Source organism: Lytechinus pictus, chromosome 5 (assembly GCF_037042905.1).
Source record: "Lytechinus pictus isolate F3 Inbred chromosome 5, Lp3.0, whole genome shotgun sequence".
Lineage (NCBI taxonomy): Eukaryota > Metazoa > Echinodermata > Echinoidea > Temnopleuroida > Toxopneustidae > Lytechinus > Lytechinus pictus.
The window spans coordinates 34,446,563-34,518,651 of NC_087249.1; the positions used below are offsets into that span (position 1 = coordinate 34,446,563).

General features: G+C 36.4%; 1 protein-coding gene across 2 annotated transcripts; it reads right to left on the reverse strand.

Annotated features, from left to right (window-relative positions):
* Nucleotides 1-303: 303 nt before the first annotated feature.
* On the reverse strand, nt 304-18,496 carry LOC129261503 (cytokine-like nuclear factor N-PAC). 2 transcript variants are annotated; one of them, XM_054899563.2, is made up of 8 exons: nt 17,490-18,496; nt 16,874-16,956; nt 16,423-16,558; nt 14,422-14,466; nt 7,879-8,004; nt 7,221-7,394; nt 3,924-4,072; nt 304-3,635 (listed from the first exon to the last, which is right to left on the reverse strand). In XM_054899563.2, exons 1-8 carry the CDS (start codon nt 17,517-17,519, stop codon nt 3,365-3,367), a joined length of 1,014 nt encoding a protein of 337 aa, XP_054755538.2. In that variant the 5' UTR covers nt 17,520-18,496; the 3' UTR covers nt 304-3,364. The 2 variants fall into 2 exon arrangements, with proteins under 2 accessions (XP_054755538.2, XP_063956379.1); XM_064100309.1 differs by lacking the exon at nt 14,422-14,466.
* Nucleotides 18,497-72,089: the final 53,593 nt, after the last annotated feature.

Here is a 72,089-nt window from a genome sequence, read left to right on the forward strand (position 1 = left end):
ACCGCGCGATCGCGACGTGCATTACCCATGGCATAATCTCCAAGACTGTAGGATCAAATTTTCCGAAAAATCTTATTATTCATTAATTATGCTAATTTATGCGTAAAATCAAAGATTTGCTCTAATTAACTAAATAAGGCCTCTAAACTGCTAATTTTTTATTCACAGACTCTTTGAAGGATTCTGATCAAATGTACTTTAAAAAAAATTCAATATCACAATTCTTTTCTTATGTATTTTATTGTTTTTAAAATTTCTTATGTATTTCTTTGTTTTTCGACTTTTTGTTTTTTATTGTTTTTTCAATGGAAATCGTCCGCTACTTTATTTTGACCCTAAACAAGATGAAATTAATTGATTTTGATTAGTAAAATTGAAAATAATGATACATTTAGGAATTTTGGCTAAAAACACAATTTGCATTGGATTTGTACACAAATTCACGTTTTTGAGCAATTTCGGGTCGACATGCACTTACAAATTGTTGCGTAATTTCGGAACCACGTACCCGGGCGTCGCAAATTTGGTCTCAAAAGTTGCGCAAGACTTGAAAGAAAAAAGTCATGGAACGGCGCGGCGCCAGCTTTTCGCGTTAAAGATTTATCGCGAAAAATGTCGAGGGGGGGGGGGCTGAATCAGCCCCCCCCAGTCTTTTTAGGGTTGAACCTCCATAGAAGTCTACAGCACCCGCACACACGCTCTCTCACCATAGGCCATATATGTACAAAAACATTCTCACACAAAATTCATTATAGCTCTTCAGAAAAAGCGTTGACCCCCAATTTTTATTTCATATTAGGATAGAGTATAAATCGTAATATGATTTCATGTCTTATTTGACCCTCAATAATGTCATGACGTCATCAAAATAGCGTTGGAATTCAAAATTGTCATTTTGCGTGTTATGACGTCATCAGAATTGTGCAAATTTGACTCTTACTCTGTAAATATTGGTTGATTTTTGCCCAATTTTCGATATGTTGTAGGCGTGTAGCTGAGGGCTTACTCTTTCTGAATTATTGCCTTAATTTTTCATTTAAAGGAATGGATCATCCTGAAAAATGGCAATTTATAGAAGCATGTCATTTTTGCTCATTTTACGTGTTATCCCTATGAGAGATGACTTTTTCTCAAAAACTGGATTCTACATTTCTCTTTTTCATGAGCTATATCTCCATTGCTTATTATCGGCTTTCCCTGAGCTTTGAATATGTTGTTGCTGAGATTCTAAGCTTTCACAACTGTGCCCTTCATTTTCCGATCAGACGCCGGGATCATGCCCGTGTTTCACTTGCAAAATTGAGTTTCAGATTCTTGTATTTTGCTTATGTGTAAAGTCTATGGGAAATAGTGTAGCTAAATCGGTATGGCATCAGACTTACATCTCAAGTGGTCATGGGAGCACGGGTTCGAGCCCAAGGGTGAAAATGAGTATTTTCCGCCCTTTTTTTCCTTTTCATCATTTGGCACATGGTCCTTTATGACCATTATAAGGTATAAAAGTGAAAATATTGCACAATAAAAGAGATCAAAATCCCTTTCTTCATATACCTTTTCACACAACTTTCTCATTTCCCATTTTTCAAAAATTATCAACACATTCTTTTCAGAATAACAGTTCAGTTTTCATCATGATGATCATATTGATCTGAATAAACATGGCGATCGTATTCATGATCATGAGAATCAGAGACAGATCACCTACATGTAATTTGTCCTCATGACAAATTAAAATTGAGTTTCTTATTATTTTTCTGCTATTTTTACACTAATCTGAATGTCAGCGTGTACTTCCCTTTAACATGGCACTCTAAAGAATACATACAAAAAGCCATATAACAGTGCAGCAATGACATGGATACAATTAGGTGGAAGCACTGCATGGGCAAGCAGTTTGGATCAAAACTCTAGTATACCATGGATTGAATTCCTTCAACATAGCACAAGTGACTTTTTATATTTTCCTATTTCATTTTTATCAAGGCAATGCAGCATGCCTTGTAATCGAGGAAAAGAAAGTGCAAACATTACATGCAGGAAAGTCGGATCCGATGACAGGGGAAATAATATCTTTGTAAGGTGCTTAGAGAAGTTGCTCTGATGTATCAAGGGCTACACAAAAGTGGAATAATATTATTATATGACGTAAATCTGGTAACATGAACAAAGTACCATGCTCTTTCACCAGTCTACACGTTCACCTCCACTTTACAAGTTTTTATTGATCAAGGGTGTCATTAACTGATCTTCACAACAGGATAAGAGTAAAATAATAACGGAAGAAGATGCTACATATCTCCAGACAGGAAGATGAGCTTCTATGTAGATTGGGCCCTCGCTTTTCTGGTACTGGAAACTGATTCGTTTGCAAGAGATTTGACACACATGTCGCAAATGGAAGCTTGAAAATGGTTTTAAGACATTGACCCAAGGATGAGTTCCTTCCACGCATTGAGTGCTGGTAGCGGCAGCTCAAGCTTAAGCTGGGGGAATACTAACACTAACAGTAAGAATGGGAGTAGTTATATTTAGATAGATGGTGCTATATACATTGTAAATGCCTATGCCTAATATCATTATTATCATTTTATGGTGTGTGAGATGACTAGTAGAATAATACAACCTGCGAGTAATGTCTTGAGTGTATCAGAGACTGTAAAATCCCATCGATATTTGAATGGCAGTCATACATTGGAAAAAGATATCTCCTTAGCAAATATATTGTGTGGGGCAGTAATTTAGTAATAGCAGAGAAGTGAATATTATTGGTGGTAAATGGGGATACACATCTATCTTTTTCAAGTATAGTCCGAAGTAACCCTGATTGACTGTAGACAGAATGCTGTCCAAGAAAAAAAGAGGAAAGTTACTCCGATAGGGCAAAAATATTATGAGAGGGGCCTGCTACATCTTGGTTTCTGTAACTCCAAACATGCACCCCTGTGTAATACTTAAATAGCAACAGTAGAATATTGCACGTTGAGCTCCGATTGTCAAGTAAGCAGCCTCATGATGGTAATTCAAAAATGATCTCTGATGGTTGCTAGCATACATTTGTTCAACCACAACTCTTGAGTCATGCAAACTTTTATGCAACCTTAGATTTTTTTAATGATTTTTATCACTTTTTTAAAAACCTTTTAATGATTAATGCAACCTTAGAGATATTGCGGGTTTACAAGAAGGCAACCAGTAAATATATCATGAAGCAAATGTAACAGTGAATTTCTTAGGAAAAAAAAGCTTGGCAAACACATGCTAAATACTGTGAACTGGATTGATCAACAGATTTACAATCAATGCATGGTTTTGTAGATTTGGATTTGCTTTGATTTTCATGGTTTTCACTGTGTTTTTTTAGAATTCAATTTTTAGAATTTGTTTGGGCCTGAAAACTTGTGTTTTCTGTGAAATACTGTGAATTCCATGTTCTTCCTGAATTCCCTGAAAATTTTCCCTTTTCCAAATCAGGGAAAACTGGGACTTGAGTGTTGCACAGCCTGGGTAGAAATGAGAGATGATCAAGGAATCTTACCTTTTCTGATGTCCTGTTCCAGACAGTGACATCGTGACCTGCTTTGATTAGATTCATTGCCATACCAGTACCCATTAGACCAAGACCAATGAAACCAATCCTAATAGAGATCATCAAAGGTGAGAGATGTAAAATTGTTAATCCAATTATTCATGAATATACATCAATCCATCTCAAACAACTGAGCATGCATATTTTTCTAGAAAGAGGACCAAATACCAGACACATTTTTCTTGAAAATGATCAAGGAATAGCAAGGTTCTTCTGTTTCTTTAAATTAATGCTTGAATTAATAAATTTTATTAACTGAAGACATTTTACAGGCTAGCTGTTGGACTTACTCAACACTTCAATATTCTATCATCTTTCTGAGATAGTATTAACTTACTTTTTCTCTGTAGGTTTTATGTCTTTCTTTGCTGTTTCTCCTTTCTGAGCAAGATGGGCCTGAAAACTGTTGTACAAATTGAGGGACAGGAACGACATATCTGAACGGGACTTCTTACCAGGAGCTGCTGTACTTGCACCCGTACTCGGCTGAACAGGAAGGAGAAAGCAAAAACCACATAATTAATGGTAATTGTTTGTATAATAAAAGGAAAGGCATGCCACATGGTTCTATACCAAAGGTATGACAAAAACTGGTTAATTTTTTTTCTCCTTTAATTGTTAAAGAATGGTCAAATAAAGAAGGGGGGCTAATGCCAATGATCTAACTATTGCTATTCTTATCAAGAGTGATAAATATTTATGTGTCTAAAGATAAGAGAAGAGGTTGATTCAAATTAAGAGTCATCTGCACTCTTTTCCTTTCTATTGCATAAATTTCATTGTGAAGGATTGACCAATTATCTAGCTATATACAGAGCTATAAATCTTCAAAACATGTGTTAATAAAAAAAACAAGTGCACTGATATTTTGGCCAAATCAGTGCATGATATAAAAGATCGGTCAAAACCAGCTATGAACTATCTTTGATCAGTAGCTCTAAACTATCTCTGATCATTATTTGATAAGTGTTTGTTTTTTCAGCATGACAAATCATAAACTCAAGTAGGGACAGTGCTTTCCGCGATCGCGGAAAACGGACGGAATTCACAGAATCGGCCTTTTGAAATGGAAAGTGGCTTTTCAAACGGAAAATCACGGAAAACATGTTTTTCCTCAAAATGCACAGAATAGCAACAGAAATTACTCCCAAATCCTCATCGAAATACAAATATCAACTGGCCAAAAACACGATCTCACTTCGCTACAACAATCCACACGTCGTGACTGCACTCGACTCCATCACAGATCGTATCGAAATTACATTCACGTCCACATAGCGATTGAATATCTCTCAATGAACGTAGAATAAAGGCATAAACACGGCCGTGTGTTGCCGCCATCTGCTTCCGATCATAATATCATGATCGCGGTACTTCTAAAATCCAAAATGGCGGAAAGGCGAAAGTTGTCGACTGCTCGAAATGATGTAAAACAAGTCCCAAAATCATCGATAAAATATCAATCAACCTTAAAATAATACTAATAATGTGAAAGGTGAGGATGTATTCATGTTAATTATGTTTCTTTAAATAGTTTTTGATTCATATCTCTTCAATCACGATAGATTTTAAGCGTTGTTAGTACAGTGGCAGATAGAAAGTTTGACCAGCGGGAGCATTTTGACATCGCTCATGCATTGAGTATTGATTTTGTATGTAAACGGAATTGACACAAAGTCTACTCATGAATTGAGCTGCGATTTCCGCGCAAGCACAATTTGCGTTTGCGATGTTTTGGAATCAGCAGTAAATTAATACGTGTGAGGAACGCGATACTGGCTCTAAATCACCAATTTTGAGACTAACCGAAGGATGGATATGGAGTGAAATTACATTGAAAAGTAAGAAGATAAGATTTTTATTCTTTTTAAGGTCGTTTGGTGCATGATTTTTACAATAAATATGCATTTAGTTCCACCTTTGTCATTCGGAGTATCAGAGCGAGTTCACCATCTTGATGTTCGGGTAGGTGTAGCATAGTGTAGCGGTAGTGGAGCCTTCACTAACATCACTTGAGGTAGTATAAAAGTGACTTACGGTTGCAGAGTTATGCGTTATAACATTGACCTTAAAATGACCTTTGACCTTACCATGTGACCTCTGATTTCGCCATGATATGCAGGTCTCCTCAGTACATCTAAAAACCCAGGTTTGGGTGAAAAGTGACTTATGGTTGCGGAGTTATGTGTCATAAGAGTCTTGCACGTAAACTTTAACGTTGACCTGAAACTGACCTTTGACCTTACCATGTAACCTCCGACTGCAGCATAACACACAGGTCCCCTAAGTACATCTACCATCCAAGTTTGGTTGAAAATTGACTCACGGTTGCGGAGTTATGTGTCATAAGAGAGTCTCGCACGTAAACTACAACGTTGACCTGAAAACAACCTTTGACCTTACTATGTGACCTCCGACTGCAGCATAACATGCAGGTCCCCAAAGTACATCTACCATCCAAGTTTGGTTGAAAAGTGACTTACGGTTGCGGAGTTATGGGTCATAATGTTTGTGACGGACGGACAACATTTGGATCCCTTACGGTAGTCTTGCCTTCACCTCTGGTGGGCGAGATAAAAATGACTATCATCAGGTCCACACCTCCTTCCCCTCCTCATCTCCCTCTACCCCTTACTCCTCCCATCCTCTCTACCCCTCACTCCTCCCATCTCTACCCCTTACTCCTCCCACCCTCTCTACCCCTTACTCCTCCCGTCCTCTCTACCCCTTACTCCTTCCATCCTCTCTACCCCTCACTCCTTCCATATCTACCCCTCACTCCTCCCATCTCTACCCCTTACTCCTCCCACCCTCTCTACCCCTTACTCCTCCCGTCCTCTCTACCCCTCACTCCTCCCATCTCTACCCCTTGCTCCTCCCACCCTCTCTACCCCTTACTCCTCCCACCCTCTCTACCCCTTATTCCTTCCATCCTCTCTACCCCTCACTCCTCCCATCTCTACCCCTTACTCCTCCCACCCTCTCTACCCCTTACTCCTCCCGTCCTCTCTACCCCTTACTCCTCCCATCCTCTCTACCCCTCACTCCTCCCATCTCTACCCCTTACTCCTCCCTTCCTCTCTACCCCTTACTCCTCCCATCCTCTACCATTTACTCCTCCCACCCTCTCTACCCCTTACTCCTCCCGTCCTCTCTACCCCTTACTCCTCCCATCCTCTCTACCCCTTACTCCTCCCATCCTCTCTACCCCTTACTCCTCCCATCCTCATGATTCTCTTTCATCATCTACATTTCTTCCTTCTTATTTTAATCTTCCTCTCATATCCCCCTTCTATTTCTTTGACATGTCCACTTCATATTAGCTTTTAGCTTCTTTAATCTAAACGTTAGACTTTTTCATACTTTGAAACAAAGACTGCTCAACTTCTGGACAGCCAAAAACCAACCAAGACTAAAGTTGTGCAAAGTCTTAAAAACATTGGTTGGAAACTAAAAATAAAAAGTTTGATCTGCAAGATTTGCTACCAACCGCCAATCTGCCTGCTCAATCGTCTGCTGACTCCTATATACACCCCCTTCAAAATGTGTTCTGTGGGGATGTCACTCGGTTACCAGAAATTCACAACATATATGCTCATATTGAATAGGCGTAATGCAAAATGAATATGCCTACCCTCTTTTTGGGTGTTGGTTTCTTGGTCACCTCTCCATCTTCCAAGGTTTTAAAGGGCCTTCCCCGTTTCTTGGGGGATGCAAGTGGTGTATTGATCTTGGTGAAGGGGGAGCTGGAATTTGACCCTTTCCTCGGTGAGCTACCAGGAGATGATGCTGACTGTGAGGAGTTTAACTAGAAAGAAAAGAGAAACAGAATTCAGATGTTATAACAATAGGAGGAATATAATTGGAAAGAAAATAGAAATGCAATTCAGATGTTTATATTCTTATTCAACATCAAACATGAATTGAATTATCAATTACCAAATTGTAGTTTCCCATTTGTATTATCAAAACTTGTGTGCATCTGAATCCATTGTCTATTCATCCATATTAGACATCTCCGTGTGTATTTTGTATTGACATGTACATGTAAGCAATACAAATTTCCACTGTAAACATTACTTATTGAATTGAATTTAATGACATAAGGATGAATTTAATAGGAAAGAGAAGAGAGAGATAGAATTCAGATAACAGCAAATTTATGTTAAAATTCATGACTGAACATTTATACCATTGCCCCTCTTTGTCTATCTATCTATTACATCACAAAAACTCAGAATAACAATTCTCCCAAATAAAATATAATTCTCTACGAAAAAAAAATGTCTCACCTTCTTCTTCCCTGCCATAGGTTCTCTGGAATAATCTTTAGTTGGTTTGCTGATAGACTTCAAGAAAATATCATCATCGTCATCATCATCATCCGATGGAGGGTGGTATGGGGAAGTGGTCTGGCCCTATAGGGATGGAGAATTGAGAGAAAATGTTTGGAAAATTTATCTTTTCATCCTCCTTTTTTATTATATGTCTTAAATTTTAGTGATTACAAGGAAAAGTTACCTAAAGTGCACCTCCCTGCTGATATCATCTAAGACTTTACTATTTCAGCAAATGAACAGCTACTCCTCATATGTAGCCCTATATATCTACGAATTTATTATTCCATGATACTCAGGATTGGAAAACAAACAAAGTGAATTTGGATAAGGATTGCTACATACTGGTACAATAAAAAGAATATACTTTATATTTTCAAGGAAATTACACTTCAGTAAATTGTCAAGCTTTTAATATTTTGGGGGAGTGGAAAGGACGGCAAATGACCATGTGCAATCTTACTGCAAGATCCATTTCTTTAAGGCAAACAAGAACTTGGTCACTACTCTGCTACTACATGAATATGTGGGGGTAAATAACCTACAATGTATAGTATATTAAGTCAGATTTGAAAATAATTATTTATATACTATGTACTCATCTCATAACTACACTGAACATTAGTATAAGTCACAAGTGGAAAAAGCAAGCCATCTTCTCTTTACAGTTCTAACTCTGTCCTGAGTGGTGTTTCATGAATGGTTTTAATGCATAACAGATAACCTGCTGAAATTGACAGAGCCCCCAGCCTTTTGCACAGAGGAAAGCCAAAATATGCTGATATCAACATAATAATCAAAACCGAAAAAAGCTTAAATCAGCTAAAAAGCTGAAATCTCACAGCCATGTAAAGCTCAAATCCACTATCGAAAAAAAAAAAAATTACAATCGCTTGAATTATCAAAATTTATTCATTTATTATTATTTATTTATTTGAATTTATTTATACAGGATAAAAACATGATCAGCACAGCTGTTTGACATCATGGTCATGATACAACATGTTAAAAAATTGAATATGTATAACAGTATATAAAAAAATTCATCAAATAGATAAAAATAACAAATACAATTTAACAAAGTAACTAGGGAATTCATGATATAAAACTACAAAAAAAATATAGTAATCTAAAAGAATTAAAAGTTAAAACAAAGTATATATCAATAATTCACTAAAAAAAATATGTAGAAATGAGACAAAATTAATATTCAGGAGGTAACAATTGATAAAAGAATAAAAATGACATTAGTTAAAAAAGGCAGCTTTATATACACGTTTAAAAGATTGCAGGGATTGGATATTTTCCGTTGATGTTGGCAAAGAGTTCCAGACCTTTATAGCAGCATATTTGGATGAGAGTTTAAAAATTTCCTTATTGGGTTTTGGCAAGACTGCGTTTAAGGAGTTGTAATTTCTAGTATTGATACCATGTCTGTCAAAATACATTTCAATTTCATTACAGTCTAGAATGTGCAAGCCCATTAATGCATTGATATGCTAATATACTAAAAAAATAGTCACATCTTTTTTTCAAAAGGCTGCCACTTTAATTCCTTGAATAGATCGGCGCTACTTACAGAAAAATCGAATTGTTTGGTAATAATGCGGGCTGCTCTTTTTTTAAGTTTATGGATATAAGGTTTCTGTTTTTTTCAGAACAATTACCCCAAACTGAACAACCATAGTCAATGCATGGTTGTATAGTAGATTTGTTCAATATATTGAACAATTGCTTATTTAGTATAGAACTTAAACGCCTTAGTGCATGTACTTTAAACGATAATGATCTGCAAAGTTTTTTGACATGATTTTCCCACAAAAGATTACAGTCAACTTCAACACCCAAATATCAAACACTGTTCACTTGTTTCAATTCAATTCCATCAAGTTCAACTCTAAGCTCTCCTCGACTTCTTGATTTACGAGAAGAGATGAGCATGATATTAGTCTTTGAAGCATTTATCTGAAGACGGTCTTCAGTATACCAGGCGTTGATACTATTCATACAATTTTGTAAATTTTCTTCAATCTTGTTTAGTGATGGATCAGTATAATAAATAATAACGTCATCAGCAAATATGTTACAAGTCCCCTTAGAAACACTTTGGACTATGTACAAAAAATTAAGTCCCCCTTTATTAAAAGAAAGAGAAATAATTGTTTCTCAATATTAAAGCACAAGAACAGGTCCACAGTCATTTGCTAACAAGCAACTTTATGAAACAAATCCAATTTCATAACAATCTTAACATAATCGCTAGAGGGTATTCATTTGTCTCGCAATCTACTATGGTCAACAAGGAAATTTGTGATCACTCTCGCAAAAAGTGTTCACTAGCTTTCTAGGACATTCGTGATCACTCTCGCAAAAAGTGTTCACTAGCTTACAAGTTCACGAGCTTTCGAGTGCCGCTGCAACTCTTTATCAAGTGACGAAAATTATCTGATAACGTATTCTATTTATACCAGTCCCCAGGACCGTACGCACGAACGCGGGAACAATAGGTGGGCACTGATCTGTTGTGTGATTGGTCGGGCGTTTCACCAATCAGTGCGTCATTGTACGGTGCGGCCGGTGATCCGTATATGCAAATAAGCCTGAGGTATATGCAAATACGCCGTGAGTCGGCAATATGCAAATAAGACAAAATTGGCGGGCTCGCTAGTTTCCCGTGGATGGGGGTTGACTAGCTGAGCGGTCTCTCGATCGGGGCCGGGAACGATCGGGTCGGCGTGCACTGCCAGGTAAGGGGGTATTGTGCTGTCCGATGGTTCGCATCCAGAAATCGGGGATGTCGATCCCGCTGTCTCTGTTGAAGTTGTTAGGACAAAGACGTATACTAATAGCCTCCTTAACCCTGCGTGTATACCAATGTCTCTCTTTGGCAATGCAATGTACACCCTCCCAATCTGGGTGGTGTTGCTTATCCCAAGCATGTTCTGCCACCGCGGATGTGTCGGTTTGCTGTAACTGAACATCGCGCTTGTGTTCAGAAATGCGTTCAACTATCGGTCGGGCTGTTTCACCAATTTCAGACCCTTCACATCCCTGGCAAGGAATGTTGTTTACTACGCCATCATGTCTGTGATCAGGGATGGGGTCTTTGGGGTGTACAAGCTGTTTGTGTAGGGTGGTGTCCAAGCGGAAAACCGTTCGGATACCGTGACCTTCTAATCGGCGTTTGAGTTGTGGTGAAAGACCAACTATGTATGGCAAGACTGTGCAAGTCTTGAAAACCTTCTGATCCCTTGGCGGATGTTTCTTCTTGAAAGTGTTCTCGATAAAACGGCGTGGGTAGCCGTTACTGTATAAGGCGCCACGTATGTGTGCTCTTTCTTTCGGGAGTTCAGGTGGGTAGCCGTTACTGTATAAGGCGCCACGTATGTGTGCTCTTTCTTTAGGGAGTTCAGGTGGGTGATTTATAATCTTAACATACATTGAAACAAACTGATTTAATAAGATGTACACCCTGTATAATGAACTCAAACGTCACACTGATAATAATGAGAACTTTGTAAATAAATAAAAAACAAATATTAAGAAAGAGCAAACTGAATGAATTCTTAATTGCATGCTGTCAAAATAATCAATGCTACTGGCATGACAATATCTGAAATATGATGCATGTTCAACTTCTGAAATTTTACATAATGTACCTTTCATTATAAATCTAATAATATCACCCAATGATAAAAAAAACCCACAACCATTGATGCCAAAAATATGATCCCCTCTATCTCTAGACCCCCTGTGCAATACATCAACACCCTTCTTTTTAAAGATATTGTTTAATTTTGTTTTTATTTTCTTTCATTTCAAATGTTACACATAGTTTTCCCATACTGTCACCAATTATGGGCAATATGAAGTGTTAACACACATCACAACATAAAATCTAAATTCATATTCAATTGTAAAAGTTGGCAGCCTCAATACAGATATAATTTAAATAAAAAGATTAGTTTAAACAGTAAATAAATAAAGCTATTTGAGCAGAGATTTCTTTGTTAAAGAGAAAATAAAGATCAGTGTTTAGTCCAAAAGAAAAAAAATACACAGTATAAAACTAAACATAATTTTTGAAACCATCATCTATAAGTTTATTCAAGGCTCCACATTAACTTTTTTTGGCGGTGGCCCGTTCGGGCCACCAAAACCTTCAAATAATTTTTTTTGGTGGCCCGATATTAAAGTTTGGTGGCCCAAAAAAATATAAAGAAAAACATTAATTAAAAATGAATAAAACAAACTTCTTAAATATCAATTCTGCAGCCACTACCACTAAGTACTTTCACTTTGTACATCTTGTATATAAATCTTGTTTGCTGTTATTTTACTTTGCTAATTGATTTGTGGTAATATATAAATTGTTCCATCATTGTAAATATGAAATGATTGAAAGAGAATAAAAGAATTGTATTGTTCCCAGGTTGTGTGGACTTTTTTTTAAATCTCCGTATAGACACACACTCATAATAGTAAAGTAAATAAATAGTGCATAGCAAACTCAGATAGATGTACAAAACAATGATTTTTCCCTTCTTCCTTTTTTAATCCTAAAACCTACATGAAGATTATGCAGGCCCCAAATCCAGTTATTTTCTCTTTTCCAGCATAATATAGCAGGAGAAAATCACAGAAAAATATGCTGCATTCAGATCAATGCATAAAAGGGGGAAACATACAAAAATAATTTTTAGAATAGTATATTGAAAAAAGAAAACCAAAATAATAAAATAAATAAGTGAAATAAAACAAAAGAAAGAAAAGGGAGAAAGAAAAAACAAAGAACAGGGAAAAAAAAAATCTAGAGAAAAAAACCAAAAGAAAATGAAAGAAAAATTATTATTATTAATATTATTTTTCAGTAGAAATATATTCTTTAATCAGGCATATTCAATGGGAAGGGGTATAAATGGTTTAACCACTGTAAAAAAAAATGAAAGAAAAAAAAAAAGAAAACGGCAAGTTATATCTGAAAAAAAAAACAGTGTGAGAAAAGTGAAAAGTCCTCCCCTATATTTGCCAAAATGTTGGAAAATTAACATTTCATATCAATGAAATGCCTTCCCAAAGTATTTACTTCCTCAAGAGTGGTTTAAGAAGTCATTTATAACAAGAAAGAAACTTTTTGTTTATTTTTTACTAGAAAAGACACAGCTTCGAAAGAAACCACGTGGGACTGTGATGTACTCACCTATGTGTTTTATGTGTATTAATGCATTTGGAAATCGGTCTTTTTGAGTCAAAAGAGAGGTCATAATTCTTCTTTTTAATGCTTGCAAATAAACAGGCTACACCAGATTTTAGTAATATGGACTGTAGAAGGGCATTTCATTGGTGTAAAATGTGACTTTGACATAGATTTTCAAAGTTCTGTGGAAGATTTCTTAGCAGCAACATTTTGTATCGCAGCTCCCTAAGTCTGAATAGTCTGCTAGCGCACAGCTAGCTGCAGTGGTTTCATGCATGCAAAGCTCACGCCAGACGGCCAGCACGGCCGGCTGGATAATAGTTACTGTATGCTATAGCGGTAGGCCTACATACTGTCATGACTATGCAATCTTTGTGTGTAGATTAACAAAAAGGGCGCATGACGAATTGGCTTGCAATTTGAACTGTAGAAAGTTGATAAATGCGTGTAAAATCGGGAGAAAAATTGCGCTACTTTTAAAATTATTGGTTGCCCGATTCGGGCCACCAAAACTTAACATTTTTTCAATAATGGTTGCCCCAGGTGAATTTCTGGTGGCCCCGGGCCACCGCTAATGTCGAGCCTTGGTTTATTGACACCAATGAGAAACAGGGGGTAATCCCAAAACTTTTGTATTCCACTGACAGAAACATCACTATTATGAAATTAACATTCTTCTCTAAAGAATTAAAGGGAAGAGCAGAAAATATAGACAAATACTAGTGAACATTTGATAAAAATCCATTAAAGAATAAGAGAGTTATGAATATCAAAAATATTTCAATTTGTGATGTAATATGCAAGCATACTTTTTTGTAGAAGAGGGTCAGACATGATGTCTGATGGTATGTTCCACGCATGCATAAAAAATCACTCAAGTATATTTTGAGAAATTTATATCACATGACACAAGGTGGATCTGCTCATCTGTGATAACACAAAACCAAAATGTTAAAATTCATAACTTAGTTTTTAATGGATATTCATCAAACCTTCACAATAGTTTTTTCTAATTTTCTGCTTTTATTAAAACCAACTATTGCCGGGGCAAATTTCCCCTTCAAATGAAATGTCTTCACTCAGATCTGTATTTGTTTGGTGGAAACAGCCTCAGGTATCCAAGAAGCCCAAATTTGATACTAGCAAGGAAAATAGCCCCAAGGGATTGTGTTTAGTTTGTGCAAGAAAAGCAAGCAAATGTGAACTACAAAAACGTAGTTAAACGTGAAAACCGAAAACTTGAAAGCACAATGGGACAACTCTTATTAGTATTAGTATCAAATACTGTAGCATGCACTGACCTCAGCTGGAGTTCCTACTGATTGTTCATTTGATTCCATGTCAGACTATAAATATAAATTATAATAAAAAAATATTACATAGCTGCTCCTATGGCATCTTTAACCCTAAATAGACTGGGCTATTTCAATGCCTAATAAGACTGGGTTGGGGGAGCTGATTTAGCCCCCCCCCCTTATGAACTCGGCCATTGATCGTGCAATCACGATAAAAACTGGCACGCACATTAACCATGGCATAATCTACAAAAATATAAGATCGAATTCTGTGAAAAATCTCATTGCTAATTAATTATGCTAACTTATGCGTAAAATCAAAAGTTTGCTCTAATTAACAAAAAATGCCCCTAAAATGCTAATTTTTTGTTTACAGACTCTGAATAGGAATCTGATAAAATGTTCCTTAAAAATGTCAACATCACATTTAATTTCTCATGTATTTTATTGTTTTCAAAATTTCTTTGTTTTTTTTTCATCTTTTTTTGTGTTGTTTTTTAATGGAAATTTATTTTGGCACTAAACAAGATGAAATTAATTGATTTTAATCAGTAAAAGGAAAAATAATGATCCATTTATGAATTTTGGCTAAAAACACCAGTTGCATTGGATTTGTACACAAATTTGCATTTTTGAGTCTGCATGCACTTATGAAATGTTGCACGATTTCGGAACCACGTACCCGGGGGTCGCAATTTTGTTCTCAAAAGTTGCGCAAGACTTGAAAGTAAAAAGTCCACAAGCGACGCAGTCAAAAAATTCGGGGTGGCGGAGTTATCCTAGAAAATGTCGAGGGAAGGGGCAGTCTTATTAGGGTTAAAGATCATCAAAAAACCTGCAGGCAGGACTAGCTAGAAAATGGTCTAGGGGGCCGTTTCATAAAGTTATTTGTAAGTTAAGAACGACTGGTGATCCTTTGATATTCACCATTAAATGTTCATTTATGATTATTCAGGACATAAGAAAGGATCACCAGTCATTCTTAAAGTCTCTCTTAACTTACGAAAAGCTTTATGAAACACCCACCAGTTCTGGGGCCTGTTGCAGAAAAATTGCGTTTAAACGCAAGTCAAAATGTCAAGCACAAGTCCCGAATATGGTGCTTCATTGGCTGACAATCAAGTTGCGCAAGATTTTTCTAGTTGCGTTTGATTGCAACTCTTTCTGCAACGGGCCCCTGGTCTTCTGAGTAGCATTTCAGGAAACATCTTGTCAGTGAGTGATTTTCACCAACAAATTTGCTGTGAGCCAATCCGATGCTAGGTTATCAGTATCTTGTATCAGTTCTCAGTGAAATTCAGTATTGGTTTCTTGAAATACCCCTGAACATATGAAACAATTTCAGAAACATTTGATATCTGTTCATGCCAAATCAGTAAATAACTTGTCTTGTCTGCAGATCTCAGAATGACACACTACCTTAACAATTGGCAAGTAAAAAATGAATTATTAGAGTCTTTATAGAGCTTGAACAGTGATTGGATAGCGTTATGCAGAGTATGATTTCTATGATCCAAGCTATTATATTTGCTTGCTTTTCTGAGTTTGGTAAACATTTAACATTGCTACAAATCAATAAAGAATTCACATTTAGAATAGACTGAAACACTGAAGCACCAGAGAAAAAGACAATTCTTAGTGCACCGGAAAAACTGGTTTCCTATGTGTAAAAGTGAAAATATCAATGAGATTTTCTCGGTGTATTCTGATTGGCAATTATCAATGGTCTTTGTCTGCTGAGTGCTTTAAAGTGTAAGTTTTGGATGTTTGAGTGCGCATTGGAAATCGTTCGCATTGTTCAATGGGAGCAGGCCCTGAGGTCTATTAATAACAAGAGCTTGCAATTTCCTTTCTGAAGCCCTGAACAACATACCACATTTCATGCCACCCAACACTTGACCCTTGAGGTCTCATCCTATGCCTTCGTACAGCACCTAAATCAGCACAAAGTCAGCACCACATGATGCAAGTGAAAAGTGTTTACAGAGCATTGAGGATCGCCCTTACCTTGCTAGCCTGGTTCTTGACGATAGCCTCTTCAATGGCATCAATGGCCTTGGTGAACTTGGCCCCCTTTCCTGCCTTAGAGAGTGTAGCTTTGTTCTCTTCGTAATGCTTCAGACTTTCCTCCTTCACCCAAGCACTAAAGAAAGAACGGTGAATTGATAGTAGCTATATATAATCTTGTTTATGATATGCATTGTATATGAACTGGGAGAGCAGATAATTTTCAATGAAATCCTTCAATCAATCAAATCACTTTAAAATATTCAATTTCAATACATCAATACTGAGTTTCTATGGTAGAAACCATAATGGCCACCATAAACAGTCCATAGATTCTTTATTACTTCTATAGAATGCTAGATTTTGTCTCCCTTATTCGTTATCAATTACAACAATAAAATTTTCAAACAAAAAAGTAATTATTTTTTACACATTTTAATAGTTTACTTACTGGTCTTCAGTACCAAAGAAGAAGACAAAGCGAACAGCTTTCTTGCCTGCTGGCTTCTTAACATTCTTCCATGGCTTTACAATCTGTAAGAATGAAAAAAAAATATATGAAATAGACTTGTGGTTTTCAAAAGGAATGAAAATAGAATATCCTGAAGGGGTTTCTAGTAGTTAAGCCTTAATAATTCCTAAGATCACATGAAATAGACGATTATGGCTATACTATCACAGGGAAAATGAATGAAATGAAGAAGGCCCCCTACAAACATTAACTATATAAGGGGAAATATGCTACCTTAAAGCCATACTTTTTAGCAGAAGAGTGGGATATTCAGTTGAAAATATGACAAAGAATTTCAAAATTGCATAAGGAACTGAAAAGAGTAATATCTGATATATAAATCTTGTCATACACATTGAGATTGATCAGACAATTACCTGTTACAAAATCATCTCAAGAGTCCACAGTGTACATACAAATAGCATACATTCTTTAATGCTCTGTAGACTGTGAGGTGGTTGCCTAATCTTACACTAAAATGTTTAGACACTTCCTACTTATTCACTCTATTCAATAATAATAACCATAATGAAGCAAAAAGGAAATTCATACTTACTCTTCCTGGCCATGCAGGGAAGCTGCTCATCTTGGCCCTGTAATAGAAAAAAGGGGAGAGAATTGAATGAAACGTATCATAATTGTAGAATCACTGGCACTCAAAATATAAACTTTCGCAGTGAAATAAGTATAATTATAAATCTTTTAAAATTTGAAACTGCTGTAATGCTTCTATTATAATCATAATTTATCAGGATCAAACTGTGAATTTCTGTTTAAAAGAAATTGCCAAATTTAGTATGTGACTACTGTATGAGCAGTGTATATCCATGACAAGGCCTAATTAAAGAAAAAAAAACTCAGGTAATAAAGAGCTTCAATACGGCATTATATCTATCTGGAAATCAAAGCTGCCAACTTGACCGGTTCATCACTCTCCTTCAAGCTTAGTGAACAAAATCACTTTCCAGGATATTCTAAAACTCAATATGTGGGAAGGACCATTCATCTCACTGATGACATCATAGCAAGGTGGGAATAGAGCACTCAAGCCTTCCCTTTCTCAATCACAGTGGCAATATCCAATTGTTTTTATGATGATTCACTTGATCAAGACAGTATGTACAGGTATGAAGGAAGAAGACACTTCATTTTGTTGCCTCCTGTATTTTCTTCAACCCCACTGGACAAAATGTATTTAAACAGATTCTCAATCAAGTATTCTAGGAATGCCTTGCATCATACTTCTTAGATGAGAACAATCAATAAACTTTTACATCTCTTGTCCCTTTCCAACATCATACTCTCTCCCAATCTGCAACTTGCCTCTGCTCTACTATATCCTTCAAATACATGACATACTGGCAGTTAGGAAAAAACGTAAATTTTGCATTCGTCCGAGATAAGAAGTATCAGAACAGCTGAACTTCTAAATTCAGACTATGATTTCATTTTTTTCTTTTCTCACTTCATGATATTTATCGGCCGATAAATATCATGAATCGTAAGATACTTGCATCTATTTTTATTTTATTTAAGTTGGCATTGCTCATGATATTGTCGCCCTCTATACGCATCTTTGCAGCTAGGATACGAGGGCGACAGCACGCAAATCACGCGATTTGCGTGCTGTCGCCAAGCGAAAGACAATGAAATCAAGATGGCGACGTAAACACTGGCGATTTTTTCCCGTCTTTTCATAACATTTTTCTTGTTTTTTTAATGAATTTTTGTTTAAAAATGATAACAATATCGTAGAAATGTCGGAAATGAAGTTGTATCCCATGTACATGATTTACGGCTAGATCTTTTAGAAGTAGAAATCTCGGGGTCGAAAGTTTGAGGTTTTTTTGTTTTTGTAGATGAATGCATTCGAATCCCTGGCTTTGTTGAGAGTAAGCATACGTTAGTAAATTATTTTTACTCTCTAGAAGCCTCCTGGCTAGAGTAACGGTCACCAGAGGTGGAAAAATCGGTGAGTTTTCATTAATTTTTCATATGATTTTCAGCACTTAAGAGTGATCTTTGTAATATAAAGTTAAGTATCACACTTGATCTAGTTCGATCAGGTCGTGATATTTGGGGCGAGGGATGGGGAGGAAAATAGTCTTATGTTTTTTTTGTCCATGCTACGGTATGCTGCCGAGAACAAGGTTATATTATAACTTATAATATATTAGGTATATAACCTCGTTCGTAGGATGAGTGGTCCCAGGCTCCGTGGAGAGTAAGCCTACGTCAAACTCAGTAGAATGACTTTTACTCTCCAGGAGCCTCCAGGCTAACGTTAGTTGCGCCGCACCAGGCAGCTCGGCAAGCGGGTCATCATGATTCATATTATAAATCACTGCTTTTGAGCACTCCTAGTACCAATGAGGTCCAAACATTAACATGTATGGACCTCATAGGCAACATTACCCAAATTATGGGTAGGACAATGCTGTTTTGATATCCAACCCAAGACTTTGGTAAATGTACGCCTTAATACAAAATGGAGGTATGTGATATAACTTTCATAAGGTCGGAAAAACATAAGTTTTAAAAATATTTGAAACTAAAATGGATTAATGTTAAACTTACATTTCAGGCCCTTTTTGTTGATTTTTTGGTGAGCGTTCCCGTCCCACACAGCTGCGACGAGTGATCAACTCCAAAGTGATACGCGTACTGGTCAGATGATCGGTTGGTTATCTTTTTGTCAGACGTTCATAATTTATATTAAGCATATCAATCTTCAGTATCTTGATTTCAAAGCATCAGTATTGCAGAGAAAAGTCATTATTGATTGGAATCGGGGGGGGGGGGGGGGGGGGGGTGAGCATTTCTGGCCTGTTCCCCCTTTTGAGATTTATAGTAAATATTTTGGATGTAAATATGTTGTTCATACTAGTTATGTGCCCCCCCCTCCCTTATGAGAATCACAGCAATATTTGTAATGGGGATATTATTCTTTTCTCTTTTTGGCCTTTTTTTTTGCTTGTCAAATTTTACTGGGAACAAATTAACAATATGACTTTCTATACATCACTTTTAGGGACAAACTTTTTATGGGGGTGGGGGTTGGGGGCTTGCCAAACAAAACGGTGGATAAATGACCTTCTTTTTTAGTGACAACTTTTTTCTTTTTTTAAATTTGTCAAATTTTACGCGAGACAAAATGACCTTCGATCATTATTAGTTAAAACCATTTTTCATTTTTTTTTTTGGGGGGGGGGCTTGCCAAATTTTACGTGGGAAAAAATGACCTTCATTTTAGCCCAGCTAAGGCTGGGGTAATCATAGCAGGGCCCGCTGGGAGAACAGTTTTCGGGACTGAAGTGGCTACCCTGGGTAATACCACTATTTATTATTATTATTATATATTATTATTTTTCAGTGACAACCTTTTTTTTTATTTGTCAAATTTTACGCGAGACAAAATGACCTTTGATCATTATTATAGTTTCAACCTTTTTTCATTTTTTTTTTTGGGGGGGGGGGGTTTGTCAAATTTTACGTGGACAAAATGACTTTCCTTTTTCTTATTATTATTTTTTTTTTGGGGGGGGGGGCTTGCCCAATATTACGTGGACAAAATGACTTTCCTTTTTCTTATTCTTTTTTTGGGGGGGGCTTGCCAAATATTACGCGGACAAAATGACTTTCATTTTGAGTGACCATTTTTTTAAAACTTGATTAAACTTTACGCGAGACAAAATGACCGTTTTTTTTTTTGTGAGAACCTTTTTTGGGAGTTTTACCTGAGAAAATTCACCCCCCCCCCTCTACTTTGGAAATCATGGAAGCGCTCCTAGTTGGAATCATAATGAAGATTAAGATCATGAGTATAGCTTACGTCCACGGCAGAGGCATAAACCGGCGGGGGCAGGCTGGCCTTCCCCCCCAGTGGATTTCACCGGGAAAAAAAACAGGATAAGAGAAAAGGAAGGAAGGAAGAAAGAAAGACTGAAAGAAAGAAAGAAAGAGAGAGAGAGAGAGAAAGGGAAGGGAAATAAAAGGCCAAATACAACACATAAAAAAAAAGCGGAAGGAAAGAAAAATGCATGTGAGAATCATCCCGAATGTTATGTCAAAATCTATTACAAAATTGATATTTGTAATAAAAGTGACAAAAGTTTTGCTCGCTCGCCTCTTTATCTGGCAGGCGCGTAGCTAGGGGGCGGTGCCCCCTGAACAGGCCCCCCCCCCAAAAAAAAAAAAAAGAAGGGGGGAAAAGAGAAAAGAAAAAGCAAAATGAGAAAAGGGAGGGTATATAATGTAATTTATAATTGTTTTTCCTTAATGTTTTTTTTTTGTCAAAACAATAAAAACCTTAACGAAATGTTTTTCAATAATTAGGTCTACACTCGCGATTTGATAAAATAGCAGCCATCTATAAGGTTTAAAATGGCTAAATATCCAGAGGTATCGAGACCCACCTGCTGATATAGCACTGGGGTACACAGATGGAAGGGTTAGGCCCAGTGGCCCCCGAATATTCTACAACCAAGATAAAAAAAGAAATGAAGGGAATTAAAGAAAAGGAAAAGTGTAAGATATCCATCTCAAAGTTCGATTCGCACGAAAAGGTTTTTTCTCGCTTGCTTCACTCGCTTGGAAAATATAAAGCAACTTTATTCCCACGCGCCATATAAGTTGTACATTGTGCCCCCTCTTTCTTTCTTTTATTTTTTTTACTCATCACGCTACTGCCACACAGAGGTTTGCCCTAATGATCGTGGACAATCATAAAAAATATCATTTTCATACCATGTGACTGGGAAATATTTGGCTCCACCCCCCCCCCCTCTCGATCCCTGTAGCGATTTTGATTTGATAGGGGCCTATAACTGATGTAAGCTTCAATATAAAATCATAACGGAAAGAACACCTTGAATACAGGCCAACCAGCCTAACGACATTGCCACGTCACGTGACAACCAGTATTAAACGAGGATGTGTACAACCCTATGACGACAAGGCTTGTCGCAAAAGTTGAGCATGTTCTGGACAAAAAGGCTTCACACAGTGGCAAATTGTATAGAACGGATAGCGGTGCGTTCAACGCTAGCGGGCGTGTACATTTTGCTTATTACGTGACGTCATCCAGCCACTGCACAATGAACAAGGTTATGATATAACCTTGTTCTCTGTCATATCTCCATGTGTGGCAAAATAAGGGTGGCAATATTTGACTTATTTTCTCTTTTTTTTTTTGACAAATGCTTGATTTTTTTACACTGACAGTTTCCATTACACCAATTCATCATACAACTTGGCTCTTAAATAAATTTGATTCTTTAAATTATTTTTTTCTTAATTAAAAATAGAGATTGAAAAATGAAAATTTTCTTGCCATATTACTTTCCACCAATAGAGGGCGTACACAAAAATATGCCAAAAACTCAAGTTTTGGAGCGCTCTTGGGAATAACAAAAGTTATTCCCAAGTTACTAATGAAAAATAAATTGCAACTGTATGGAAATTAGTAATTTTGGTCACAAAAGTGATATTTTAATGATTTTTTAAAGTGTGTGCTCTGTACAGCATTGGCATACCATAGTCCTAACTGTAGATTCCCCACAGACAGGATCGTTGCAGTGAGCTAGTGATATTTTATATGAATTATGAAAGGTATTCTCGGAGGACCTATTTTCTCACCGATACCGCACAGGTAAGCGAATTTCGATTACTTCTTGCTTTTCTGGCAAAATCTTACGAATTAGCGTCCATATGGCATCGTGTTCGTTGGAGTTTGTAGAGTCTATCGCAATGTGTACAAAGTCAATTGATTTCCGGGTTTCGGAGCGTCGCGTGAATATGCATGAAATTGCCGAGTCTCAATAATTTTTGATCGATACTGGAGCGATCCGATCACGAACAAAGACCATTTCCCGCGTAGACAATGTGACCGGATATTGTTATCGCGATCGATACTTTCGCACGCAGTCCGAAGGAATTATTTTGGCGACCACGTAGTCATGACGTGATCTGCACGATTGGCCAATCAGCGGTCTCCGATTCGCTGAGCCAAGACGGTCTATCCATTGTACACAGTCTATGGACAATTTGCCACTGTGCTTCAATACCCCAAGAAAAGACCAGGCGAGTACTATTAATACATTATACAGTGGCAAATTGTATAGAACGGATAGCGGTGCGTTCAACGCTAGCGGGCGTGTACATTTTGCTTATTACATGACGTCATCCAGACACTGCCGAGAGCCAATTTATGAATGAAAGTATAGTAAGCATGCGCAGTGCAAGACTTCCATTGCCCCACACAGTATTCCACCAAAACAAGTGTGCAATTCTCTATCACCTCGTACCAAAATCGACCTAGAATTTCACTTTCCTGTATTTTATATGAATTATGAAAGGTATTCTTGGAGGATCTATTTTCTCACCGATACCCCACAGGTAAGCGAATTTCGATTACTTCTTGCTTTTCCGTCAAAATCTTACGAATTAGCGTCAATATGGCATCGTGTTCGTTGGAGTTTGTAGTCTATCACAACGTGTACAAAGTCAATTGATTTCCGGGTTTCAGAGCGTCGAGTGAATAAGCATGAAATTGCCGAGTCACGATAATTTTCGATCGATACTGGAGCGATCCGATCACGAACCAAGACCATTTCCCGCGTAGACAATGTGACCGGATATCGTTGTCGCTATCGATACTTTCGCACGCAGTCCGAAGGAATTATTTTGGCGACCACGTAGTCATGACGTGATCTGCGCGATTGGCCAATCAGCGGTCTCCGATTCGCTGAGCCGAGACGGTCTATCCGTTGTACACAGTCTATGGACAATTTGCCACTGTGTTATACTCCATAAAGAGTATCTAGGGTCTAATTTAAAAATAGATTTCATCATGGAGCTCCATGGTGAGATAGAGTAATTTAAGTCCAACTTTTATTCGCGTGCACTCACTTTTTCAACACAGGAAAGAATGGGCATGGTGCCTAGATAACCCAGAGAGCTCCGGCCCGCTTCAGAGCCCAGGAGCTCACCATGTATTTTAATACCCATACTCATGGGACTAGGGTAGATTATGGTCAAAATATCTAGCAAAATAAATTGTGAAAACAGAAATTATGCACTTACCACGATTATATGGATGAAGGTCTATCGTTTGGCAGTATCCTGACATCGAGGCGCAGACTGGAACCTCAAAAAAACGAAAAGTTCTGTCGCGGTAGCTCTCCTTCTTTCAAAATTCAAAACAAAATGGCCGATCGAGACCGAGGCTATATAGACTTGGTCAAATTCGCGCATGCGCCCTACATCCTCCGTACCGGTCTCGATCGGCCATTTTGCTATGAATTGTGAAAGAAGAGCTACCGCGACAGAACTTTTCGTTTTTTTGAGGTTCCAGTCTAGTCTGTGCCTCGATGTCAGGATACTGCCACACGATAGACCTTCATCCATATAATCGTGGTAAGTGCATAATTTCTGTTTTCACAATTTATTTTGCTAGATATTTTGACCACAATCTACCCTAGTCCCGTGAGAATGGGTAAATACACGGTGAGCTTCTGGGCTCCGGCCCGCGAGTGCTTTTGAGTTTTGTCGGGCTGGTGCAAAAGTGCACTCGTGTCTCTTTATATACAAATGTAGGAAAATCTCATCCAATCTCAAGAAATATACAATCAACAGTCACAGAGAAGCTGCACTACATGTACGTGTACGGTAACATTAGGGAGGCCACTCGTGCGCCGAGAAATTCTTGCCAGTGCGCGCTGCAGATGGTTATCCTCACAGGTTCTTGGCAGGAATGATGAAAGTTCTTCAAAATGCAAAAAAAAATACACATATAACAACAAAAACAATGATACTCACATTAACCTGAAGAAAAACTCTTTCAAGTTCTTAAATTTTCATACCCATTGCTGACACATATTTCAACTACGACTTCGATGAAATCCTAGCATAATCAACCCATTCATGTGTAAGATCAGCTGATTCCCATTGATCAAGATTTCCGGACCGAAGAATTTGATCTAAGGCGGGGGGATCGTGATGCGAAGGGTATTTTGAAACTCTATTTGCGACGTGATCATATTGCCCACTTTCATTTTATATACCCCCCATGTCAAAGTGGAAGATTCCGAGTTCACTTCCTTGACAACATGGAAAATCCCCAGGGCAGGCAATCTGACTCATGGTAGACCAGAACAACGTCTATCGTTGGTAAGTTGATTAGAATAAGATTTCTGAATGTCTAAAGAAACTTTCTTCAAACCAGCTTGTGATTGCACAATCCTTATTTATTAAACTTCATATCTAGCCATTTTCATGATGATCTGATAACATTTTCACTCCGCGATTTAAGATAGAAACCAGGTATGCCGATTTCACTTTCTCAGTTACCGAGTCGGCACATTCTCTAGTATGAGCCCGTGTGTTACAGTGAATGACTTCCGGGAAAAAATGGCGACCCGCATTGGCTCGCGGAAGTGTCAATTTTTTGTGACGACCAAAAAATCCACTTTTTTAGACCCCGTATTTCTTAATTATGATGTTAAGGAAATGCGATTGTGACATTTTTAGTGCGAGATGCGGTCATTTAGATTAGAAAATTTCACTTTTGTTCGAGATTTTGCCCAAGTCATGGGATGATTTTATTGTGATAGGGAGCTTGTGAATTCGTGGGGTGCATGTATTGTATTGAGTTTGTGGCTGTATTCAGTGGTATTTTGCGAAGAATTGAGTTGATTTATCGATTTAAAAAAAATTCTTATTTGAGGAAAAGTAGTTAACGTTCCAAGTCCAACTTCCAAGGATAACGGCAAGGGCGAGGCCGGGGGTATGTGTGAAGTACATTGCACTGTATTTTATAAATGATACCACGTACCCCGGCTCAATGATTTTCTACTGCGCGTCGCACTTACATTAATCTGCCGATCCATTTATTGTATTTACACCCTAGTAGTGTAAAATGGTATTGAATTTTTTCAAATTAAGTATTCGATAATGAGTGATATAAAAAAGTTTTTAGTATGGATTGGAAGTTACATCAATATGAGATTAATATTAAATTTCCTAGTCTTAAGGACCTCTTAGTCTTAATAAATAATATTTTGTATTAAACATTGGCTTTTGCCATTTTAATCAGTTATAACTTTTAGGCAATTTTCCCATTCGTTGTGTACAAATGAATATTTATTTATTATCTAATTTGCATATTATTATATTTATGGTCCCAAGAACAACAGATATGAAGTAAACTTAAGAACTCTGCACCTCTGTGAAATTTGGTGATTATTTGCCTATCCCTGTTCAAGTTATATCATTTTCGCATATTAATTAGGCAATTTTCCCATTCGTTATGTACAAATGAATATTTAATTACTACCTCATTTGCATATTATTGTATATATGCTCACAAGAACAACATATATGAATCAAAATTACAAACACTACGGTACATCTCTGTGAAATTTTGTGATTAATTGCCCATCCGCTTTCAAATTAAGCCATTTTCGCATATTAATTAGCTGGACTTCCAGCATTTCAAGTCATTTTTTGCCAATTTCCTCTAGTGCCAAAGGCGAAAATTTGTGTTTTCCCCATTTTTTGAACTACGTTAATATGAAAACGAAAAGTATTTTGGACCCAATTTTTCAGGTACTTGTTGGTGGTTAACATGTTAGGTAATGTTGTAGCCCGCAAGTGAAAACCCGAACCGTACCGTCCCGTATAATCCAATAATTTGCAAGCGGGACCCGCTGACCTGTCGGGTTTTAACCCGCAAGTCAATTTATCTTTGAAAAATGAAAAATATTATTTCTGCAATCCCCGCACTATCCAGGCTCAAATCAGGAAAATATATGCCAACTACTAACCTAGCCTAGAGTGAATTTACTTACAATTTGCAAATTCGCCTTTTATTCCGGAGAAAAAATGTTTTTTTGGGTGACTTTGTACCACGAAATGAGTTCGCTCTGATCTTGAAATTGAAAGCATTACGCAATTAACTCCTCTGATTGGAGCCGCAGCTCAGCGCGCGCTAGCTAGCCCAGGCTGCCCAGCAAAGATCGGCAATGTTGTTTTCAGTCGGTCGACACGGCGACTCACAACAATCATAATTACAATTTTCAATTCTATGGGACCTCGTCTATAAAGTAATCAAAATTGAAATAAATACCAGGATAATGATAGTCAATTTTTTCTTCTTGTATATATCTCCATATTATTTCCTTCTGTTTTTGTATTTCTTCCAATTCTTTGTAAACGAACACAAACGTGCACGAGGGCGCCCATGAACTTACGTAAACAGCTTGTGTTACTAGTGCTTAGCTAGATTAGCTAGGCTTTTATTTATTTTTATCTCTCTCGATCGATTGGTCAAGAGAGAGGTATTTGCAAGAAACTTGCAATCCATTGCAATCCAATTTTACATCTTCAGAAATCTTAATTAAGACTTTCAATCAATTGTACATCAGAAAAATTAAGAGATCTGGGCATTCAGGGTGCGGGGGCTTCAGTTTTCATCAGAAAATGTATGAAATAACGAAAAGGACCAGTTTAGCATGTCTTCAAAAAAGGGCAGCTAACACTCTGACCTGATGGCACGCTCTATCAGGTCAATGAGGTCATGACCTAATTTGGTAATCCAATAAGCAAACAACTGTCTCACTGCCGTGCACCGCAAATCCCTCGAGCTCAAACAGCGAGCGTTGACGTGGAAACAGGCTCAACTCGCCCCACTCCAAGTCATAAAACATTTCTTTCTCTGCCACGTGGCCTATCACTCGCTCCTTGCCAGACATGATTACGCAATGTATTCTGGCTTCTGTTTACATTCTCCGAACACATCCCCTCTCTCTCTTCTATCTCTCTCTCCCCCTCTCCCAATCGTAAAAGAACTAAAACATTCTTTCTCTGACTGCGCTGCACTGGCGCTCCTTTGAAAGAGCAACTCGATGTATTATGTCGAACTGTCTCAGTCCTGTTCACTGTTCACAAGACAAAAATACGCCGGCATATTTTTAAAAGAAATATCTACGGCTACGCCTCTAAAAGAATCCGCCACGTAAGAAGCACATGATCCTAACTCAATTTTCATTGTTAATGTTTTTATTATGGTTTGTTACTTCTCCCTTTTTTTCGTATGACGGTCTGTGGGTTTGAGAATGAACTCGGCCCGGCCCACAACCCGCGATCGGGGGCATACCGGCAGGTTAACCCGTACCGCAACGGGTGCGGGTTACAACATTATAGGTGCCCCAAGAAAAAGCAACCTCTATACTTCATCAAGTTTTAAAATAGGTAGCTTTAAAAATGGCATAAAACACAATTTTGCCATTTTGGCCACTTTTTGGCAGGAAATCTGCCTTTTTTCAAAATTTTAATTTCAATCTCAGCAACCCCTGGTCCAATTTTGATGATCTTTCTTGGTGTCATTTTACTTGTGCTTCAAAGCTTATTCCAGTTAAACTATTGAAAACTAAATTTACACCATTTCAATTTTTTGGGGTGGCATCCTAATTACAGGGATTTGGGAAAAATTCGGACCGACGGCGACGCGACGCGTAAACCGTGAGCGGAGCAGCAAGGGCCAAGGCACGCGTGGGACTATTGAAAAAGCAAACAAGAGACGCTACATTGTGAGGACGCAAATTTCAAATTCTTACCAAACCAGGTCCCCTAGATCAAAGCTCTTAGCGTCCTTTCCGTTCTTAGGAGTCTCAGCATCTTGATCATTGTCATTTTCAGGTGGATCTGAGCTCGGAACTTCCATTTCTTCGGTGGTTTTAGGGTCAACTTCTGCCTGTGGTTCCGCCATTTTGATAATTTTTCCAAATTTCGCGTGCATTTCGCGTGGGTTGATGTACCCCATCTATCGGCAGATACAGCACAATGATGACGAAAAGTTTTCTGCACGGAAAATAAAAATGCTTCTACTTTTTTTCCCTCGATATAGGCAGATTTGGGGCTATTAACTTTTGAAAGAGGTGACATTTCGTACTTTATTTTATTTGAACAAAATAATGTAGGATTCGGCCATATCTTTATGACATTACTAAGGCAACATTCTGAAATCATCTTACAGTATTAAGATTCAACCATGTTAAAGTTCAAAACTTTTTCATTGTCTTCAGTCTGACTGCCTAAATATGCTTTATGAAAATAATGCATGTAAAATTTATAAATAGGGAATCTTTGGTTTATGATAGTTAGCTCATGGATATTTTATCCTGGTAATAATAGTTTACTTTTCAATTCCGTCATATAATAAAAAAAATACAAATTTCATATTTCACTCTTTCCCTAACCTTTTATTTCTTTTCTCCATTTTCTACCTTGGTCGGTTTGGGGGAGTGGATCGTCTCTAAGGCCCCCGGGTAAGGCCTCTACCTGTTCAGTGTGGGATAAGGAGAGTGTAATAGAATAGACTTAAAACTGTTATTGTATCGATTATCCTTTGGGCAATATGTTTTGAATCTATTTGGTTCTTAAGGAGCAATGAATCCCTGAACAATTTATTTACCGGTCCTATGCAAAGTCTAACGCGCACTGCTGAAATATCCTCTTAAATAAGACATCAAAAAGTATCGAAGGAATATTTTAAATTTATGAAGCACCATCTGTGTGAAATCACAGAAAATCGATATCAAGGAGCCTGAAGAGTATCACAAGCTGAATTAAGATTTTCTTTTTAAAGGGTAAACATTAAACTTTTTTTAATGTGATGGAGGGGATTGAAAGGCCATATTGATCTATCAAGGTCAATCTCCAATAAAAAAAAATAAACGGAATACATTAATTACACTATGAGAAAAAATACTTTAAAGATTCTTACAAAGATACTTAAAAAATAATCAAAATCTTTTACCTTTTGGGATGTGGCATGAATGAAGTTTAAACATGGAACTGTCAAGAGACGTATAACAACTAGAAACATCAAATAAAAACCCCCATAAGATTATGTTTCCGAGGCAGTGCTTATATTATGACACTTATCTAAATGGCTAGATTAAAGGGATGGCCCGGGCTGAAAATATTCATATCGAAATAAATAGAGTAAAATTCACTAAGCAAAATGCTGAAAATTTTATCAAAATCGGATAACAAATAACGAAGTTATTGAATTTTAAAGTTTATCAATATTTTGTGGAAACAGTTATATGCACATGGTCATGAATATTCATTAGGTGGGCTGATGATGTCACATCCCCACTTTCCCTTTTATATGTTAATGCACTTTTCCTTTCGGTTACAAACCGTTGTACACTCACTACAAAAAAAAAAACATTACCATTTGTTCCGATGTTAATTGCTCTGAATAAAAAGAAACCTGCATCTCAATTAAACTTAAGATCTGAAAAAAAAACCTCGAACGAATCCTTTACCATAACACTCTGCAACTAATACACCACATTCCCAATAGGCCTACTCTATGTCTTCCGATTGTTATATCATCCATTGGTTTGGTATGTCATCGTAAAATGATGGTTTTATTCAGGGGCGGATTCAGGAGTTTTCAAAAGAGGAGGGGGGCCACATTTTCCCGAGGAAAAATTTGACAAGCAAAAAAAAAAAGAAGAAAAAAAAGGGTTTTAACCAAAGATTAAGGAAGCAAAAAAAGGGGGGTCTTCAGTCTTCACTTCTGTTTTAACGGCAATTCTACACTACACTTTTAATGGTGCCTCTCAAGGGGGGGGGGGGGGGTACGGGCAGGCTGTGGCCCCTGGATCCGCCAGTGGTTTTATTTCAAAAGACCACACCATCCTAACATTTTGGACCGAGTTTTCGCATTCATATCAACTGTCATCATTCTCGGAGGATGTAGTCAATTATTGATTCTGGAAGAGCGCCCTCATCAAAATTGAACATAGACTGCCGTCTGCTAGAATGTGTGAGGGAAGGGGTATTACGATGGGAGCTGGGTTTAGAGTGTTAGATTGTGAACACTAAGTGCTATCTGATGTTGCAATATCAGCTTTTCTCTCTGTTTCTAATCAATGATTTTTTTTTTCTCACTTAATATTTTTTCCCCTTTATCTTTACGGCATTTACGCTTTTTGAACGTTAATGTCAACTTCATGTAAGGCCTATCGCTTTTTTTTTTTTTTTTTTTTATATTTACGTCAGTCTCATCTTTGTGTTCCAGATCGATGAGTATTCATTTTTGTGCTTGTATGAATATTCATTAGGGCGTCAATTAGTGTTTATATGCAAAAAAGCTGGAAAGTGATCTTAATAACATCTGTTGATGCATGATTAAAAATTAACTGAAATGACTTCTTCTCATTCTACTACTATGATTTTTTTGTGTGTGTGACTAGTTATGAAACTGAGCGAGTAATATAAGAAGGCGACTTATGGCACTTAGTTGTATTTTGAGTATAAAGTCACGTATGAAATACACAAAACATGGACTTGAGGAGGTGTAAAATATGTATGCAGTTCAAATCGACAAATCAATTAATCCCAGCATGCTTTCTGTGGTCAGGGTTTTTAAAATGGACAAAGGCGTCACCGCGCACACGGCAACACACATCATCGCAATCCGATTCCACCGTACATCTATGTGATGTGATGCCGCATTGTAGAAAATTCTATTGTTAAAAACTTCAATGAAATTTCCTTCTCTGGTGTTCAATGCAAGCAAAGAGAGGCTAAGTAACGTCACTTGAAGCCTTAAATCAAGTGATTGTTTGGTTATCAGATATTTCTATTTGATCAGGAGCGCTGAGGAAAGAGCCAATACACAAGGCGCATATAGCATACCAGATTTAATTCAAGTATGTTTGCCAAAATGGGATTCTGATCGCATTGGTGACAATAAGAGGAGGAATACGTTCAGCTCTGCTGCCATCACTTTAAATATTTCGTCGGCTGTGCCATATTTTTAGATCGAGCTCCTATAAGTACGCCGTGGTGGTTCATTGGCTATGGCTATGCAAGCGGAGAAGGGCTGATATGACAAGCCGGAGCAAGCCTGCGCCTATAACAGGATTTAGTCACAACATAAAGTTGAGGTTACTACCAATTTAAAAGCTTATGAAACTGGTTATTATCTAACTCCTATTGAAAATTGTATTTAATTGTGAAAAGTGACATTTCTAAACGATACGCGTTAAGTGGAACCAGTCAATCGTTGCCCAGAGTTCGTCGGGTCACGAAGCGTAATCTAACTTTGTTCAGCAACCAAGCAGAAGGCAGCTATAGTAGTGTTAGCTGGCTGGTTCTGCGCATCAAGTCGGGTTTCCACCTTTTTTCGCGGACGATCATAATGATGATCTTCACCTCATAATTCACTTCAATAAAACCCCATTCAATCTTTGGAATGATGAGTTATATCTCCAACTTGAAATGTCGATATTGTATATATCCAGAATTTATGACCTGATGCACCAGATCGCTTGAGACGAGTACATCATTCTGTCTACCAAGGGCTACCAACAAGCTGGCAGTATTTACCATTGACTTTTTTTTTTACTCGAGTTGAATATATGTAGCTGGAACATAAAAACAGACAACTGTGGAACACCGTGGAATATCTCCAGGAACCAGGAATACAATATTCGGGTTTATCTTTCAGGTATTGTATGACATAATGTTACTATTTGTTATTATCTTTTAATATCTGTGCAAAAGATAAAAGATTGATGATGGTATGTAATGGTGGTGATAGTGAATGCATGGTGGCCTGCGCATCAAAACCTGCCCAAATAATTTTAGTGATCTACATTTTTGTATTCTTAGCAACAATGTTTGTGCCATTTCGTGTCCAAGAAAAAACAATTGTTTAAAAACTCATTTTGTATAATTTTTTATAGGGAAAATTACTTACAAAATTGAATGGAATAAAAAAAATGGAAAATTGAATAAATATCTATTTCTCATTATCTCATTCGGCCCTCCATTACATATTTTCACCACAATCCATTTTCCCAATATGACTCTATTTCTTCCTTCTCTATACTCTCACACCTTGGCTTTGTAATGGACTTACTCCCCACCATGCTCATACCACACAGTATTTTACCCTCAAATTCCAAGAACAATGAACTCATTTAACAGCGATCGATATGGTAAGACTTTTCTTGCCAGAATATTGAGACGGAAGGTGAGAAAATCGATACAATCTTGCACGCCATTCATGTTATAATAGAATTATTGATTTGAAGCAAGATTCTGAGTAACCAGCTCTGAGAATTTCGAAATAAATCTAGCAAGGTAGGTAAATATCTCATCAAAATTAAAATTGAAAGTAAGTTCTTCAAAATCTGAATAACTTATATATTTTTAATATAAAAAAACGATGGGAAAAAAGTAATGCATAATAATTTTTTGTTTTTTGTTGAAATAAAAGTTGTAATAATGTTTCCTCTCTGTTCCTTTCTCCCACTTTTTGCTTAAGGGAATTATCTAGTTAACATATCCCTCATGAAATTGATATTTCTATAACCCTAAAATAGTTACGATGTCATTCATAAAGGATAAATTATTGCATAAATATGATAAAGAGAAAAAGCGTGGTCTCCAAAAACTGTTTAACAATCATAATAAGTTAGTGTCAAGGGCCATACAATGTCTAATTGTTTTCTGAGTCATAAATTTTCAAGTTCTAGCCACATTATTATTCATATAGAGATTATTGATAATACCTCTAAATTCTTAGTCTTCCTAGTAAAATAATATAATCATCCGAAGCTTCTCAATCACAAAAAAATAGTTGAACCTCTTCACCTGACGATTTAATCCTGCACATCAAAAGCACATAAAGGGTCAAATCTAGGGGGGGGGGCCTCCCCATCATATTTTCTCGTTCAGCTTGAAAAATAAAAGGGTTTATAATTTTCCAATGTTAGGCGTGTATGGGCGTAGGTGTGTGCATGTTATTGTTTTTTTGAAGGGTAGGGGAGTTGAGAGAGGGGGAGTAATAGAAAATGTTTTATATAGGACCTTAAAATTTTCATGGACCAATATTATTTAGTGGAAAGATGAAATTTACATTTTACTATCAATTTCACATATGTTTTATTTTTAGAAATTTAGTTATGAAAATACAAGCAAATCCTCAAAGTATCAAAATGATGTTTATATTTGATTATATTATATGGGATATTTGTAATAACATATGCCCAAAATTATATCGATCCAAGTGAACGGGGCAATCAAGTGATACAAATTGTTCCTTGTCATAGTTTCGACCCGTTCTCGATTGTTGTTTTATTTACCCTGTGCAATTTATTGGATGTGGATACGCCCCTTACCCCCCTTTCGCTACCCCACTGCTGCCCATCAAAAGATTGTATGATTGTGTATTGACAAGACAAATCCAGGTGCATGAGCACATAGCACGGTTTGCAAACAACTCGATCGATGTACATATTATATGTATACAACGTGCTTAAACTAACCAATTTAGAAAGAAGCGTTGCGTGTACCTATTGTTGAAATATGATTTAATTTTTGCAACAGCGGATTTTGAGAGCATGAAGATGCATTGTATATATAAAAAAAAAGAATTATTTACTATGAAAGATGTTGCCAGAAATCGCAAACTATATTCTGTGGAAGAAGGAATCATTAGAAATCTGTATCATCAAAGACTACATTCGGATACATTTTATATGATTATGTGTTACTAGAATGATGATAATACACCATTTTTTATGTAGCGAATTTCTGGGCTTTTTTATGGGAATGCAATTCGATATGAGGATATAAAAGGGAGATAATTATGGAAAGGGGGCAATAAAATAGGGGAGGGGTGATATATGTCAGTGGCATAATGAGCAAAACATTTTGAGGGGCCAGATATGGCGTAGCGGGCAATATTTATTTTGAAAAAAAGTTGCCAGCGAGCGAAGCGAGCGAGCAAAAAAAGAATCCACATTTTTATCACAATAATAACATTTTGTGACAGATTTTGACAAAAATATTCAAAAAATAATATCATATTTCACCCTTCTCTCGTTCGCTTTCGTTCCTTTTCTCGATTTTTTGTCTTGGCCATGATTTTTTTTTTTTTTTTGGGGGGGGGAGTGCAAGCTCCCCCAAGCCCCCCATCTGTACGCCACTGTCATATGTTGTATAAAATAATGTTGACCATAATTATATAGGGTCATTTTGACAATTTGACTAATCTATTGGACCCTCACGATAGAAAGCTCGGAGAAAAATTTGACCAAAAGAGAAAAATTTGGTTTAATAATTCTATGAGGGAATGCTTGTTCGACCATGGGCCATTTCCCATGGGATTTTCGAGTGATATTCGCACTTGCGGGTTGGTGATAAAACTCTCTTTGAACTTGATGGGTATTTACTGGTGGCTTTATGTAGAGTGACCATGATTGTTCCCAAGGGAGCCCCCCCCCCCCCCCACCGACTACCATTCAAAGTGACCCTCTGCAAATACCATGATATTGTTGTGCGGTTTATATGTGAACAAACACTGGGGTCGGGGCAAGGCTTTTGAATAAAAAGCAAGTGTTTTCTTTCCTCAATGCCTGCAGGTAAGGTATGAGGGTTTATGGGCGATGGTGTAAGCCGTGACCTGAACAATTACTGTTTCTTACTTCATCAGTCTTTGTACTTTTTCAAACCGCGGTTTGTAAATATGAAATTAGCTTGTTTACTCTGTAAAATTTGTGGATTATTTGTGTCAATCACTGGCAATTATTTGAAGTCTCCTTTTGGAAAGAGCACATGTAGGCATATAGACTTTGCGCCCATTAGAATTCCCTTGTAGATTGAAGAGGATGTACAGTTTTTATACTGCATGACCCTGTCATTGTTGGCCCGTGATATGAACAATAATGTTGTCGGTATGAAGTATAATTATGTTGGATTAATGTCCTTGTTATCATTTCCCAGCAATCATCTTTATTTATCATAAAAAAGCATACAATTTAATAGATGGATAATGCGTATTTGTTATTTTTTATCACATTAAGCCATGCACATAGCTTTGAATATCACATTGAACTCAATGATAACATGAATGCAGAGTTGAAAATGAAAGGGCTTATGCGATGTGGTTGATACTCAGAATTATTCTAAGACAAGGTATAGGCCCATTGGTATGTAACTGTTGAGAGAACATGGAATGGAACAGAAAACCCGAAGACCTATTAATGGAATTCTTTCCGTATAGGGTATATTTATGAAAATTGATATTGCATTGATAAGTATCGTCATCTTTATGACCATCCCTATGATGTAAGATCAAAGCATATTGAAGGCAAACGGGTTCCGGGGTTCGCCCCCTCCCATGCACCCCCACATTCATTCATGGTGAAAAATGGCGAATCAGCTCAGCTTTGCAGCCTGGGAGAAGGGAGAAAGGTAGAGAGGTGTGGAGAAGGGGGGGGGGGGAATGAAGGAAGAACAAAAGAAATAAATATAAAGGAAAATACTATAGAAATTACGTTGCAGGTGAATTTGGAGAAAAATACATTTTGGGGAAAATGTCACGATCATTTTCTCTTAAAAAGCAAAGAATTATGAAGATTTAATATATTTTGACGAATGGAAACAAACTCAATCTGATTTTCATATTTTCTACATTGTTACCTACATGAATTGTATATTTATTCTGTTTTATACTTCTTCCAAATGTTTTGAAAGTAACAGATTTAAACAGTGAACGTGCTCAAAGAATGACAAGACTACATGTCACAGCTCTCAAACTTTCATTGGGTCGTTTATTTTTGGTTTGTTGGAAAATAGGAACGTGTATACTGAATATTGCAAAATCTTTAAAAAAAACACATGACTTTTGGAAAAATAAAGGACCCAGATCGAGATAGACCATGTTGACAGACACTGCCTCTAGGAATTTAGGAGCTCCTTTACAAAATATCTTACCCATCGTCATGATTTTTTTTGTTTACTAGTTATTTCCGACAATATTTTAAAAAGTTGATATATATTTAATATAATTCAAGTTATTTCCATTTGACTCGTAAACTGATGAAGAGCAAAATTTCACTGACAATCCTCGTGCATTGAGTCAATATCCTTTGTAATCGGTCGAATAAAAAAGTCCACTCGTCGAGCTATGAAAAAGTGCATTTATTGTTTCGTGTGACCCGGCCAAAAGAAAGAGACGATACTTAAAGGAGAGTGTCGCAGTCACGAATACACATAATCCTGTTTACTTGCACTTTCTTATAAAGCTTTGATTTTTTTTAAAGAAAACTTTTTACCTTGAAGGTCAGTTTTCATTCATACTGGACGCCAGGTGGGGTGAAACGTGAAATCGATGTAAAGAATTAATATTTGCTTTGATGACTTTGTTACGAAACACCAAGTTTTAAGCTTTCAAGCGTCTGTTTGTTTACATTTCAACAAATCATATGAAAAAAAAAGAAAATAAAAGCACAAGGTAAGGCTAAGATATTTTTGTTGAATATGTGATTGTGAGCCTACACTCATAAACTGTCGTCTCTCTTTCAATCGGCCTTTAAAATCTTTTATGGAACGAATATTTGTCATTGTTGTTGTTGTTTGTGAATGAATATTCACCTGGTCTTGGAGTCTTCTTATGCATTTTACCGAGAGAATTTGATAAATTGGCCACTTATTCGGGCGAGTGATCATCCCAGGATGTTCACCGTCGGTCCCCTTCTCCTGTTAAAGTAATACTCGGGGACGGGTGCCGACGCGTCGTTTGGAGTGATTTATGATGGGCGATATCTATACATCTATATCATTATGTAAAACATTCCTTGATTGATAGAATACTTGTTTCATCCAGCTTGTGATTTATATGTGTGGTTATGCATCCCACCCCCAACACAGTGGGCCTACGCCCATAAACCACCTCAACTGCATGTTGGCTCTTCGTAGCTGCATCACGCTGTTCTGTTGTGTTTCTTAAGCCCCTTTCACAATTGACGTACGACCTGTTTACGACCGCCTGCAACAGTTTTTTCTTGTTGTTGCACGATCGATCTCTTGGTGTCTTGCGAGCACTCGCAGTGGTTGTAGACGAACGCACGAATTTGAGGTGGTCGGAGGTGGTCGTGACTGGTCGCATCTGAATTTGAACATGTTCAAAATCCAAACGCGATCAAATACGATTGAATTACTCGCATCAGGTCGTACCATCGGTCGGGCGATCATCGTGTGAGTGTTGTTCAACGTTGTACGACTTGGTGCGAGAGGTGACACAACTACGTATAGTCGCATTTAGTCGACTGGAGGTCGTACAACACTTGCACATGCGCTAGATACCTACAGAGACCAGTCTTGCGACTGGTTGCGATAATATAAGACTGTTGCAAGACCGATCGAAATTACGGCTTACAACATTCCACTACCGTTGCATTCGCATGTATGCGACCGTACAGCCCCTTTCACAATTGACATCCGACCAGTTTACGACCGCCTGCAACAGTTTTTTCCTGCTGTTGCACGATCGATCTCTTGGTGACTTGCGAGCACTCGCAGTCGTTGTAGACGGTCGCACGAACTCAAGGTGGTCGTGACTGGTCACATCTGAACTTTGAACATGTTCAAAATCCGAACGCGATCAAATACGACCGATTCACTCGCATCAGCTCGTATCCGGGGTCGTACCATCGGTCGGGCGATCATCGTGGGAGTGTTGTTCAACGTTGCACGACTTGGTGCGACAGGTGGCACAACTAAGAAGTCGCATTTACTCGACTGGAGGTCATACAACACTTGCACATGTGCTAGAGACCTACATGTACAGAGACCTGTCTTGCGACTGGGTGCGATAATATGATGGGCCATAAGACTGTTGCAAGACCGATCGCAACGGCTTACAACATTGCACTACCGTTGTGTGCGACCGTTCCCCTCGCAATCCCTCGTGCAACACTCGCATGTGATCGCACGAGCACAATAGGATCATAAGCGACTTACTCGTGCAACGGGTTTTACTGGTTGTTTTTGTTGTACGGCAGCTGTTGCAACTGTGAAAGCCTCTGTGCGATATTATGAGATGACTGGCGATTGATGCCTGTTGCAGCCTGTCGCACGACCAAAAGGTCGCAAGTGGTCGTACGTCAATTGTGAAAGGGGCTTAAAGTGAGCAAATATAACAAATTTTATTTCACCCATGCATACCCACCACCATCACCAAACCTCACAAACACCCACGATTCAACACCATTTTGTGCATGCAGTTCAAACACACATTTTGTGAGCATTAGACCAGAAATAATAATGGTAAATAGAAGTAATATACAGGTGCAAATCCACACGGCGAAGCTTTGAAATCTTCAAGTCCAAAGTTCATGAATAAGTTTACCATGTCGTTGTACAAGTGTACAATACAATCATTGCAGAAAATTAGTTTAATGCGTTGTCGGTCTACTGATTTCAGGGGGGGGGGGGGATAACCCACTTGTTTTGCTTGTTTAGAGCGAAAAAATTATATATGATCTGTCTTTGGTCTAGTCAGACAACAAACATTTTGCTGCAATTGAAAAGGAATTATAATGTACGTCGTAAAAATATCATATACCTGCCAAAATTTGTTCGTGTCTCCCACAAAGTCTGCCCTGTTATTCACGATGTTATTTTTCCATTTACATTAATAGCTTAATCAATTTTTTAAACTAACGGCGCAATAAATTGGGAATAAAATTTATGACACTTATCATGCTTAAAATATATTTCATGATATCATTGGTATACTGTTTGTGTAAACATATAAAATTGTACTTCTGAATGTATAATGTCACTCTGATCGAACGGTGTACTTTATAAAGTGGCACCACATCAAAATTGACGTTCTGAAGCATGTTTTACACATAATAGGAGAGGGACCGTCCTCTATTTTCTAACATCTCATACTATTAGTAGGGAAGATATGATGAAATTATACACTATTTAGGGTCTATTATCATGATTATGGTTATCCTTTGGAGCTTTTAAAGAAATGACTTGTCGGATGTTTTATTTTAAATGTCTGGTTTATCCGACAGTTACCATGGTAATAGTCAGAGGCCCGTGCCTCTCGGCCAATGAAGGAATCAAGTTGTCAGACGACAAACTTTTGACGAAACACCGCTCTTCACATTCCTATGCAATGAAATGCCTTAATCCGCACTTGATTAAAACCATTTTGTAATTGTGAGTGTGTGTAGTCTATAACAGAACACAAATTATACGGAATTCAGGGTATGATTGATTTAAAATACATGAAAACAACATTGATACACAATTGAAAGCAATCTCAAACATGTATCATTCATCCAAACCTACACTGTTTTGAGTGAAAACTGACGTAACATGGTTGAAATTAAGGGTGAAATAAAATTTCATTAATTGGAAAAAAAGGTGGGTAAAAGGATCAAGCATGATAAATTCAAATCAAAATCAGTATATCACACCTTTTATACATGCAAGTTATAAATTTCTTTAAAAAGTAAAGTTCTTTCCCGAGACTTTGTGACCTGATTTAAATCATAGAATCTGATCTTCAAGATCTTAAAAGCTATCCGTGTTCCCGCGACACCTTGGAATGCTGGTGAAAACTTCAAACAGTTGTCTGTGAGTGATTTACTTCAAATGTTTGGCTAATTAGTAACGAGGGGGCAAATATGGCGACGATCTAATGTTTGCTTTCGCAATCGAGGGAAGCTAGACCTCCGCAACCTTGAATAAATGGCTCTCGAACGAAGTTTTTGCATGTTTTTCATTGTTTACATGTTCAAGTGCACGAACGCCTACGCGTTGGACTAGAGAATGTCTTTAAATCATTATGTGAATGTCTATTGGCCTCAGTTCTAAAGAATTAACAAGAAATAAACATTGCTTTAACAAAACAAAGTATTGTTTTGTTTTTGTTTACTTTAAATTTGATCATGAGGGAAACGTCAGAGAAATAATTCTACATTAAGGAGGTAAAGGAAAACTGTCGATTGGATAATGAATGCAAGCTGACATTTTACTTCCCATCTCTGATTTGAAGAATAAAATAATTAACATTTGGTAATTAACCAATTATACTCATCCGATTTTCAATTCATATTTTATTTCAATTCAAATTGTATTTCCACAGTTAAAAATATACATATATACAAATCATTGACATTAAGAGATATAATACATGTGGAGGGGTCAAAGAAAGCACAACTGATTGTACAAATTGGCCCCAATGTAAGAATTATTCATATTAATACATGTAAAATGAACAATAACAATATTGTTCATTTTACATTTGAGATAATTATTAGGATGAATCTTATACGAGGTTGGGCTTTGAGAGGGATATTGTAGTCAATATTCGAATAATATTAAAAAAATAACATTTTAATCATGCTGAATTAATTTTGAATTAGCATGGACGATTTACAGAAACGCAAGTAGTATAATCTTAAATTATACAGTAATCAAAATCTCAGTTTATTTCAGCTAAGACAAAATTGTTAAATAGGTTATACACCAAAGAAATAATACTACACTTTATCATAGAGATATGGCTATAACTGAAATTACACAATACTTAGCTAGATAGTTGTGTATAAACCTCTTAAAATCTCCAATGGTCTGATGGTTATTCGCACCAAAAAGTCTCTCTTATTCATGTACGGATTTGTCATTTTTCTTTTCCTTGATGTACAAACTATATACGGAGTTCCTTTTTCTTTCTAAAGTTGTAATTTGCCTCTCGGTTGTATTTTTTAGTTTTTCTTTTGATGTTGTTTTGAAAAATATGAAATAAAAAATCATTAATTCATATTTTCATTCTTTCGTTTTTATGTAGAATTTCGTGCGGCTTATCAAAGGCATTTTATTACCTTTGTTATATTACGAAAACTGATTTTCATAAACGTATCGATAAGTATGTGTGCTTTTGATATAATTATATTTGCTCTCGTATCTATTACCCTACTTTTGACCCATAAAATATGAAGATGTGGACTTAATATAGTTGTTATCTTCAATAGGGGTTATGGGGCATATATGTATTTTAGATGACAATTGTGTAAAAGGGAGACTTTATTACATAAAAAAGTTGTAAATATTTTGTGATATTACATTTAACTGGTCCCCCTTTCAACGTAACGCCTATCATATAGCATAATAGACTCTTAATACGAATTAATGCCCTAATTCAACAGTTCACCCCATTTATGAAGTATAGAGCATTTACAAAGTGCCAAATCCACATGGATTATTAATATTAATTTCATCTGGTATATAATTGTGTTTTTGTGTAGCCTCATAAGTATGAAAAATAGACCCTTCCTATATCATTGTGCCCCCTCTCTCCCACTACCCTCTCTCTACCGTCTGTTGCTCCCCTCCCCCTCTCCCTTGTTAATGAACAAAGAGACAATATGAATGGGATGGAAGCTATGGTTTTTACCTTTGAACCCTGAAAACCCCATCCTGGTATCGATATCGTCAATCGATGATTGACGGTTTGTTGACGTGATCTACGGATCGTCTGCAAAGAAGATCCCTCGTCAGAGATGGTTCACTGACACTTAGGAATGCCAAAGCAAAATATTCCCAAAATATTGTACAGCTGACATTGCAAAATTCAAATCACATAAATTTCCCAAAGATTAGTATGTCTCCATGCTGTATTGCTGTTACTTTAATCCATTTCATTCTAAAGCATAATGTTCAATTTTGAACAAAATAAAATCGTCTTCTCAATTAAAGAAATTATATACATGTATCTGCGTGGTTTGACAAAAAAAATCGTCTTCTAAATGGGAGTAAATTATGGATACCCGTATTTTGACCAATTAAAAAAAAAGTCTTCTCATTGATATGAAAGATAAATTTCATCATACCCATAATGTGCGATATGAAAAATGTAATGCATTTCATCACTTCATGCAATTTTAAGATGGTGATTAGCCGGTCTTCTGAATAGTTTTACAACAATAGGGTACCCAGTAACAAGTTATAACAAACACGATATTTAGAAAGTGATAATAGAAGAGCAAAAGGAGTAGAGGGTTGTGCATGCATTCAAACACTCAGTATTCCCCCAAAACGAAACAAAACAATACAACAACAACAACATGTTATGACAGAACAATATTTTCATAGTATCATTACCACCCCTTTTTAACCAATGGCTGAAATTAAATTTACAACTGTAATATGAATGCAATCCCTTAGCATTCTGCTAATGAGGTTGCCAAACTTCCAAACTTAATAGTTAAGAGGACACATCTGATATCATTGAATTAGCATAATCTAGGAGGTGTGAAGTTTACATTAGGAAATAATTCCTCTCATTTAGGTGAAGTGGATAAATATATAAAGAAGACCGGCAAATACGACTCACATAAAGCTTCTTTCCCATCTGCTATATACAGCTAGATGACATGTGTGATTTTCTTCTTAATTTAGTTAAAATTTACTTAACACTTGAAGTTTGTGTTATTCCCCCAAACGATGTGAAAATCAGGTTTCTACCTAATTGGAAAAAGGATAATTAAACACTAATATCCTGATATTATTGAGGTGTATAGGCCGTGACATGGGAGAATGTCTTGTTCCATTCTTGTCACTTAATGAAAGTTGTTATAAGCCTTACAGATGTTGTAAAAACTTGTGTCTATCGAATATTTTTTTTCTTTCTGAGAGGCCAATCAAATAATGTGTGATGCCATCTTTGATATGTATCCCATTACAAATTGGACTCGAGCAAGCTTAATGCACCCCTGATTACCCCCCCCCCCTCCACCACACACACACACAAAACCCCGCCCAACAATATAGCTGTATGTATATACATGATATACATCCATTCATTTTCAATAAACAAACTTTGTGAAAAAAGGTAAAGGGTGCGGAGCGGTTGAATAAAAAGGAAGAAATTAAAATAGCAATAAATCTTTACCACCAGCTGACGATAAAAATCGGAGCCGATCACCAGTATCGATCGTTCGCGAGCGTCGGTTGACCGTCTGCATTTCCACGTCTTCTTCAAAGGACAATACGAAATGAACAATACCTGTCGGCGTCAAACCAATATAATTGGTAGAATACTATCATTATTTATTTGACATCATAATTGCCCATCTGCATTTATACATCTGTCTCCATTTTTTTTCAAACTGTGGGGGCTGATTACCTGATTGACATTTATGTCGATATTTTGCTGTAGGGGCATTCAGGGCGAAGATCTAGTCTGAAAATTATGTGAGGGCTGTAAAATATCAGAGGCATAAACCTAAATCATAAATCTAGAATGTGTCTATGACTCCAAAGTATTCATAACTGGGAAAATTCAGAGATGTATACGAGTATTCATGTAACGAGAGAGAGGTAAATCATGTAATTATAAACCAGGGAGATTGGACCGTGTGTAAACTCTTTAAAGTCCCTTTAAATCCAATTCCAGCTTAGCCTATAATCAAAGAGTTCAAGGACATCATTATTATTTAATTTAAGGAAATTCATTTTTATCACTGATATTATTGTTTAATCATACTTAAAATTAAATTTTTTTCGATATAACTTATGCTTATATAATTATCATCTAGATCTTTACTAAATCTTCGATTACCTCCCTTTACTTTTATTTTATATTCATTATTCTTGGTATACGACAACAGTTTAACATCTTTATAATATGTTTATCGGTTGTCAAGGAAACACCTGGGGTGTTCTCTTCTGTGAACATGAATTTGTACGTTATGACTATGCTCTCGATGTGTTTGGTAAAAGATTGACGTTGATGGAGACACTTTTGTCCTCGTGTGAAGAACACCAAAGAGTAATTAGTGGTCTATGTCATGAATTGTGTCCTTACCGTGGAGGTGATGAGGAAGAAGTCACCAGTCGTTCGTTCATTCACCCCGTCTTGACATTCTATATAAGACAGAATGGATTTAAGAGCTTTAAGAAGTGGTGATGGTTGGGGGACTTACAGAATTATGGTTTATGAAAGTAACATTCATAAGCAATGTGAATCGAGAAAAGGGTGCAAAAATAGAAGATGGAAAGTAAACAGTGTGGTTAATTGGAATACTGACAGGATTCTGAAAGGTTAAAAAAATCAGAAGAAAATAATACTTCCAGTTATTTGATGTGAATGTAAACCACTATACAAAATAATATGAATGATTCTAAAAATCGACTAACGGACCTTTTAATGGTTAATTCTCTGAAACTCGATCCCTGTCTTTTCAATTACAAGCGTATAAAGTTGATTACAGCATCATCGCTTTTATAGGCATCACGAAATTGAAAAATAGGCCCATAAGTTCTCCATATTCTCTACCACAGAGTGGGTATATATTATTTTAACGAGAATTTAATTAGTGATTAAAGCTATTCCGTGATGGGCGAAGGGCATTTCGCCCTTGAAATCAATTCGATAGTTGATATTCTTGATGCATTACATATTATCTCCCTTCGATCAGGTAATTTCATCCGATCGATGCTACGTCATTTCGTCACAATGTGCAGGAAGTCACTATTAGCGAGACTGAAGGTTATTTCATAACTAAAGAGAGAAGATGGTACCAACTGGAAGATCGTCCCACTTACCCGAATTGATAATATTAATTTTGTTGAAACAGAATTTTGATCAAGCATATCGCTATAGGCCATGTTTTAGAGTACATACAAACCTATAATATTTCAGATATGCAGATGTGTATCATTTACCATACCCAATATATTATTTATGATATCTTTAGGTAAAGCAAAGGATTGAAAGAACGATATACGGTAATGTCAATAAAATGTCTGTAAATATATTTCATATACGCTAAACTAATACAACCCTCGTTACTGAATCGGTTACATTACTTTGCTACAAAAAAATGTATTTCCCGGTCACGAAATAAATGTTGTAGAGCGATGCATCTTGAGATTACAGTATTGTCTTTCGGCTTGTACACCCATGACCACTACCTTCCTAGCCTCAATCTGACGACTGTTAATTAGATTTTTGTTATTTGTTCACTGATGCCACATCTTCATTTGCTTAAAATTGTCACATCCAATAACTTATACTCGCCTGCATATTTAAGTGACAATCGTTAGTTCCGTTACATTCATCGATTGTGTGCTACTCTGTATGTTTACTCGTGTTCATCTATCTTAATATAACGTAAATTATGTACATTTTACCACATGCGGACAAGATACCCTGGGCATTTGTGATCTTTTTCTTGTTGAGTTTAAAGTGTTACCTAGCTTCGTCACAAAAGTTGCATCGTTGCACTACAAGTATCACCAAACCCGTTAAGGCCCCGGGGTTGCAGTGTTAGACCACACATTTTTATTTAGTTTATGACATCTATGACGTTGTTATCAATACATCGCAACTTTTGTAACTTTTATGACAATGGTTTGGCTCAAATACTACGGTATAGTCAGTCACAAACGTTATGGTTTTAGGTAACAAACACGATCGTATATACAAAGTAACAACCATTTTTATGTTCAGTCATTATCGTTACCTCGTTGAGTTGAATCATTATGCATACACGAATAGGCTAATTTCGTTTTCACAGAATTGAATTTTGAACATGCAATCATTCAATGTTCAATTCCCATCTAGGTGTCTACCAATTTCGTAATTAGATGCATGGGAAGGAATGCGTGCTCTGGAGACCTGACTATGAATTTAAAATCTCACAATCTATCAAGTTTAAAGCTGTTAGCATGTGACATATATCTTCATAGTGAATTGGATAATTAATCAAGTCTCCAACGCGCATTCATAAATACTTCAGCATGTAATACTTGGTCTAATTGATTTATATTGCAACATCAGGTACGAGTCGTTACGCGTAGTGGTCATAATAAACGAATTTAATGTGATATAAAATTGGAACGATTCATGTTTCGAGTTTGATGAAACAAATGAGATGTATGTGCATTCGATTTGTTCGACAGCCCGTATTTTAAGTATGCGATGATCCTTAACATGCATGGACTTGGTTTACTAATGTGTGGTATATTCGGGGTACATGAAAATTTGATCACATGATCGATGCACTTTATCATATTATACATTGTGTCTTCCTTTTCACACCAGTTTTCACTTTAACTATATTAATATTTAGTGGGGTCCTTATGTTGTATACATTTAGCCTATATGATTTATTAATCAAATTATGTACACCTCAACTTATCTTTTCTTTTGTCACCTACCAACCCCCCAAAAAGATTTAAAAAACTAAAGATTTAAACTATATCAAACCAAAAGAATAAAACGGACAAATATACGAAAGTGAGCGGAAAAGTAAGAGATAAAAAACGAGGGTTGAGGATAAAATGACAAAATGACAAAAAGCGTAAATTGGGAGAGAACAGATTCCGATGGCGGTAGAATCAGTATGATAATATTACCTCTACCTCTTATATGTTTAGATTATTTTCTCACAATACGTCGCCTCTGAGGCGCTGAGCCCCCCTCTGCTCCTATATTTATGAGTCTCGCCCTTTACCAACGAGCAACACGTTTCTGAACGTAATTAACGATTACACGAGTACTTCACACCTATTTGTTAGGGGGTAATGGTGATTGATACGCCGAATCGGGCACTTTCTCATTAACCCACTTCCAGCCCAGGCAAGGCACATCGGTTCATGTAAAGGGATTTATTTGGTCAAACGGCTCTCGAAGCGTTAATCGCCTTTTGTCAGACAGCAGAGCCGATGTTTCTTGGTACGTCAATATGACATGTAATTGGTGCTTTCAAATGCAGCGGAGTTATTAGATAGAAAGGTTTCAATTTCGACAAAATGTGAAATTGAAATAGACCTTTACATTGAAATGTAAGAAGACACAATAATTAAAGAACAAGACTAATTAACAGAGAGACTGCTGGAAAGGGTGTTCCCATGGCGCCAACCTATATTTCTGATAAAACCCAACCAAAATAGAGAAGGGGACTTGAGCCCCCATTGTGAGCCCCCATGCAGACTACAATATTCATATTAGAAGTTATACACATTGAAGGGGTGTAAAGAGCTCTGTCTTGAGAATGGATGAGTTAAATCGGGGATGCCGTGTTTCCTTTCAGTGGCCGATTATCAATATTTAGATAGCGTCTAGGTGTCGCCAAGGTCAAGTGTATAGAATGGCCGATGAATGGGTGAGGATGCACCGGGGAGGTGTGGAAGAGAGGGAGATGTGGGAGGTGTGGGGGTGGGTTACTACTGTTGAAGGGAAGGGGTTAACTGGAAATTAGGAAGGAAGGATATAGAAGCACAAGATCAAGAGAGGGAGGATGAGGACCATAGGCCTCTATTGATGGCCGAGAAAGGGTTATGGGGGAGTTACGCGCACTTACTCGTGACGAGGCCTATTATATGTATCAAAATAACTTGGATGCCCTGGTTTATCTATATATCATCTCAAAAACTTTAACCTATTATCATTTTCAAGCCAAATAAGATATCTTTTGTTCATAAAAATTACCCATTGGCATTGACAGTTTATCAATCCATGTTACTGTATTAAAATGTCGATCTCCATTTTAAAAGGGCGGTGTAGAATCTGGAGAGAAACCATGAACTACTCTCTCGAGTCTCAAGGGGTGAAATAGTCTCACAAAACAGGATTTCAAGTGGTGAAACATACTAGACTTGTACCATGATTGCATTTTGATACAATATACACCGAGAGCGCCAAATGTGGTCTTGTTGACAGCAATTGTTATTTGTATGTGAGGAGGAGTTGGGAACATTGGTGCTCTGATGACAAGGGATTTTGTCGATTTTTTTTTTGCGTGTGTGTCTCTGCCTCAACCCCCCCCCTCCAGTGTATTTTGCGAGGCCAGGTTTGAGGTGCAGTTAGCATGTTCAAATCAGAAGAAATCAGGAGAAAAGTTTATCTATAGAGGCCTATATGGTTCGAACTCTTCAGAAATTAGACCCAGATGTTGTTGTCAGTTGTAGATTAATATTTTATCGATATTTCAGTGTAAGATCGAGGATGTACAAAATATACCTATGATAAAATTGATTCATAGTTTTAAATATAGCCTATAGCTACACACCCGAAAGGCTATGAGAAGTACAAAGCACATGAAAGAGAGGAGTTATGATGTGACTGAATACCACTATTTTACATTTTTTACGTAAGATTTTATATCTGTTAAAATGGTTTACTGCCCGTTCACCCCTCGCTGTCTTTGTAAGATGTGAGTTTGGAGCTCCAGGAGCTTCATGTGTGTTTGAGAGGGGTAATAACTGGGCACCACTGAAGGTGTACGAAAGGGGTATTACAGGGGTGCAGGAGTACTGGTAGATGATCCACCCTGCAAACACTTGGGCCGACTTAGCGGGGCAGGTGTCGAGTAATACCCCCTTGCTCTCCTCTCCCTCGAGGCCCTCACAAACCCTGTTGACCCCTTTTTCATTCATGGAGAGGGCGACCGGAGGACAATAGGATATAAACCATAGCTCCATGGTGAAACTGTTTCAGAGTGATTGAATGTTACCCCCCCCCCTTCTTCAAGGGCTATCGTGTCAGTACTATATAGGGCAGGAATATCTGAACATAGTTTTTCAGATTAGAAAAGGGGTGACTAAGGGGATTTGAAGTTGAAAATGGATACAGGACGTATTCGAAAGAATTTTTTACTACAAGGTAAGCGGGGGTGGGGGGGGGGGGGGGGGGGTGGTGGAGAAGTGCTGGTGTTGGGATATGTGAACATGTTTGTGGATAATGTGAGTCAAATATCGCCACCGGCATGTATGAGCTTAATATATGAATACTCCCGAATAAAACTCGGTCAAGTCAGAAAAATATAATTGATACAATCATGCAAGCGTTGTAGGAGTATTTCATGTGAGATTAAAAACAATGTTTCTACGGTAGATACGACCAGACAATATTAAAACGCAAAGTAAAAAAAATAAATAAAAAAATAAGGACATACTGAATGGGGAGAAGACAAGTGAGAAAAGTTATATTTTCACACTCATTGTAAATTGCTAAGAGATGCAAAGTAATAAGGAATTGGGATATGGGATAAACCACATCGTCCTGCAATTAAGTTCTTCCGTAGATGTATATTTATATTATATACAATCATGTTTTTTTTATCTATAGGATTATCACTGTCAGGAAATAAAGGAATGTTCTTTATTTTGCTGAATTGTTAAACCGCGCGTTCAACGATTCATTGTTTCATTTAGACTAGCAATTTAGTTTGTAACAACAAGTCTTGTCTACGGTTATGAGTGTGGCTTAAAAATAAGATAAAAACTTTTATTTTGAGAATAAAATGTACGTCAATTCTTGTTGTAATTAGGATTATTCAATTTTCACCTTTTGACACACTGAAACGAATCTACAGTAATTTCAATTCTATTTATGGAGTTGATTCATATGGGTTTGAATTATTATGTCAAGATAAACGTGAAGGACTAAAATGTGATAAAAGACAAAACTATTTGAAGGATGCATTTTTTAATTGTTTCGGATTGGATGCTCTATTCTGGTGTAGAACTGTAGACAATAAAATTCTCTGTCCTGATATCTGTAAATATCTTTAAAACACAAGAACGCAAAAACATACACAAGGCAGTTATGATAGATGTCCTTTTCATTTTTTTCATTTCTGACAGACAAACTACATATGAAACACTTTAGATTCAATTCAAAGCTATAGCACACAATTTATATTCGATTTCTAAAGATTATTCAAGAAATGATAATAGTACTTAAAAGATGGACAAACGTGATTAATGCTGGAGGCTTGTAAATATTTGATTTAATTTGATTGGAGATAAAATCAGCATTCATGCCATCTTAGATAACTATTTCAATTTTCAAAATCCAGCTCTCCCACCTTGTGCATTAGCGTTCCCAATCCTATCTCATATACATCTCCCACCCAACAATACAACAAAATCGTCTTTTATCAGATTAAAATTCGATAATGACATTCAAAAAGAAAATCCTTCTTTTGACAAAAAGCTTATCTGAACTCCCAATCACCCCTTCCAGCGACTTACACAGATCCCATTAAAGAATTATCAATAGCGCGCTGAATGATATTGGAATAATATTGGAATCAAAATGGAGTACAATGCCTAAAAATTCTTTGATTTACGAGATGAATAAAAGAGAATTGGCATATATTTTTTCACGAACGAACGGCTGGGTTGTTGTGGATTTTAAGTAGCGAAATTGGGAAGGGTAGAGATGGTGGTTTTGTGTCCATATTTGTTTGATTTTATAAGTCATGTATCAAAATGAGAAAGGAGACATTCGTTTTATGTTTGATGTTTGTTTAATTTTAAAAGTCATTTTGTGGTATTGTGTGAAAAGCAATGATTTGGGGGGTACAATAAATAGTATTGAAAAAGAAAAATGATACCTCTATGTGCACTGGTGTCTGTATAAACAATATATAGGGATTACATGGTTAATATACTACAAGTACTCAATGGGCAGTTGATTCTTTCGACAAAGAATCGTAAATGCAAACCGATTAAAGTTTATTTACAATAATACATATTCGACTATTTCTTGACGTCATGTCAAGATGTATATGATAATAATATATTGTTCAAGGCCAGGTCCCTTCATGGCCATTAAATGATTAGTCGTGGAGGTGTAACTTTAGACTTAATACCACCCAATAGACTATACAATTAAAAAAAAACTTTACTGAATCCTATATTAAGTGGCAATGTGTTTATTATATATGTAAAAAACATCAAATGCTAAAAGTACGTAGAGTTGCATTAAATGAAACCATGAAACCTTTTTTTTCACATTTGTGACTAAACCAATGTAATACAGTTGGATCGATGATTTCTGATTTTTCATCATATTGTTATCACAATCATTGTTAAAAAACATCACTACAAACCCACCACACCGTAATCCTTCCTTCAAAATATTATTAATTGATATTTTCATATCATGTTGTGGACTTCTGATATGTGAAAAGTTGGATATGTACTGTAAATATAGAACTCCGCTTGAAAATCCCCACTCTCACTCCCACACTGCTGTGTGGTAATATCAAAATACGGGTATGAATACGACTATACCCATGATAAAATAACAGTCATGAAAAAAAGTTTTGCAAGCTCGGAGTCAAATGGAGCTTGCATTGTTCTCCAACGAAGTGTTACAAGATGAAATATTCATGCCATGCTGACTTAAATCCACTTCCAGAAAAGAAAGCTTACTAAAAGCAAACACTGACTTTGTGTGTCATATTTTGCATTGTAAAGCATGTTTTGCATTGTGGTTTTTCTCAAAGAGAGACGCCATTTTAAAGATGAATGTATATTGAATGTAATCGCATTGTACATATACGGAAGCTTTATTGATTCATGTACACAATATTGCAGTGGTTTAGACTTAAAATATTATTTACAAGCTCAAACACAACGCAAAATCAAAATGTTATATACAGATATGACATAATGTTATGAAATGAACACAGGCGTGCTGATTATCATGATTGTAAGACGACATGAGAAATTGAGATATGGTGGATATTATGATCCAATATAAAACAAAATTAAGAAGGTAAATGAAAGGCTTGTCATAAGCTTAATTAAAGTTAAAATTGTATATTTTATCATGACTTAATATTGGATGAAGATATTATGAGGACGAGATTCGAGATAGACCTCTAAATCTCTCAAATAATCTTTCTAGAATACAAATCTGGAAGGTGATCGAGAAAGTGGGAGAGGAGAGTAGTTATGATAATGAAAATAGAAATGATAAAAATGAAGGCGATGGGGGGGGGGTTGCCCGGATATAGCTGGAGAGAGAATGAAAGAAGGGTGAAATGTGTGTACAATCTTAAGTCGTGTGAATAATTATGAAACAAGGAAAGAGTACGAATGCTTTGAAGAGAATCCTGACGACAAAGAGATGTTAGGTTGACAAGATTTAGCCCTATATTATCCGGATCGATAGAAACGAATATATAAAGCTTCGGAAACTGATAAAAAATAATGATAGAAAGAAAAAGAAAGAGAGAGAACGAGTTAGAGAGAGAAAGAGGGAGAGAGGTATGTGTATTAATATACAATGTCTCGTAAATGTATGAATAAGACAAGGAAGAGAGAAAGCAGACTATATATTTATTCTGACATGTCTGATGAGGTCGGGGAACAAAGGATATTACCGACACCATACAGGGTCGCATGGAGGTTAATGTACTTTAACCATTCGGTATAACGAGTAATTCTTATGCATATGATTATGATTATTATGTATCATGTTAATTCACTATTGTACAAACGAAGCGTTTGTCACAGTCTGTGTCTCCCGAATAACAAGTTTATTGATACTGTATCATGCCCTTGACTCACCAGCTGCGGTATGTGTTAATGTGGCTTTTAAGTTGGGATACTGTTACTAGTATTAATAAACAGAAGGGATCACGAGAGGAAGTATGATGATAGTTAAATATAAACCGTGAAAGCGAAAGAACTGTGGATTCTGGCGACAGTAAAAAAATCAGATAACAACTGGGTAAGATTTCTGTAGTTTTATGCGTATATGTACAAAAATTGCATTTATTTCAGTGGTGGATATGTAAGGGGCCAGAAACACACGCCCCCACTTTGGCGATTAACGAAGAATGTGTGTATGTGTGTGTGTCCCCATTTCTCTTCCTCTCTCTGATCGAGTCAGAAAAGAGAATTGTTATTCAATTTTCACCTTACAAGCTTATTCATGGTGCTATATCTATCCCTTACCCATCTCATCTCCACTCCCCTACCACTATCCTATCGCTGCACAATACTTCACTTCTGATGATATATCAAATCTTTCTTCAATTTTATCTATTCAGGCATGTGATGTTTGTGGGAGAAACCTTCCGACTTTCATCGCATCAATCTGCCAACTACGGAAATCAAAAATCACTCATAAGGTCGCACAGGTGAGCTAAAAAAATAAAAGTTTCATCAAAAAGTAATTTTTCTATCAAGATTTGCATTCGCGATAGCGATGAAAGGTTTTTAGAGTTACTGGTATTTATGTCTTTGTTTTGACTCAATTGCGTTGAATGTTATCATTTTTTAAGAAACATTTTCCACATAAACAAAATTTGTGTATTTGATATACCACTTTCTTTGGACATTTTGATATGAAATACTGCACACGTTTTGATGTTGTGGCCAAAGACGTCCTATATATATTCTCACATTATTATAAAGAATTACACGTCCCACATAGGTAATCGTGATTTATATTTTAGCAGTATAACCAAAGCTTATAGCTTGGTCATAGAAAGCTTTTATATTGCAGATTAAAGTCGAATCCGTGAGGTTGAGCTGGCCCGTTACACTTTTTACATTTTTCTTTTGCAACAGTAGTGGATATCCCAAAAAATCTACCTAGATATTCTCCCTGATATACATGAATAAATCATACGATGAATACAGTCAGTTTCCATGATAGCGAAGGTAACCTTATACTGTTTGACGGTGTATAATAAAGGAATCGAGAACGAACCTTATTTGACACACAATCTGCCTTGTGACGAAACCTATTTTAATTCGAGGACGGAGGTAAACTGACGGATAATGGCCCTTAGCGTGCTGTATAACAAACAAGGCGGAACCCACAATTTAACAGTTTCTTTTTGAGGCGATTAGAGATACAATGTAGTAGTTTGAAAACTGTCTTAAAGTTTGTCAATTATGCTCCATGTAAGCTTCTATTTAACAATCACGATATTTCGTTAAAAGGACGTTCTATTGTATACTTGGGGAGTGATCTGCAAGGGAGTGGATATTCGGAGTCTGTTGTTATCTCGTAATTAGCATGGCTATGGTGCCATGAGCCTAATTACATCAGGAGGGCTAAAGATATTCGTTCGACCCAACCCATTCGAATTTTTTAAATTTGATATTGCTGATTGACAAAAATGTATGAATATGATTCAAAATCTAACACTGATTCTAGAAATGGTAACTACTGAACGTCCTTTGCCCAAATTGGAAAGATATATCAATGATTTGGAACTATTTTTTGACTGGCGGAAGAATTGGGGCTATTTCAATTGATGAATTTGATCCCATCATAGTTATCTTCATAAATGGCGATTTATTTTTAAAATGAGCTGGCTACGATACCCTTCTCTGGTCAGATATGGAATGTCAGATATATATCCTATCCAAAGGTAGTAAACATTCGACCCTCTAATTTCACATTTATTTTTTATGAATTTTTTTGGAAGTGCCACTTTAACACACAAGTCTATGGGGAATGTTTTACGCGCGTGACACCTTATGTGACTGAGGGGATGATGCAGTCCATGAGGGGCGCCATTTCACCTCCCCAGTTTTGTGTCGTCTTTACACTAAAATGCACTGATCATGAAATAATGGCTACATAAACGGAGGGTAGGTCTACGCTCTGAATTCCATGGATATTTTTTTTTACTAATACAATTCAGAATTCGATTGATCCCTAACTAGAGTTGATGTGAATTATTTTAAATCCATTCAATTTATTGTGTAGAGTAAGGATAATATACCGTTGCATTTGTCAATAAAATCATCAAATCGCAAAAAACCCAATTATTTCATCTTTTTTTCCTAATGAAATTTATTTCAAACATTTATAGATTTTCTTTAACACTATAGATACACACCGTTCTCAAACGCTTTCTCTTTCTAAGATGAAATATATTTTGTCAGGTTTATTTTGCTTATCTCAATATAATATAATATAATATAAGTTTACCGAACCATATACCGTTAATGTACTGACCAATAAAATGACTTTTTATGCAAGTATATATAACGAACGCTTTTGTTTTAAGGAGTAAGTCTCTAGCGTCGCTTATGATATTTATTGCTTGCTGAAAAGAGGTATTTGGAGACAAATGTCTGTAAGTGACGAAAAGGCGAAACATTGATCAGTATAAGATATCAGTTAAGAACTTTATTTGATGTGTCTGAATATACTATTGATGATCCGAAGTCTCGACTTGAAGACCAACAGTAGACATGGTAGAATTCATTGGTTAATCAATTCTGTTACATTTTACAATATCGCCCCTTTTCGTCCTTTACGAAGGGAGAGAGTAAATCTTTTTATAAACTTTGTCGTCTGTCATGCCCGTCTGACTACAGACAGTGTAGGCGTATATTTCAAAATGAATGAAGAAAAATAATTTACTTTACAACAAATAGCGACAACCATATGAGAATCAGGAGTATAGAAGATGGAAACGAGAGGTGAGCAATAGAGGGCCCGTATGAGTGTGAGTGTGAGAGGTGCGTGTATGTGTGTGACTCTTTGTGTGTAGATGCTTAGAGTGTCTGTGGATTCAGAGGGAGAGGTAATTGTGGGTGTGTATATGTATGTTTGGAGAGAGAAAGATGGGGAGGGTACTTGCTACGTGCGTGAATGAGGATGTGTGTGGGTGTGTGGGTGCGTGCGTTGTATGAGCTCAATGGGAGAAGCATTTCTGAGTTAAGTTTATGAATCAATTTATATCTTCTTAAAAACATGTTCGACTATAAAAACAGTTTTAAAAATTTCTAGAAAATGTCAGTGATTTTGTGTGTGTGTGGGTGTGTGTGTAAGAAGTGTTTTAGGCACCGTCGTCCATTTTCCCTCTTTTTTTATGGGTGTTTCTTGTATAATCTTGTACACAAGGAGGGGATAGGGGTGGGGAAGAGAGAGAGAGAGTGAGAGAATGGAATGCTGGGGATGATTCTAAATTTATGAGTGATTGTCACGCAGGGTTATGTTTTATTGAAGCACAGTGTCATAAGGGGTGTATGTATGACCAAAGAATGACTTGCCAGTCATGTCTTCAAACGTGCGAAACGGAATGCCTGATGTGTTCTTAAAGGCATTCGAATCTACGAAAAAATAAGAAATCCGTCTTGTTTTATCGTAAAAACAGACTCTGATTTCATTTATGCCTTCATACAATATTGATAATATGTTGACAAAGCAGTGAATTTCACTATGCGCTTCCCCATGTTTTACACGCCTATTTTATGATCATCTTAAATGCTTTTAAATCAGATGAAGGTATGATGCACGGAATACTCGCGTAAGCGATATAAACCTTAATTTGACAAGTTTATCAAAATTTCAATGAATTTAAACCCTCAAATGACGTTCAAATTTGCTCTTTTTAGTAACCTATATACTGTTTGCATTTATTAAACAGTTTAAATTTCATATCTAAATTGGTTGTATACTGTTTTAGGCGGTTGAAATCTGGACATCGACTCCCTTTAATATTTTTTTATATCCAGTACACTCGAAAAAGTTACAAATTACAACATATGACAACAGACGACAGATCACGTCTGTCTGACTTTTTTTTTTCATTTAGCCATTTGAGTCTCCTCTTCAAGATATATCCATAGACAAATGAAAAAGGAGAGCAGTGATTTTGTTTCATTGGCATTGAAGAATTCCACAGAGAAAATATGGCTCCAAAAATAATGGAGATGGTCAGCTGTTACTGGTTGTAAAATTGGTCGCAGGCCACTATTTTTTCCTTCCTCTTACTTTTTGTGCATGATTGAAAAGGAGGAAAGTGCATAACCTGAGTTCACAGTAGGGAGTATTTAGTTTTTATATACTCACTTCTGTGGAAATGTGGATTCTAGGCCAAAATAATATTGTGTTGTTATACAAAATATTGTAAGCGTGTCATTTTCTCAAATATATTGGTATTTTATGTATATGATTATTAATCTATCTATGTTTTTTTTGATAATGTAACGTATGGTTCTGACCCAAATTAAAAAAATCAAATATGTCATGTTATTTTGCGTAGGACCGATAAATTTAAATTGCATTGAACTCAATTTAAATGAGCTGCATGAATGATGTAACATATTTTTTTTTTCAATCACAAAAGCTATAATAAGTTGAAATTATGACGACTTGAAGAAGAGAAAGACATTTCAAGTCTCCTAGAATAAAATATAAAGGTCACTTCATACATACCCCAATACGTTATAAAATCAAAGAAGCAATAATAGATTCCTATGTAGAACAAACATATTCCATTATAATTTGCTATAAAAAGTGCTTTTATTTCAGGAGAATTGGTAATAATTTGTCGGTAATATAAATGCAAACTAATTTCATCACATGAAAATATTCATGTGGGAGATATGCCTCATAAAACTTGAAATTTGATGTGCAAAATATGTGTGTGAAATTGGAATTGACAAATGCGTTCCCCTTACATTTTGTCATGAAGAATAATCAAATGAACTGAAGTGTGTGATGCGATTAATTTTGCCTTTTAATTTTCAACACATTTTAACGGGTATTTTTGCTGTAATTCACCATTTCTCTGAGAATATAAACAACACTTGCTTACTTCAAAGTGGGAAGTATAATCATTAGTCATTCACCATAGTAAATATACAAACGGTATAATGGAGACTATAATCGTTATTTCACCCACAATTTGCTTCTGAAATAACTTGTCTTGGTTGGGTAGTCGATTCCGAGCGTCTATATTCTAGATAATGCCACTCTTACAGTTATTATACACTGATTACGAGAGCATGGATCGTTACTCCAGCGACTACCAAATTACACGTCCAATTTCTCGGATCATCTCACGAAATTACACCGGCAAAGACTTGTCAGACATCTGTATGAAACAGATAGATCAAACATATAAATTAAACTATTCATTGCATCCAGAAGTTTGAAATATGCAGGTGTCAAATAAAGTAAGACTTTGTTAGAATGTCATGATTTGGCTCACGTGTTGGCATATAACACTTCAGTCGTTTATAAAATTGTTTTTAATTTTACCACCATATTTGTGAAACGCCATTTGTATTTTGTAATCTGGCAGACGTGGTTTCAAAACCCCAAACCATTACTTCTTAACACTATTCTATACTGATGATCATTTATTTAGTGGCATTGTACAACATTATAGTTTTTTCATCATGTTCTCGGGTATAGAAACATGATATTTACTAAATGTCTTATATTAAAAATCATTACTTTGAGATTAGTCTTCATATCCCGGAGTAAAAATACATGAAACAGCGAGTAATAATTGTTATCCTCGATTAAAAAGCCATCATCCATGCATGGGTTTCGTTCATTAAGTCAAATGAATTGGATGGCTTCATTACGATGTTTTAGTTTTAAAAATTAGGAATCATTATGGCAATTGGGTAGAATGAAATGGAACACCCGTCTCTTCATTCTTTATACTATGATTTGTGGATAAAAACATGACAAAGATAGAACATTAGACGATGCATAGAAATATCGAACGTCGAATAGATTCCCCTGGGCAAGTGATAATATGAAAAGCCACATATCACCTGTACATCTACCTCCCCAAGCTTATTCCTTCTCCACATTCTCTATGTCTGTTTGTCATGTTTTTCCCTCTCTCTTTTTCTCATATTTTTTTTTCTTCATTGTCATTTTCATCTTTATCGATGCTGGTCCAGGGTCCCATAACACAAAGATTAGCGATTGATCGTAAGCTTGATTTATACGATTGATTGCACATTGTAGTCAATGCAATCAAGGTATTTTTTATTCGATGATTACTAAGCTTTGTGTTACGGGCCACAGAATGTCCTTTCATTTTCACCAAACGATAAGAACAATGGTGGGAAAAAGACACAAACTTTGATTTCATGATTTTTGGGGGTCTTTTCTATTTTCTTTCTTATTTTTCATCACACAAAAAGTCAGAGACGGGTGGTCACCCCTGACCGTGTAGCCCCACTCCGGACAAGAACATAACGTTGATAAAAGAGCTGGGGGGGGGGGGGGGAGATGACGCCCTTTTCAGATTTTTTTCTACGGAATACATACGTAGATTTTCCGTTGTGTTGGCGTTTCTATACTCATTGGTCATGTTGGTTATATAAGTGTTTTGAGAATGTGACATAATGAACGAGATATCGCTGCCTGCATAATCATGGAACAACAGGCTTTTTATATAAACATCAATCAATTGTTAGAAATGGTCACTTGCCCCTTTATACAGTATAAAACCAACCTCATTTCACTGCATCACCTTTTTGTATCATTTTCTATGACATTTCCATGTAAATTTATATTTCATGGTGTGAGGAATATCGCAGCATTTCCGCATTTAAGTGAACGCCGTAATGTAAACATGGAATCGCCGTTGCTGCGTGGAGTTGTGGTTCTACATCATATCCATCATCCGTTTCAACTTTCATAAAATGAATATTCATAATGTTTTACCTTCTCTGGTCGGATCATTCCAGTTTATCCCCTACATCATATCCCGTTGATCCCTTAGCTTCCAGCATCACTTTGAAAGGAGAGATGGATGGGGAAACGAGGGAGGAGAGTGAGTGATCAGGCCTTCTCCCCATCTTGTCGGTCATTGAACCAGGGAATTTGGGAGGAGATCAACGGAACGGAGGGGATATGAATTCCTGGGTAACATTCACCCATTAATTCAGGGTGTGATTCCTCTCGTTGAGATACAATATATTGAAGGCTTTATTGCTTAAGGAGATGACACTGTATCATGACTCTACAGCAGGCTTACTACTTAGTCATCATACAAACATTATCATGTCTTTGCAAGTTTTCAAAAAAGGCGAGATCGTCACCGGATACTTTGATGGGTACAAAACTATTTATGAAAAAAAATGAAAATTCATATTTTATATATTTGAATTTGGTCATATACCATGTACAGAATTAGATGACATTACTACGCAATATAAGCGTGATAAAACATACCGGGTGCAAATATCATTCACCTTTTGTCATGAAACTCTTTAAAGACTAGCGATGTCTAAAAGTGTATTGAGCTTTACGAATCAACACCTATCATTTGAACGATCATGTATAAAAATGTTAAATATGACTGACTCGGGACAAACTTGAAACTGACAAGTGCAAATGCTATTTCGTTAAAGGAACCATGCGCGAGGAAATGTCAAATACTATATTACTTTCCCCTTTGGCCAGTGCATCTCGATGACTTTGTATATTTGTTGTGATGTCCATCGCTTATAAAAATCAAATAAACAGTCGCCCAACAGGTGAGACGGGTCGGGGAGATATGTGAAAATATCTCGCATATGACAAGGTGGGATAAAATATATTGTAGATGGATGGTATAGATTAAGGCTCCCTTCACTTCTCGCGTGCTTTCTGACGGTCGAGGGCTGGTCCGGGAGCGACGTTGCGGTCAGTGACCGGCCGGCGCCCGAAGACCAGGCGTCAGGATAAAGGGTGGGTGTTGTTGGTCTTAAGGCTGGTTTCGATCTAGAGGCAGACGTGTGATGGTGATGTCCCACATGCCTGTTCTGTGGTTGTACTTTGTCATAAGAGATATTGGTCTGCTATCCGTATTCAGATTTCATTGAGACATAAGTGCGTGAAGAGGTAAGCGTACGAGTGAGAGGGTGTGGGTAGGACGAGGATATATAATGAATGAAGAGAACAATGGTAGGCGTAGCTTAAATCAAGGTTCCCCAGAACCCGTGTTCGATTCCCGGCAGAGACATTTTTTCGGCATCACCAATTTTTCCAAAGGGTAGATAGCTCTGGGGAACCTTGATTTAAGCTACGCCTACCATTGTTCTCTTCATTCATTTCTTTACAATATGAAACAAAAAATAATAAAAAGAGTTGCCAAAGCTGTTGTACATGTATAACTTCACACATCTGTATATATATATATATATAACAATGATATCCTCACGCGATAATTTTTACAGCCTGCGCCTCCAATATGCTTTTTTATTATTATTATGATGGTGATGCTGTTTTGTGCGCGGTTCCATGACTACCACAATCATGAATGTTATTATTTCAGTTCTTGTCTCTGTGAGCTTTATTGTATCCCTGAGGAAGACGTATGTTTAACGTCGAAAATTTGGAATTCAAAATAAACTGTTGGAACTAAGTACAATGCATTACCACTTTGCCTCATTAATATCTTCTATGTCCAACACGCGGAACATAATATCGTTATATATATATATATATATGTATATATATACATACATATATATATATTGTGTGTGTGTGTGAGGGTGTGTTTGTGTGTGTATGGGGCGCGGGTGATGTCTCATGCTATCCTATCACAGTCGCACCAACGAACCAACTCTAAACCGACCTATGGAATACCATTTTTTGCAGTAATGTTGTAGCTGTAATCGGGAGTATTCGTTTGGTGTGACTGTATTATGATGTACACATAAACATAAAGTAAAGACTGTGAAAATGAAATCAGAAGCTCGGGATGAACTATTTTGATTGTAGAATTGTAGAAGAGCAAATAAAACTCCTAATTGATGAACTGGAGAACTTTATAATAAAATGCACAACGGCATGACTTTGTATAGAAATCCGTATCTATGGTATCATCACATTTTCAAAACAGCACCACAACGGCATGCTACAAGACAGTGAAACAATATACCATGATCGAAAAAAAAGGTGGCGCCGGTAAGAACCATACGTGATATTTCCACGTTTTGATGATACCATTCTTGTATTCAAATCTCTTTGTATGGAGTGTTGTCTAACCTAGATTCTTAGCTCTATTGAGATTTTGCACTTTTACCATATGCCAGGCACTGTTTTGAAACTATAATGAGAAGTAATTTCTTCAACCAATGTCTCTAATACTGTTGTAATGGTTTCAATTTGACCATCAGATGAAGAATTATCTTGCACATGGTGCCACGGCACCTTGTGCACAGTCTTCATACTCACTGTTCATTTATCATACAAATATTTTAATGATTTTTTTTTCAAAGCATTAATATTGCTACCAATGTGGGCACTTGTAAAAAAATAAAAGAGAAAATAAGCACGATAGTCCTGCAGTCGGAGAAAATCGTTAATAGTAGAGTATCTTTGCTGCAATTCTTTCATGTTTTAATTTTGAAATATTCAGCGTAGCTTGAGTATTCAAAAATTATTACATCTTTAAAGTATATTATTTTACTTTAATTCACTATTAACACTTTAATATTTTAAATGGATTGCATCCTAAATTTCAGCATTAATCATCAAAATGGACTTCAGGAACAATTCTTGACAGATTTTTTGAAAATGCACCACTCCCCCTCTTCAAGGAGTCCCATGTTCTCCTCTGCCTTTGGGTACCATTTTCATCATCGTAAACATCTTTCTCGCATCACCTGTATTCCTAACTCCAACAGGGAAATGTTTCAGGCTCACATTTTTTCATGTTATTGGAAGACACCATACCCCGGGCAATCATCTCCATTATTGCAATAAATGCCACCAAGATGGATAAACTTGCAGTTTCTTTCATTAGTTTGAGCCCATTTCACATCTTAGACTTAACACATCGTCCATTATAAGAAAACCTACTCGATGTGAAATAGGTTTACTTTCAGTTTATATTCAATAAATTTTGTAAGTCGGGCTAGGAAACTGCAAAGTAGGTTAATATGCACAATACTTTTGATTGAATATTTAAATATCTAATCTTAATCTTATTAACAAAATTTGAAATATATTTAGCTCGAAACATCTTGAACGGTAAATATCCATCTGAATAAAAAAAGTGTGAACATATTTCATTCATGAACTGTAATTCTTTACAAATCGTCAAGGCTATGGAATCCTTACAGACTACGAATGGAATGTGCTATTTTTGTTCTAGTAGTCAATTTGCGAAAATTAACTCTTTGCATAAGCCGAAATTGTAATCCGCTGATCGATTTATTGCTTAAAAATGTATAGCGAACAACCTTAACAATTATTAAGATAGTTGCCTCTTAACGTGTTGCGTTAGAGAAATACAATGGTTTCTACATGGCCCTACAACAACTTAAAACAAAACTACAATGATCTATAATTCAAAATTTCTCGGGAAAAAAAATTAAAGAACAAAAGAAAGAATGCAAATGATATGGGGGCTGTACAGATGAAAAGCATGAGAAGAGGGTATAAAAATTGATAATCGCCGCAGGTTTTTATTCACAGTGCGTCCAATACCAATCTATCAACGTCAATTACATATTGAGACGCGACAAAATTCAGTCTCTTTATCTTCGAACAACGCGCCCATAGTCCCACCTACCCAGGACGGCGTCATGTTATTTTAGCTGCTATACAAAACCAACTATAGGTTAACAATAGGAAAGAATTCAACTTTTTGCGTAATCCTGGAGTTTATTTTAGTGGATACGAGGCTATTAATCTTTTTATTATTTTGTAAGCTATAGAAAGAGAAGTCCGAAATGAACGTGAATAACAATGAACTTTCTTCCCTTTCTTTTACGAAAGATGATTTATTGCGTCACAGCTCATTCTTTGAAATCACTGGGAAGTAGTACAACAGCATATTCAAGTAATATTCCATTCATGATTCATGATTAATGATATGAACATAATGCGTATGATTGCCATAGCTTTGGTTTATTGACCTTCAAACTAAAAACCTTTTAGAAAATAGTAGTGGGCAGATTGGAGATTTTATCGAGCAAAACAGATTTCACATAAGACCAAAATTTCAGGAAGAGATCTAATTATTACTCGATCAAGACGGCCATGAAAACGTACATGTTTGTGTAGGATAGCTTTCCAACTAGACAAACCTTTTCAGTACTTTGGTATTCTTAAACTTTATTAGTTAATAATTATTTGAGGTATCCATGACATACCAACCCTGCTTTTCAGCGGATTCCTACATTTTCTCAGCTGCACTATAACAAAATGATAAAGAATTGAAAATTTTACCGATTAGTTTTCGCTCTTCAATATTTACTAATCAAAAGATGTAAAGATTTGAATTCATGTTTTTGGGTTAAAATTAAGATAAACTTGATCTTGAACGTTAAATTGAACTAAAGTCCTCGATTGCTATTCACTGCATCGAACAGAGTTCACTCTTGAAAATAAACTTCAAATTAAACTTTAAATTAAACTTTATACTTTAGAGTAAACTTTTACAACATATCCTGCAATCTTATGTAATTTCCTGTAAACGAGCGAATCTGCCTGTCGTCGATCCGTGATGGTGTGTTCATAAAACCATTAGATTTAACAACCTTCACTCCTTTTCATTGGTTCAGAAACACTCCATCACGCGTTAAACTTTAACGAAATGAATGCTAGAGTGAAGTCATGTTCCGAGAAAAATGACCACGGGAGAAATTAATCGGATGTAAATGGGGCGAAAAAGGTGCACACGAGGCCTCTAAACGAGGGAAGTTGAAGATACACTGCTTTCCTGTCTCCCAATTTTTCATATTTACATGTATTTGATTTATAAGTCAGGGTTATGTAACACATGGTATATCTTCATATCGGTTGCAAAAAAAACTTCGATTAACGACAGACTGTGTTCTGTATAGGTTACCATCTCTCAAACTTTTCTCATATTATACCCCGTTACTCAGCCTGATAATAGTCCCCACTTATTTAAAGGACAAGTCCACCCCAACAAAAAGTTGATTTGAATAAAAAGAGAAAAATCCAACAAGCATAACTCTGAAAATTTCATCGAAATCGGATGTAAAATAAGAAAGTTATGACATTTTAAAGTTTCGCTTAATTTCACAAAACAGTTATATGAACATCCTGGCTGGTATGCAAATGAGGAGACTATGACGTCATCCACTCACTATTTCTTTTGTATTTTATTATATGAAATATGAATTATTCTAATTTTCTCCTCATTGTCAAGTGATACAACGATTATTTCCTCCCTGAACATGTGGAATTAGCATTGTTTAATACTATATGGTTTAGTCAAGTTGGTCCTTATTGTCAAATCTATAAAAAATGAAATATTGTATAATTCAAACAATAAAAAAAACAAAAGACATAGTGAGTGATGGACATCATCGACTGACTCACCTAGTTGTGCATATCACTGTTTTGTGAAAAATAAGCGAAACTTTAAAATGTCATTACTTTCTTATTTTACATCCGATTTTGATGAAATGTTCAGCACTATGCTAGTTTGATTTTTCTCTATTTATTCAAGTCAGCATTTTCCTGGGGTGGACTTATGACCTTTAAAGTAATTCTTAGTTATTTCTGCTCTTCCTAATTTAGATTTTTTAAAGTGTTAGAGACGTTTTTAGTGGACATTTCATGGATGTCTTTGGATTTAATAGATTAATCAGGGGTTGGCAGTTAAGAAATACCTAAGAGGAAACATGATTTCAAGTCTCAAAGTTGGCACATGCAAGTAACACAGACGTTAGAGAGAAAAGGCAAAATCAATTTGGTCTGGAGAGTTGATAGATATCGTGTTACCCACTCTAGCTGATAATTTATTGGAGAGCATTTCCGCAAATCTACATGGCGATTTTTCATTCCTGCATAATTCCTAGAAAAAAAAAGCTCCATGAAAACTCTCTCGTGTTTCTAAAACGGGCCTCGAGCAATGGGCGCGTGGAGTTAAGTGTCATTCTTCTCCTCCAATTGGCAATTTACCGCGGAAGATTAATTCGAGTCAATATGGCGGTTCATGTTACAAATTGCACTGGTTGACGAAGCAAGCCTGTTGGTATTTGTTTCACTTAATGTTCAGAAGTGGTAACATTGTCGGGATATAATACCCAGTGTTTGGATTCAGATTCTTTATGGGGAGATCTGCATGTAGCAAGTTTAATAACCAAATAGTTTATGCCTCAGCTGAATTGAAAGATATTACATTTAGTGGTTATGTCATAATAATGAAAAGCATCAGAGCATGTTTTGCATTTCGAATAGGTCCAATTTCAATGTATTTAGGGAGAAGATTTCTGAGACACAGAGAGAGAGAGAAGATGAAGAGAGAGAAAGAGAGGGGGAATATCAAAAGTAAAAACATCATTTGAAAGAGTCGCATGCTACCTGTGTATCTGGTGATCGCCGTCTGCCCCAACATGGCCATCCCAACACAAAAAGATTAGTGTAATTGTGTAATTATTTTCATAGTAATCAAAATAAAAATGTGCAAAAAGCAACCTCATGTCCAAAAGAAGATGTAAATTTATTAGGACAGTGCTTAAACATCCTAAGTCAACATCTCACGTAGATAGCTAGACATATTTTGTACTGTGTAATTGATAGGACTGAAAGTCCGCTTTGTGGAAGAGAGTCCAACTACAATCAACTTCATCAAACAAACCCAAGTTGGTTTTCACCTATAATTTAAAGAGCTCCTCTGAAATCGCGCTTTTTGATTAAAAAAAATAATTTGCTTACGATCAAATGTAAATCTTCCTGCAAACAGTCCAATGACATATCCCGTTTTTTATAACATATTATAACTCCCTTCCCATAGACACATACGATTGCGATAATTTTCCATCATGAACTACCATAGGAACCTTGAATTGTCCCGGAATAATGGCTATAATTCTGTTAACCAAAATCAATTCGAGAGTGAGACATGTGAAATGGAAAATGTGTAATCTATTCATTTAAATTCATTTTGAAAGATAAAAATTTGTGTATTTTCTGTGATTAATTTTTTTCTGTCAAGAAGGAACCTTTAAAGATCACATTTCCTGACTGTAACCTTGCACTCCCTTCACATGCTCCTTCCAAACAAACCAAATACTATTGTCTACTGGGCTGAGCCCTTCCTAAATCGTATAAACACACCGGATTGATAAGGTGGCCTTAAATGAACTCGGTGTTGAAAAGAAGCGAATTAGGGTAGTCAGGTCGGAAATAAACAGCGAACAAATTTGTCAGCTCCCATAGTCGTGACATGAGCATTATCAGCCAATGATCTGTTGGTTGTGTTCAGTATGATGTGATAGAAACACTTAGTCCCATTTACAAGTTTTCATGCGAGGTAAATGACATTAAATAATGCATGGACGCCTTTCCACACTACATTTCCCATCGCATGTAGATATGAAGTAACTATAACGGATTTACTCATCTGCTCTATCATTACGAAAAATTCTTCGAATGACAAAAGTATTAGAATATGAAATGATGATTTTTTTTATATTGAAAATGTAAGTCACTTAAGATGACCATATTTCTATTCATTATGTTAGTCTTGACATAAAGAATGGGACACGGGTTTAAAGCGATGAATAGTAAAATCTTGTGTGAATTGCTGTAATTTGATATATTTTCCCAACTGTAATTAGCGCTCGCTGGCCTATAATTAAAGAGCATAGTCCAGTCTATGAGGAATACCTGTACAATTCAGAGTTAAACAAAATAAAAAGCTCTTTAAAAAAATGATGTTCCCGAAAATTGAATTTCTTTGAATATGTGGCAAATTTAGAATGAACCTTTTTTTTAAATCAATTTAATTCAAAATATTTGAATATTTTCTTTCTTGTTCTCTTATGGGTATCGACTTTATCGTTGATGAAACATGACATTATCTAAACTTTATATGCTATGCAGGCGAAGCTTTATATACGAAAAGGGGACTGGAATTTAAAAATGCAAAACATATTAAGCATAAAAAAGTTAAAGGCAACAATGTCCAAACCTTTCATGACCTTTTTGTCGATCTGTAAGTCAAAGTGTGATACTTTTGAGCCTATGTTTCTTGTCAAATTACACGGTACGTAGACTGACTATCCAATGCTTCATGCATCGTCGACTAGTGTTAGACCAGTCGAGCGGAAATAGAGGCAACTTTGGAATATGGTGAAGCTATAAATGGGAAAACAAATCAACATTCGCGATTTGCGAATACCCTGATCCCATGTCATGAATGTTAGAGTACAAACTGTGAAGGAAAATTCAGACAGGCGAATGATTTTCCCTTTCTACCGAGGGCAAGATTTTTCGCTCGAGAAAGTCCTTAACTTTCCACTAAAAGTTGCTATGGGAACAGTGGAAAATGATGTTATGTGGAAGAGGCCTATACATTAAGATTTATAAGCGGATAAAGTTTTGAACACCGGATATTTATGGTATTTTCTTTCATTGCTTTCAATTTTCAACTATAAACGCATATTGTATTTTGAAAATTGATCGTAGTTTTGTACTTTGTCTACGCTCCGAAACCGAATGAATCGAATTTTACTATAGGATCCAGAGAGAGAGATAGAGATAAAGAGAGAGACAAACAGAGGGAAAAGGGATGGACTAGGAGGGAGAGAGAGAGAGAGAGATAAGAGAGAGATGAAACGGGTGAGAGGGAGACTGAGAGAGACAAGTGATATAAACAGGTTAAGATATATGTGGCAGATAGCGAATTATATAGAAAAGAACCGAAAATCAGAAGGAAGTGAAAAGGGAAAGTAAGATAAGATATAGGGGGCTGGGTAAAGGGAAGTCAGTGGATAGGGATGGAAGACAGAAATGGAATCGGAGGCAGGTAAAAGAGAGAGTCTGCAGATCTCGAGTCCGTTGTAATTGGAGCGTGACTTAAAGGAGAATGAAACTCTTGGAGCAAGTTAGCTTTTGTGAAAGCAGAAAAATCAAAGAATAAGATCAACAAAACTTTGAGTAAAATAGGACTAGCAATAAAAGAGTTATGAGCATTTGAATGTCGAGATCACTAATGCTATGGAGATCCTCCCATTGGCAATGCGACCAAGATCTGTGATGTCACACACGTACAACTCTCCCATTTGGACACTGAAAATATACCCCAAAACATCTCTTTTTGCTTATTCTAATCATATGACAAACGATTCATCAATGGTATAATGTTGTGAAACCTCTGTACTTGTCATCCCATAAAGAGAACACCTCACCTTGTGATAGACTCTATAAAAGTGAGAATATAAGTGAAATAAGTACTAGAGTAATGAGGGAGTTGTACGTGTGTGATATCACAGATCTTGGTCGCATTGCCGATGGGAGGATCTACATGGCACTAGTGATCTCAATATTTAAATGCTCATAACTTTCTTATTATTCATTCAATCTTCCTCAAACTTTCAACAATATGTTTCTTTGATTTTTCTCTTTGATATGGATTCAGCTGGTTTCAAGGGTTTCATTCTCCTTTAATGATTAGTTTATGATGAAGACATGAAGTCATCCAAAAACTGGTTTGTCGCTCAGCATTTAACAGCCGGTGACAGATTCACCTGATGGGCATGCACATTTTGGAGAACATAAATGGGATGTTACATGCGAGATTAAATATAAATTCGAATTTTCGAAATGTATTTGATAAAAAAAGACATAAACGAGCTCTGATTTCTCTGAAAGAATCAAAATATTTTATTTTGTGCATGTTTCGAAATTTCAAATGTGAGGCAAAGACTCGATTAAGCTTGCTAATAGTCACGAACCACATAAAAGACCAATTACTTTACTGGGCATGTTCATAATGGAAAGTATCATTATAAAATAAAACTTGAAGGAGAAAGAATATTTCACCCTCTCTCTCCAACATTTCCCGGACTTAGTCAGTCCTACAATCGATACAGGAGTGTTTCTGCCATCCCCTTTCCCATCTCATCCTAAATGCATCATTTTACCATACTATAGAAAAGAAAACAAAAAACACATCCACGCTCCTACTTCATACATTCATTACATTAGCGAACTGGGAGCGCGCGGACATTGAACTAGACAGAAGTGAGAGTGGCGCCAAAAAGTGGCGCCGCGGGGGAATTTCACCTGGGTGTCGTCTGTTTCTGTGACTGCGGCTTATCGGGGTCTCCCCGCGTCACCGTTTTTAGATATTAAAGGTGCGATTCAAGTTTGTGAGTGGATGGATGTGCGTTATTGAAAGGTTGTGGATGCCGTGGAAAATTGAGAGGTTTAAATGCTCATCTTCCAATTGCCATGTTTTAATTTCTTAATGTGCCACTTGACATCAATAGGCCTGTACGTTCGTTGCTCTTTTCCACTAAAATGCGTTTTCTAAGGTCTATCGTTCTGTTATCGTTTTATGTCGTTGATGAATGCGTCCTCCATACATTCGTTTTGTGTGTGTGCGAATGTTTTTACAATGGATATTGTTTGTGCTGTGCAATATACGGTTATCTAATTCGATCCAATTGATGATGGTTATCAGAGAATTGAATCTAAATTGTTTCTTACTTTTCATGTGATACCTTTATAGATTCAACTACTATCATATTTTCACGTAAGAATCGAAATACGACATCATATTCAAATTTGCAAGTGCATTATACCTTGATGTGATGATTTGAATCCTTGACAATTTTCAGATATATTCTGTCGAATTTAATAAAAGTATTAAAAAATCTTATTATTTTCGCTAAACAAATTCGTCAGATTTGTTTGCTCCTAAGACCAGAATGTCACTTTAAGCTGTGTCATTTCTATACTCTAACCATTGACATGAATTGAGTACACCATACATATGCATCTTGTCTGGCTTACCTCTCCACCTGAAATTCCTGTCTCCTCAGAGTCTATCCCTTTCTTTCGTCCTTTATTTCCCACCATTTTTTATTTGCATTTTCATTTTGACTACTACTGGTCACACTCCGAAACAGAATCTTCAATTACAAACACTTGCCGCATGCATGAGTCATTCTCCCAACTCTTAATTTACCTATTTCTTCGATTAAAATCATATAAAAAGTTTTCCCGAATCCCCGCTGGTATCACGTGTCCAAGGTACAGTTACAAGTTCTTTTTTGTTTGTATCCCGCAAGTGTTTTAGTGATTTTGCGCGCCGGTGTATGGATAAGTATTTTATTTTATTCATGAGTGTGTAAGATAGAGATGAGTAGCATTGATTTTCACAAGCCGCTCTCTTGAGCTCTCGCGGATGTATACTGTCGAGATGATCTTGTTTAATGAGCGCTTTGCATGATGGGTAACATGATGAGATAGATTTAGTGATTCGATCATACAAGACCGGTGTGTCATCAATCACCCGATCTAGATTTAGGCAATATTCTTTGTTATTTGTTTTATCGATTTGAAATGCAAAGTGCTTAAAAGCATGTGATATTGGTTTTTGGTATTTCCACTTTGGTTTATATCAACGCTACATGTAATTTTATTGAAGAAAGTTATATGTAATTCATGTATTTTATTTTACATAATATTGCTGTTTATGATCGAAATTCGTGCAGGAGATGCAGAATGGTAATGAATCTATTAAAAAATTAGAAGAAAGTTATTTTACGAAGATATTTGTATCATCAGTATTTTTTCAAAGGTTGGATTATGATTTTATATCTTCTTATCCGTTTAATTTTATCTTTGATGTCGGCTTCAAGACAAACAAGTGACATGTTCGATTGTAAAAAAAAAGTGTGATTAAGTGTATTTGGCGGTAGGGTCAGAAAAGGCACATAAGTGACCTATTTTAATTTAGTATAAGAAGCATGTAAAGTAAATATTGAAAAAAAATAAGGAATGTGATTTCTAGTATCATGTGTC

What these genes read in the sequence shown, in the direction of transcription:
- LOC129261503 (XM_054899563.2), bottom strand. Translation starts at nt 17,519, where the DNA reads ATGAGCAGCTTCCCTGCATGGCCAGGAAGA. An exon ending in AACCAACACCCAAAAAGAGG is followed by an intron (nt 4,073 to 7,220) that starts GTAGGCATATTC and finishes CTTCCTGTTCAG; the next exon opens with CCGAGTACGGGTGCAAGTAC. An exon ending in ATAAAACCTACAGAGAAAAA is followed by an intron (nt 3,636 to 3,923) that starts GTAAGTTAATAC and finishes GATCTCTATTAG; the next exon opens with GATTGGTTTCATTGGTCTTG.